Below are 72089 nucleotides of genomic sequence, written 5' to 3'. Positions count from 1 at the left end.
AATAGTTTTTCGAGGAAGATATGTGAGCTTACAAAGAGAAAAATTCCTATTCAATATGCGAAAAAGAGAGCCTAGAAAAAGAAAGATAAAAGAAAGAGAAAAAGTCAAGAATAACTCTTTGACAAAGAGAATCATCTGAGTGAAAAGAACAGAACATTCTGAGAATCTTCATTCGTGCATTCATATCATTCTGAAGGTTCTATACGAAGTATTGTAACTTTCTATTATTCACTATATCTCTTCTCTGTTGAGAGAAGTAGACCTTTGTGAAAGAGGGTGTTTCCCTTCTCTGTTGAGAGAAGTAGACCTCTAGGAAAGAGGGTGTTGTACTATTTATCCGGTAACTCGGATTTTATAGTGAAAGGCTCAAGTGTTTTGCTTGGGGACTGGATGTAGGTCAGTAACTCGACCGAACCAGTATAAATCTTGTGTTTTATGTGTTGTGCCTGATTGCCTTTAATTTTTATATTACCGATATTTTTATATTTCACTATTCACCCCCTTCTATTGGAATTTCACTCTGTGCATTCTAGAAAAATAGAGCATGATTTAAATAATTTAACTTAGTTAAAGCACACATTTGATCCTTGGTTCGATTACCCCTGGTAAAGGTGCCAGGAACGATCAAACCTCGTACCGACAGGCGGATCCCATTCCACAGAATTTTTCCGCGAATTTTCAAAACGGAGGTGAGTGATTTTCAAAACCAATTTTCAAAAATTTGGTCGCGTTTGACTCGCAGAATCGTTTTTCTCTCTCGCAAAGGGAGGGAGGAAAAATTTTGCGATGAAAACACACCTTCTATAAAAAACAAATCATGATCTCGTATAGAACTGGTTGAAAGGAAATCAGAATCAAGCGAATCGCGAGAGTATATAGTCTTTATATGTACAAATTGTTTCAGCCTTTTATCAATGTTTGTGCAAATCATTTTAGTCGTTTATCAATCATTGTATAAATCAAGATAGGAACACAGCTCATAAAAGCAAATCAGTGGCATTTTTACAGTACGCAATGCTAATCGCTTTTATGATTTTCATTTACGAAGGGCAAACATAACAAGGATTTGTTCACATAGACAAAGCTTGTAAAAGCAAATCGCGATAGGATAAATATTGTTATTCTATGAAACTTAAAGAATATTGGTTTTAAATCAATTTGTATTTATCAAGTTACCAAGATTTGTAGTTCACCAATAAACAGATACTGTATTTGAATCGTTATACAAGACAATGTCCTATAGCGATTTACAAAATAACGTCTATGTCAGAGACAACGATTTGCTTTTGCTACAAATAACAGTCCAACTTATTGGCGTGTTTAGTAAAATTGAAATTTTATTTCAACCTAGAGAGATTTACTTAATTTGTATGCACAGTCTTACAAAATTTGTATATACAGTCTACAAAATCTGTTAGAAGTCTCTATACATCACATTACTTCTGGGGGGTCACGTCGTTCGTTGCCTTCTAAATATTCTTGTTGGCTAATTTTTTTTCTCTTCCACAATTAGAAACTCCGTCAATTTTTTGCATAGTTTTATGTGGAATTCAGGTATATCATCCTTCAACAAAAAGGTAATGTGACACCAATATATAAATTGAGTCCCCAATAATAGAGGATAATAAAACATGTTTAAGTGTAGAGCATACAACGTCGAAATCAAGTTCGCGTCCATTGTATATTGCTTCAATATACTTTATTATAAATATGCCATAATCGATGCCATTATTTTGTAAAGCAACATCGTGTGCTAAACGAAACATCCACTCGCCAATGTCGACACCAAAAACATCTTTGATGAATCCCTCCTGTGGTTAATATCGAAACAAATAAATTCTGGGTCACTGTACAAGATACAATACACTTATAAATGAAAACTTATCAAATGCATAATGTCACGTTGTACACCAGTGTGAAAGTCCAATGAGTTGTAGCACCATAGTTGTTTTTTCCGTAAATCCATCACGTATAAGACCCAATGCTCAGAATTTTGCCAAAGTGTAGTATAAACACCCCAAATTTTTACCATCATCTAGTGCTTACATTTCATATGTCACTGCAAATCATTGCATGCATTCGACATATCATTTCATTGCATTGCATTGCATGTCATTGCATCTTATTATCAAGATCCAGAGCTCCTGTTTTCAAAATATTAAATCCAGATTCGAGCTTTTAAAACTTTTCTTTCTAAGTCAATTTCAAAACATGGGTTTTGAATCGACATTCTACCATTTGTCAACCTCCAGAATCTTATATTTTGAAGTGTTTTTCTCATAAAACAATCTGGATTCATTTTAAACTCAATTTTAATCGATTTCAATTCTCAGATGAGACCCATTCAAGTGGTGTCATTTTCGGATTCCTTTATTTATCAAAAATCTCAAAAATTTCAGAGTCCTAGTTGGATCAGGACTTTGTATTTTTATCTTTTTGAATTTTTTTAAAACTTCATTCTGATTTTAAACCAACTGTGGTCATATCCTTGCCCATTCTTGTCATTTTTGTCTAAAATTTCAGAATCTCAATCCAATCAGGATTCTTTTTCCAGAATCCTAGTTGGATCAAGACTCTTTTTCCAGAATCCTAGTCGGATTAGAACTCTATTTTTTACTACCCTTTTTACCTGTTTTTAAGAAAGCTTATCAAAAACCTTTGTTTTGGGCCAAAATTCTAGAGTTCCAGTCGAATTAGGACTCTTTCTCAGAGTTCTAATTGAATCAGGACTCTATCCTGATTTCATCTGTTACTCCTGTTCTTCACTTGTTTTCAAACCCTTCTCATCTGATTTTCAAAAATTTTCATTTTAGCCAAAATTCTAGAGTTCTAACCAGACCAAAACTCTTTTTACAGAGTTTCAGTTGGATTAGAACTCTATCTTTTATCGTTATTATGCTTGTTTTTAACCAAATCTTTCAAAATCTTTCAAAGAGAAGTCACAAACTTAGAGTTTTGGTTGAACCAGGACTCTGTTTGAAGGGTCCCAGTTGGATAAGGACTTTGACCCTGATTTTACTTTTGAGAGAATCATTCCAAAATCTCCTTATTTATCTTTCTAAATTTCAAAATTGTTACACCTTTACCATGGAATTTCAAGATTCTGGGATTTTACCCCAGAGTCCTGATCAAGTCAGGACTCTATCCCAGAGTCCTGATCGAATCAGGACTTTGTTCAGAGTTTATTGTCTCACTTCATTTTCACTAGTTTTCAAAAGTTTTGTTTAAACCTCACTATTTGCTTCTTAGAAAACAAAAAATTTCAGAGTTTTAGTCGAATTAGAACTCCTCTTCAGAGTCCTAATCAGATCAGGACTCTGAACCAGACTTTAATTTTATCTTATTTTTACTTGTTTTTCAAGATTCCCTTATTTATTTTCTCAAAAAATCCAAAAATCTGAGAGTCCTAGTCTGATTAAGACTCTCTCCCAAGAGTCCCAGCTGGATCAGAACTCTGTTTTGATTTCAATACTTGTCATTATTTTCACTGTTTTCGCAAGATCTTTCATCTATTTTCTGGAAAATACCAAAACAAATTTAGAGTTTTAGTCCAATCAGGACTCTGTCTCAGAGTCCTAATCCAGTTAGAATTCTATTCAGAAGTTTGTTTTTACTTTCATTTTTATCTTTTCTACTTGTTTTTCCAAAAATCAGGTCATTTTGCAGAGTTTCAGTTAATTCAGGACTCTATTTCAGAGTTTGGGTTGAGTTAGGACTCTAACCCTGACTGTATTTTCTAACTTCTTTTACCAGTTCTGATAAAATCTTTCAAAACTTTTATCACTTAACTTTCAAAATTCTAAAATCTCAGAGTTCTAATTGGTTCAGGACTCTGATCTAGAGTTTTAGTTCGCTTAGAACTCTATTTTTAAAACCTTTGAATTTCACTAGTTGATTTTAACCCCTTTTCAAAGCCATTTTTAGTCTTTAATTCAAGACTTTTAAAACCCTGATGTGGGGCCCACTCAATTGGCATTATATCTAGAAGAGTTTTGACTTAGTTAGGACTCTGTACCATTTCAAAACTTTCAATCTCAAAATCTACTTTTAAATATCTTTTGAAAAACCTCTCATTTACAAGTTTTAAAATTGTTTTTTAAAAATTCAAGTGGGGCACACTCTGGGTGGCGGCACATTTGATAAGGTCACGGTTAGACTAGGGTTAGTCAGTGTCCTACTTAGTTTAGAGGTTTAGAGGAGTCAAAACCAATTTTGAAAATCCATTTTGTTTAGATTTTTAACTAGTAGTTTTTAAAGCTTTTAAATTCAAGTTTTAAAAACCAAATGTGGGCCCACACTAGGTGGTGTCACATTTAAACTTTCTAAGGTTTAAATAGGTGTTAATTAGGGTTTAGTTAGAGTGCAGTTAGGTTAGAAGTCTCTAGGAAAATCGTTGCCCCTTAGTGGATTTATTAGAAAGAGTTCTAAAAAAAAAGGAAACCTCTTAATTAACCATAATTAAGCGACTTTTTGAAAAATTATAAATAAGGGCTCTTTAGAGGGGTTAAGAGGCTCTCTTCTCCCCCAATTTCGTGGCCTCTATCTCTCCTCTCTACATCCCTCTCATTCTTCCTTGCATCTGCATCCATCCAAGGTATGTTTTTTAATTTTTTTATGCTTTTATTAGTTCTTTTTCATATTTTACCAAGATTTCACCATGGGAGTCTCTTGTTTCATGGATTTAACCATGGAATCCATCCAAGAACCTCAAAATCGACCCTAGAAGATGATCTAACTCAGTTTTAGGGTGATTTTTAGGATTCTAATCCATTAGAATCGATGAGAGATACGTCTTCTATGTTCTTAACCGACGAAAGATGCGATTTACCCGTTAAATGGGCTAAATCCATCCTTTCTATGGTAAAATAAATTTCAGCCATAGATTCCCTGTATTTTTGTATTTTTTTATCATATTAATGTTTATTTCATGTGTTCTACCATTAAATTAAATTTCATTTTGCTGTTTAGGTATTTTTTATTGTTTTTCATTGTTACATTATGTTTGTTTAGGGTTTTCTTAGATTTTCATGTGTTTGATTCTAGATCTGTAGAAATCATATTGTTTCATATTTAAATATATGTTTAAAATTTCTGATTTTTTTATATGTAGTTCATAGATGTGTCAGTGAGTCCCTCTAAAAAAATCAGAAGTTTTGGGATTCGTGAACTCTATCAGAAAAATACAAAGTTGAATCGGAATTTTTGTTAATTAAAATCATTGTTTAAATTCAAGTATAACTTGTAGATGCGTTATTTCTTTCATCCAATATCCGATTTAAAATCCATAAATTGCAGTGGCTTTGTGTTAATGTCAGCTATTTACTGTAAAAATTTCATAATTTTTTTGTCATAGTTTAATCTTTTTTCTTTGTCAGAGAATCAGATCAACTTTTTAAAACTCGTTATGATTTACTAAAACCCTAATTCAACTTGTGTTGATCATAGATCCTTAACCGTAGATCCAATTCATGATCTGTAAAAAGAAAAGTTTATTATTTATATGTCTATTATTCACTGCCTAAATTGCAAATTTTTTTGATGAAGTCTACTATTTTTCCTTGTATTTTCAACCGGAAGTGCCTGTTTTGATCAATTTCATATTCGTTAAATTCAAGTACAGATTGTCGGAATGATATCTCCCTAACCAGAGATGATTTTTCTAATCTGTAAATAGGAGATTCCTTGTTTTTATGTCTATTATAGTTCTGTAAAATTTTATGAATTTCCATTGTGGATTGGCCTCTAATTCAGGTCTGACACCATAACAGGTATGTGCCTGCAGGTAAAAATAGCATATTTTAGGGTTTTAATGCAATTTTCGAATTGGAATAATGTCAAAAATATATTTTTCTGATTCTAATTTAATGTTACAGTTATAATAAGTGCAGGTACCTATTTTTACTGATTTTAAATATCATTTTATGATTGGATGAGTTAAATTACAAAATAGGGTGCCCGCAAGATCCTCAAACACTTCCAAAATCATGGTTTTGTGATATTTTTGGTTTTTTATGTATAAGTTCATGTTTTTAGGGTTTGTTCATGTTTAGAATCATATTAGGATACTTCATGATCGATTTTATGTTTATTTGATTTCATTTCAACCCTGAACCCCAAGTTTTCACCAAAATATTTTCTTAAAACCCTGGTTTCAAGGCCATAGTCTTGCTATCAAGAGCATTTTGGTCATTTGACCTCATTTTTGAAATTTCTAACTTAGATTTTATTATTTTCAATCATATCACATCACCTTATGTTTGATTTATCTTCATTTAAATTCTAAAACCTCATTTTTACAAAATATCTTTCTGAAAACCCTGATTTCAAGGCCATAGTCTTGTTTTAGGGGTATTTTTGATATTTTTACAAAATTCCCAATTTCAAAGTTGTTAATATTTATTATTTCTTCCATTTTATTTCATATTTCATTATGTTTATCTCAGGAAATCATGGAAAAAGTCTTATATCTAGCAAAATCCATTAATTTCTAGATATTGCTAGATAAATCTAAAAAAGCCAACATATCTTCACTAACAAGTTTTCTAGTTTTGCAGGGATATTTCAAGGTTGTGTTTTCCTTTACTTTCATTTATTTAAATTCAATTAGTGATGTAAAATAAAATGTAAACTTTGGAATAAGAATTTCAATTTCTGCTTAGATTAGGATTTGCATTTCATATAGTTTGAACTTTGATATATAATTGTTATGCTTGTCATTCATATGCATATTTTTACAAATTCACCATGGTGTACACGAATGACACGTGCACAAGATCTTAGAAAGTTGACAAACTCGGTGGAATTTGTATTCATGGGCATAGTCAAAATACGAGTGAGACCCAGATTTGTGATTTCCGTATTAGTCATTCAGCCTACACTCTTAGGCTAACTTCAAAATGCACTGCATTTCTCAAAAATACAAAAAAAGATTTTCTCAATTCCTCAAAATCAAGTCTTTCAAATCCATATTCATTTATTTCATTCATTTACAAATTCCAATTCCAACTCAGAGAAATCGATTTTCTCAAAATTTTCCAAGTCTTGCTCAGAAATTGATTTTCTTAAAACTCTGAGCTTTCAAATGATATTTCAAGTATTTTTCAAAGTTTAAAATTCAATTTTCCAAGTTATATATTCAATTTCAAAGTTTGAATTCAGAGAAATCAAGTGTTCCAAAAGTTACTTGAAATTTCTCAGAAATCAATTTTCCTAAAACACTTGGATTCTTCAGAAATCAATTTTCATTTTCCTCAGAAACATTCTCTCACCATGATTCACGATTCTCAAATAGTCATATTTTCCAAGTATTTCAAATATTCAAAGCAAACATCATGTTTTCAATCTGCATTTTCAAAAAATTCATAGCACATGCCTTATTCTTTGTGCATTTAGAAAATAGAACATGATTTAGACAAGTTGAGCAAAGATAAGCACACTTTTGATCCTTGGTTCAATTACCTCTGGTAAAGGCGCCAGGAACGGTTGAACCTCGTACCAACAGGCAAGTCCCATTCTTTGAAATTATCCCATATTTTAAAAACGGAGGCGAGTTATTTTTAAAATTATGTACAAATCGTTTCAACTTTTTATCAATCAGTATGTAAATCGTGATAGAAAGTTCATAAAAGCAATATTATGTAAACGCGATATGATATATCGTTCACATAGACAAAGCTCGAATAGGCAAATCATAATAGGATATTCAAATAGATTTGGTGGGATGGGATGCATTCGATTGAATTGATGGGTTTAGGTGGATGAGTGATTGGATTGGGTTGGTTATGAGACCCATTTAGCTTTCATTAAATCCAAACACAATCTGAACTACTATGTATGTATATATATATATATATATATATATATTAAGTAGGATCCATTTGAAATTTAGATAGATCCAAAACTTAAACCCCAAACCCTAAACCCTAAACCTAACACCTAAACTATAAACCCTAAACCCATAAAACCCAAAAACCTATAACCTAAAATCTAAAACCCCAAACCCTAAACCCTAAACCGCAAACCCCAAACCCTGGATCCTAAATCCTAGAGCCTAAACCCCTAAAACCCTAAACCCTAAATCCTAAACCCTAAAACCTAAACCCTAAACCCCTAAAACCCTAAACCCTTAACCGCAAACCCCAAACCCTGAAACCTAAACCCTAAAGCCTAAACTATAAACCCTAAACCCTAAATGATATGTCTTTGTTTGTCTTTGTGAATGTTATCAATATGTAATATAGCGATTTACTCATATCGATTTGCAACTGTTACTACGACAATGATATACTTGTTTGTATTTGTGAACGATATTGATATGTAATATTATGATTTACTCATATCGATTTGCAACTATTACAAAAATATTATGAACGAAACAGTGAAATTGATTTGCAACTGTTATTTAAATTGGTCTCAAGTTGTAAATCGAATTGTATTTATAAAGTTACCTCGATTTGTATTTACTAAGTCTAAACATCGAGTTGGTTTGTGTACATGTGCATAAAACCCTAGTATATGTAAAACCCTAATATGGATGTATGTAAAACCCTATTCTATATAAAACTCTACCCGACCTGACCCGACCCGTGGTCCATGTATAAAATCCTAATCTATTTAACAACTCTTCCTCTTTTCTACGACAACACAACTTCTTATTCTTCTTCTTTCTCCCTTGTCTTCATCTTTCTTCTTCTTCCTTGTATACCGAAGCAAGTATAGATATTCTGCATAATAGACAGGGAGTGATGTTGATGATCATCTATTTGATCTATTCCTATTGTCATACCCTCCATCATTCACAAATCATCTTTTGCAGTTGAAAAAATATTTGCCTAATCTTTGATATACTTCATGACAAATATGCTATAGTCGTGCGATCTTCATCTTCTCCATTGGTTCACATAGAAAAGGAAACTAATAGCTAAAATTATCACTATATGCTGCAAAAAAAGATTGCAAAGAGATAAGGACCTCTATTGGTAGATAGATTTACCTTCTATCATTCCTAGTGACTAGCGAAGGCCACTCAATAAACTGAAGGTGCTTTCCATACTTTTCTCTAAGGTGATTACCATCCTTTGCAGTTGGAAAAATATCTGCCTAATCTTCGATATACTTCTTGACAAATATGCTAGTCATGCAGGCTATATCTTCTCTGCCTGTTATAATCCATACCTTCGATATACTTCAGTTCTGCCTCGAAGCTTTCTGCACTAGCAAGCTGGATTTCATGCCCACCTGGATTGCAATCGAAGCACATCACTATTTGGACATGGGGTTGATGTTGATGATGATGTTTGTTTTCTTTGATGATGATGGCCATGTATTGTATCTAAGTCAAACCATTGGTCATGATGTATTGTAACTAAATACTCATATATTTTATAAATGAATATGGTTGTAAATCATGTCGATTTGTACTTATGAAGTTACCGTGATAACGATATGTCTTTGATTGTCTTTGTGAATGATGTTGATTTGTATTTATGAAGTTAAGTCGATTTGTATTTATAAAGTTACCTCAATTTATAGTTTACTAAGTCTAAACATTTTGTCGATTTGTTTATTGTTTTTCCTTTTTGCCTTTTATGAATCAATCATTGTATAAATTGCGATACGATATATTGTTCGCGTAGACAACGCTAGTAAAAGCAAATCGCGATAAGACAACAAACCCTAATCCCTAAACCCTAAAACCTAAACCCTAAATCCTAAACACTAAACCCTAATCCCTACAACATAAAACCCTAAAATCTAAATCCTAAACCCTAAATTCTATAAAAAATGGGTGTACAGATCGTGATAAAACACCTTCTATAAAAAACAAATCGAGATCTCTTATAGAACTGGTTGCAAGCCAAACTGTATCAAGCAAATCATGATAGCATGTAGCCTTTATACGTACAAATCGTTTCAGCCTTTTATCAATGTTTATGCAAATCATTTCAGCTTTTTATCAATCAATATGTAAACTGTGATAGGAACATAGCTCGTAAAAGCAAATCATAATTTTCACAGTACATAACGCTAAACACTTGTTAGATTTTACTTACAAAGGTCGATCATTACAACGATTTGTTCAATGGCATTTGTGTGCTACAATTATTAAAATAGATTTATACACTTATAGAATGTCACATTATAGAAAAGAATTATAGAATTACAACAAAAAATTATAGAATCCCAACAAAGAATTATCAGGACATCGATTTGTATTTATAAAGTTACCACGACAACGATATGACTTTGTTTGTGTTTGTGAACGATATCAATATGTTTGTATAACCCTAATATAGATCTGTGTAAAACCTTATTCTATGTAAAACCCGACCCGACCCATTGTCCAGGTCTAAAACCCCAATCTATTTAACGTATCTTCTTCTTTTCTACGACAATGCAACTTCTTCTTCTTCTTCTTCTTCTCCTTTGCCTTCATCTTCTTCTTTTTTTTTTCCTTCTTCTTCTTCTTCTTCTCCTTTGCCTTCATCTTCTTCTTTTTTTTTTCCTTCTTCTTCTTCTTCCTTGTATTTTTCTTTATTTTTTGTTCTTCTATGTTCCTTCTACCTATGCTTGATAGATAGGGTTTGATACTGATACTATAATTGTTTCACGCCGTAAGGAAAGATCTGTATAATCTTTGATGATGATTATGGTGGTTATCTTTTGTGTATACAACGATATATTCATGACACATACGACTGTGGTGTATTTGTCATGAAGTATATCGAAGCTTACGCAAAATATAACGATCATAATCATCCTCAGTCATTGCTGCCATACCGAAGCAAGCACAAATATTTTGCATGATAGACAGGGGGTGATGATGATGACCATTTATTTAATCTATTCCTATTGTCGGACCCTCCATCATTTGCAAATCATCCTTCGCAGTTGAAAAAATATCTGCCTAATCTTCAATATACTTCATGACAAATATGCTACAGTCGTGTGAGCTCCATCTTCTTTGTTTGTTGGAATCCATACCATATGCAACTTTGTCAGCTCTGCCTCGAAGCTTTCTGCACTAGCAAGCTGGATTTCATGCGCACCTAGATTGCATTTGAAGCACATCACTATTTGGACGTGGGGGTGATGCTGATGATGATGTTTGTTTTCTTTGATGATGATGATGGTCATGTTATCTAAGCCAAACCATTGGTCATGATGTATCATTGAGGTTACCTCAATTTATACTTTACTAAGTCTAAACATCGTGTCAATTTGTTTATTGTTTTTCCTTTTCGCCTTTTATGAATCAGTCATTGTGTAAATTGCAATAGGACATATTATTCACATATACAAAGCTCATAAAATTAATTCGCGATAGGACAATTGGTATCAAGCAAATCGTGATAGCACGTATCATTACAGTGAAATCGATTTGCAACTAAGTCATAATTTATAATTTACTAAGTCTAAACATTGTTTCAATTTGTTTATTGTTTTTCTTTTTCACCTTTTATGAATCAGCCATTGTGTAAATCATGATAGGACATATCATTTACATAGACATAGCTCGTAAAAGCAAATCATGATAGAAAAAATATTATTATATTATGAAACTTAAATAATTATGGTTCTAAGTTGATTTATATTCATAAAGTTACCTAGATTTGTACTTCACCAATAAAATATCATGTCGATTTATTTTTTCTTTCTACTTTTCACCTTTTATCAGTCATCATATAAATTGTGATAAGACAAATCATTGTATATATACTATATCTGAATCGTTATACCAGATATTGTCCCAGAGCAATTTATACAATGACGTTTGTATCATTGAAGTTAACTCGATTTGTTCTTTACTAAGTCTAAACATCGTGTCGATTTGTTTATTTTTCTTTTCTGCCATTTATGAATCAGTGATTGTGTAAATCGCGATAGAATGTATTGTTCGCTTAGACAAAGCCCATAAAGGAAAATCGCAATATAATATTCAAATGGATTTGGTTCGATTATTTAATGAGTTTTGGTGGGATGGTTGTACAGATCGTGATGGAACACCTTTTTAAAAAACAAATCGCGTTCTCTTATATAACTGGTTGCAAGGCAATCAGAATCAAGTAAATCACAATAGTACATAGTCTTTATACATACAAATCATTTCAGCCTTTTATCAATGTTTGTATAAATTGCGATATGAAGATAGCTCATAAAAGCAATTCATAATTTACACAATACACAACGCTAAACGCTTCTTTGATTTTTTTTTATGAAGGCTGAACATTACAACAATTTGTTCAGTGGTACTTGTGTGTTACACTTATTAAAAAAAGAATTATACATTTATAGAATATCACGTTATAAAAAAGAATTATAGAATTACAACAAATAAATATCAGGATAAAAAAATCATATAATGTTTATTCAGTGGCACTTGACGACTCAAATGGACTATGACATACAAATCGTCTCTTTCTTTTTCTTGGTGGACTCTCTTTCCTCGGTGGCCTCTTGGTTCCCTCGATCTTATTATAAACACTGGTAATCATCTCTACCAGTGTATCACATTGTCTCCCTAAATTTTTCACTTGCTTCTGTAACTCCTTATTCTCCCTCTCCAACATCTCCAACCTTGTGGCAGAGACTACCTTTTTTTTTGTGAGTTGTGTTCGCTCATCGTGTACTGCAACTGAAGGAATCATTGTTGTAGTTGAAGGGACACGATGGACATGTTTCTATGCTGAAAGATGACATGATGGGAGACAGGAGGGACACATGGGTTTCCAACATTTCTACATTGCTTATTCTCAATCTCCAGATTTTGACGCATAGGTTCCCAATATTTTTTGAAATAGTTGGAGTTATATTATCGTTCTTTATAATCATATGCTATGGCATGAACACCTCCTTTGTTTCATCTATCTAATTGTTCCATGAAGCGTTCATGCCAATTCACGTTCCTGACCCCACCACTTTTCATCTTCCTTCTCACTTCCACAGGCTGCTTTGGAGTAGACTGTCCCAAGCCAGCTTGTAGGAGAACTCAACTATCATGTTGCAACTCGACATACAGTCTCGCAGCCTGAGCAACAACCTATTGGTCCTTGTCCTCTCCATCTCCATACGGTCTCCACACAACCTATACATTGGAGATTATGGTTTAGGTATAGACATAATTATTTATGCTAATGAATGCTAAATATTAAAATAATTTATAATAATGAGTGCTAAATATATTACAACGACTGTTACTAATGAGAGCTTTGTATTAAAATGATTTACACTAATGAATGCTACATATTACAACGATTTACAATAGCGAATGCTAAATGCTAAAATGATAATGCTTTGTACTAACAAAGAAAAAATCCTGCAATGATCATTACTTAAGAATGCTAACGATTACAACAATTTACCTGTTATAACGATTTGTACAAAGGAATACAAAATCTTGTAACGATCATTACTTAAGAATGCTAACAATTACAACTATTTACACTAATAAAAGTTAAATGCTAAAGCGATAACAATTTATACTAAGAAATATAAAATCTTGCAACGATTATTACTTAAGAATGTTAAACATTAAAATGATTTGTACTAACGAAGACAAAATCCTGCAGCGATGATTACTTAAGAATGTTAAACATTTCAACGATTTATACTAATGAATGATAAATATTGAAATGATTGTAAATGGTTTTAAACCATTTACCTCATTTAATTGCAGACCATCTAAAATGAACTTAGCATTATCTTCCTTGACATTTATTCTAGTCCACCGACCGATCTCTGGAAAACCACAAATCACAAGGCCACACTAAGGACGCAAGGTGACAATATGCTCCCACAATGAGGCCTACAAAATTAATATATTAGTAAGACTATAACCTTCAATGATCTTAGTCTACAACTACAAAATATGTAATAAACAATTACCTAGACAAATGGCCAAAACCCTATGATGGTTTTTGTACTCTTACTCACACGGTAAAGTTGACCGTACAAGTGTGAGAGCATAGCAGCACCCCATGCATAGTTGCTGACTTTATCTAAGTCTTCCAAGAATTGCAGCTACAGGTAACTTATCTTCGAACCAAAAAAATTAGAAAATAAAGTAAGTCCAAAAAAATAAAAAAGGAAGCCGCGCAACTCTTGGTTAGCTCTTTTAGATGAACATGTAGTGGACCGGCCTTCCCATTTATTACAAAAAGAATAAATTTTCATCGATATGGAATTGCTTCCACCAGAATTACATTGCCTCCGATCCTCCATCGACATTCCTATAAGAACCATGCACGTATCCCTTGCGGTATAGTTTGAACCTCGTAATAGGACAACACTTTCATGGCACTTAAGACCCGTAATCCATGTCATATCTTCTAGGGTCATGGTGATCTCAAAAGAATCAAACTGAAATGTGTTCATCTTATTATTCTACTTATTTACCAGGTGGGTCATGGTGTTCCAACACATTTCAAATGAATGCTGGTCCAGAAGGCCGCTGAAGTGCATATTTCACAATTGATCCTTCTGATATTCACTCAGTTGTCCATACCATGAGAGAACTACAGGCTACTGACACCGCCCTCTAAGCTTTTTACCTAGTGCTCTACTTCTCTTGTGACCTTTCTGTAACACAAAATAGCATATTATTCGTACACTAGAAGAAAAATGTTAGTTAGTGACAGAAAATTGTGACAGATTTTTTTCATCACAAATTTACGATGGATTAGCTAAAGAAAGCTAGTCGTCGCTAAAATTGAAATTAGTTATGAAATTAGCGATAAAAAAATTTGTCTCAAAATTCATCACTAATTAGCGATGGATTAGTGACGAAAACATTCCATCTCAAAATCTGCCACAACTTAGCGACGAATGAGAGATAGAATTTTTTTGTCTCAAAATTCATCGCTAATTAGCGATGGATTTTGAGACAAAACTTTTATGTCGTGAATCCGTCACTACTTTTTTATTTAAATCGGCCCATCTAGGGTGCGAAATTCTCCCTCGCTCTCGCTCTCTCCTCCTTTTTCCCATAAAAGCCCTAATCGAGCCTTCTCTCCGCTGTGATGCCTCCTCCCCTTCCCCTTGTCTGCAGTCGATTGGAGCTGGGTGTTATCGCCGTAACCACCACCGCCTCTGCCTCTTTCCCTTCTTGTAAACACCCCAAATTCACCTCATACATTCTTAGATATACCCCTTTGTGCAGTGCCAACCCTGATAGGTCAGTATAGGAGTCCAACCCCGAGTCTATTTTAGAAAGCTACCATTTTACCCACTTTCATTAGGAAAATTACCCTTTTACTCCTAGGTCATCCTAGACCCGTATCAATCAAAGTCAACCAAACTCATTGGTAAGCTCGGAACAGTTAGATTGCCAGTCATTTCTAGATCATCTAAGCTCACAGTGAGCATATCATGTTTATTTCTGACCATTCCTGCCAAAATAGGATCATTTCTCACTCAAACCCAAGCCAATTGTCACCGAGTCAGTCATATTTTCCTGAGTCTGGCTTGAACTCACCAGGAGTTCAAGTGCTCCAGTTTCAGTTCAAAACCACTTCCAAGTGTCTAGGAGCCCATTTCAGCTCTTTTAGCTGAAATTGAGTTGAGTCTAGTCAGTTCAGCTAGTGTTCGAGCTTCAATTTTAGTTCATCTCAGTATTACTGATCTTTGTTCCAACTCAAACCCAATAATTTACTTCACTCCAATGACCATTTCTCGCCATTGGCAACTTTTCTTGACAATTCAGTCTGGGAGTTCAGTTGAGTCAGTGTCTTGTCAGTCCAGTTGAATTTTGAAACCCTAAAACCTAGCTCAATCTAGTTTATTTCAGTTCAAACCTTAATTTTTAGTGTCACTCTGGCCCGACAGAGACAAAAATCATTTTTTGAACCATTTTACCCATTTCTGTAAAAATTATCACTTTTTGAACTAGTACAACTGTCAATCGAGGTCTAATATCCGAAATTCTTCGTTCAGGGTTAGCATTTTGCATGGCATTTCATATCATTTCTCATTATTTTTCATCATTTCATAACATTTCATTTCATTTTTGAGATACAGAACTCTAGTTTTGAAATTTTCAATCCATATTAGAGTTTTAAAGTTTTCAAAAATCAATTTGAAGCCCTGAGTTTTCAAAATTAACATTTTTACCCTGTAAACACCCCAAAATTTCAATCTCATTCAGTGTTTACATTTCATATGTCACTGCATATCATTGCTTGCATTCGACATATCATTTCATTGCATTGCATAGCATTACATGCCATTGCATCTCATTATCGAGATCCAGAATTCTCGTTTTCAAAATATTAAATCTAGATTCGAGTTTTAAAACTTTTCTTTCAAAATCAACTTCAAAACCTGGGTTTTAAATCGACATTTTTGCCATTTGCCAACCCCCAAGATCTTATATTTTGAAATATTTTCCTTAGAAAACAACTGAGATTCATTTTAAACTCAATTTCAATTGATTTCAATTCTCAGATGAGGCCCATTTAGGTGGTGTCACTTCTGGATTCCTTTATTTATCAAAAATCTCAAAAAATTTAGAGTCTTAGTCGGATCATGACTCTGTATTTTCATCTTTTTGAATCTTTTTAAAACCTTATTCTGATTTTAAACTAGTCGTGGCCATATCCCTGCCCATTCTCGTCATTTTTGGCCAAAACTTCAGAATCCTAGTCCAATCAAGACTCATTTTCCAAAATCCTAGTTGGATCAGGACTCTTTTTCTAGAGTCCTAGTCGGGTCAAAACTCTACCTTTTACTATCTTTTTTACCTGTTTTTTAGAAAACCTATTAAAATCCTTTGTTTTTGGCCAAAATCCTAGAGTCCAAGTCGAATTAGGACTCTTTCTCAGAGTCCTAATTGAATCAGGACTTTATCCCGATTTCATCTGTTATTCCTGATTCTCACTTGTTTTCAAAACCTTTTCATCTGATTTTCAAAATCTTTCATTTTAGCCAAAACTTTAGAGTTCTAGTCGAATTAGGACTTTTCTTAGAGTCCTAATCGAATCAAGATTCTATCTTTCATCATTATTCTTACCTGTTTTTAATCAATTCTTTCAAAATCTTTCAAAGAGAAGTAAAAAACTCAAAGTTTTAGTTGAACCAGGACTCTGTTTGAAGAGTCCCAGTTGGATCAGGACTCTGATCCTGATTTCAATTTTGAGAGAATCTTTCAAAAATCTTTCCATCTATCAAAACTATTACACTTTCATCAAATAATTTCAAAAGTCTGGGATTTTATCTAAGAGTCTTGATAGAATCAGGACTCTGCCCCAGAGTCCTGATCGAATCAAGACTCTATCCAAAGTTTGTTTTCTCACTCCATTTTTACTGATTTTCAAAATTTCTGTTTAAATTTCATCATTTGCTCATCAGAAAATAAAAAATTCTTAGAGTTCTGATCGAATCAGGACTCTTTCTCAGAGTCCTAATCAGATCAGGACTTTGAACCAAAACTTCAATTTTATCCTGTTTTTCAAAATTCTCTCATTTGTTTTCTCAGAAAATCCAAAAATCTGAGAGTCTCAGTCCAATTAGGACTTTGTCCCCAGAGTCTCAGTTGAATCAGAACTCTGTTTTGATTTCAATATTTGTTATTGTTCTCACTGTTTTTGCAAATTCTTTCATCTGTTTTTTATAAAATACCAAAAAAATCTAAAGTTTTAGTCTGATCTGGACTCTGTCCTAGAGTCCTAATCCAGTCAGAAGTCTGTTCTAAAGTTTGTTTTTACTTCCTTTTTCATTCATTTTCATTTGTTTTTCAAAAATTAGATCATCTTGCAGAGTCCAGTTAATTCAGGACTCTATTTCGGAGCTTCGATTGAGTTAGGACTCTAACCCTGACTGTATTTTCTGACTTATTTTACCAATTTTGATAAAATCTTTAAAAAAAAACTCCCTCATTTGGCTTTTAAAATAAAAAATCTCAGAGTCCTAATTGATTCAGGACTCTGGTCTAGAGTTCTATTTCGCTTAGAACTTTATTTTCAAACCTTTGAATTTCATTTGTTGATTTTAACCCTTTTTCAAAGCTATTTTCAATCTTTATTTCAAAATTTTCAAAACTTCGATGTGGGGCTCACTCAATTGGCACCATATCTGGAGAAGTTTTGACCCAGTCAAAACTCGGTACCATTTCAAAACTTTCAATTCTAAAGTTTGTTGTTGAATCTCTTTTGAAAACCCCCTCAATTTCAAGTTTTAAAATCGTTTTTGAAAATTCAAGTGGGGACCACTCTGTGTGGCGCCACATTTGAGGAAGTCAATGTTAGATTAGGGTTAATCAGTGTCCTAGTTAGTTTAGAAGTTTAGAAGAGTCAAAATCTATTTTGAAAATCCATTTTAACTTTGGTTTTTAAACTATTATTTTTAAAGGTTTTAATTAAAGCTTTAAAAACCAATGTGGGCCCACACTAGGTGGCGTCACATTTGGAGCTTTTGGGGTTTAGCTAGGAGTCTTAGGTTAATTATGGCCTAATTAAGAAAGTCAATAAGCCATACCCAATTAGGAAAAATCCCCCCCCCCCCCCCTTTAGAGTCTAAAATTTTTAAAACTCTTAAATTAAAAAACCTAAAAAAAAATTATAAATAGATGCCCATGGGGAGGTCGACCCCTAAGGCTCCCTATCACCTCTTCCTTTGACTCTCTCTCTCCTCCCAGCTGCTTCCTCCATTGCTGCAACTTCAAGGTACATTTTTTTTAATTTTTATGCTTTATTTAATTTTATTTGATATTTTAACATGAATTCCACCATTAGCGCCTTCCCTTCCATGAAATAAACCATAGAATCACCATAAAAAACCTCAAGATCGGTCCAAGAAGATGATCTAATCCTGTTTTATGGTTTTTCCAGGGATTCTAATCCGTTAGAATCGTTTATTACATTGTTTTTCATGTTCTTAACCAAGAAAACATGAGATTTATCCATTAAATGGATTAAATCCATGATTTCAAAGGTGAAAATAAATTTCAGTCATGGATTCCCTGTGTTTTACTTATTTTTTTAGCATATTAATGTTTATTATATGTGTTTCATCATCAAAACCAATTTTGTTTTACTGTTTAGATAATTTTTATGGTTTTTCATGGTTAAATCATATGCTTTTAGTGTTTCTTAGATTTCTGTATATTTTAATTTCAGATCATTAGAAAGTATGTTAGTTCGTATTGAAATATTCATTATAAATTTCTGATTTTTTTATATATGATGCACGGATATGTTATTAAGTTTCTATAAAAAAATCAGATGTTTTGGGATTCGCAAACCCAGTTAATAAAATACAAAGTCAAATCGGGATTTCTGTTGATTAAAATCATTGTTTAAATTCAAGCATAACTCGAAGTTGCGTTATTTTTTTCATTCGATATTCAATTCGAGATCCGTAAAGTGCAGTAGCTTAGTATTGATATAAGCTATTTACTGTAAAATTTTTATAACTTTTTGCCTCTGTTTGGTATTTTTCCTCTTTCAGAAAGTCAGATCCATCTTTTAAAACTCGTTATGATTTATTAAAACCCTAATCTGACTTGTACTGATCATAGATCTTTAACCGTAGATCCGATTCATAATATGTAAAAAAGAAAGTTCATTATTTTTTTGTCTACTGTTCACTGCTGAAATTTCAGAATTTTTTTATGAAGTTTGTCATTTGTTTCTGTATTTTCAACCGGAAGTACCTGTTTTAATCAATTTTATATTCGTTAAATTTAAATTCAGGTTGTCGGAACGATATCTCCCTAATCGAAGATGATTTTTCGGATCTGTAAAAGGTAGATTCACTGTTTTTCTATCTAGTTTGTCTCTGTAAAATTTTAGAAATTTTCATGGTAAATTGACCCCTAATTCGGGTCTGGCAAATGATAAAATTCTCTCAATGGTTAGAGGTACAGGTTTCTTAAGGTTTCTCACTGTAGAAAGCAATGCAGCATGGAAATTCATATTGAAATGGTAGAATCATTTTCTTTGTAGCCCATGTATTCCATTCCACGCGGATCAGTTCAAAGCTAGTTCATTGACATTCCGGCAATTTTTTTGTTGTTTAGAAAGGCATGCAGGGCTTAGGCAGACCCCTACCGGTTATACAACCATACCATTGGGATTTGAACTTGCAACGTCTCAACACAAGGTGATGTGCACTCACTCGCTGCTCCTACCGGACAAGGAGAGCCCCCATTGGTAGGCAATGCCCATGTTGCTAGAACACAACACATGAATTCTTTTTTCCTTTTTCATTTTTTCCCCTACAACCATTGTCATTGTTTTGTGATGAATATTGGCGTTGTATTAGGGGAAAACTAAAAGAAAACCAAACTTACATACAGTCACATCTACACTGCCATGATAATTTTGCCACCCAACTGATTTTTTTTTAAGACCAACTGAAATATTAGAACAAATGCAAGTGAAAAAATGGACTTGGATGAGTTTTAAAAGAAATAGAAATAAGTAATTAATAATCAAGGTTTGTTTTACATAACAGAAAAAAGGTGCATCAGACGAGAAAAGAAAAAGAAAAGTGAAAACCCAAATTTAGGGCATAACTAAGTGGCTGACACGGGCTAAATATTTCTTCTTAGAAGGCCCCTCTTGTATCACGTACATACCGAACCAATACACTCGATCACTACAACACAACGAATGGAACAGGTAGGCATGGCTCAATTGAATGAAAATTGATGCAAACACAGCACCTCTGTAATGTCAGTGTAACATTTCATCTAACTTCTGCCTGTAGAGAGCCAAATTCTGTCCACAACAGGGGAGAAAAAGAGGAAAGAAACAAACAATTAGTGTATTATTGCCAGCTTTATAGAACAGGAAAAGATGAAGAAAAGACTGGAAAAGTTCATATGATATCTGATACAGCTGCAGGATTCCTAGGTACAAAGGCTGTGTTAATAAATCTAAGGGTCAAACGCAGCTACAGCCGTTCAATCACATAATAGCATATGAGAAATATTTTTAAACAAGGTTGAAGCAAGAGCACCAGCTGGAATAACAAAAATATCAATTTCATCAACTGCTTGCTAACAAACGCTATATCAAAGCAAACCAGTTCAACTCAAAGAACACACCACTACGGCTGATGTTAAACTAATAATACAAGTTACAGCTTTGCATGCAAGAAACTAGCCAAAGTAAAAGCCCAACGAGCCCAATTCATTTCTTCACAAGATATTTTAATCAGTGTTTGTCAGAAGTAGGGCACTGCATGGTTACTTCATTGATACGTAAATTCCAAAAGTAAATGCATGTTTAAATCAGCACCATAACTTTATATGGCAGGCAAAGTTGAAAATTTTCCACTTTTTGTATTGTTTTGTTTGGCATAGGTTATGTAGATATACTAACATAACAAATCAAATCATTCACAAACTTTACACACCACCAAGGCTACAAATTCTTACAGGAGACATGCCTTCTCCAAGTTTTAGATCCTAATATTTCCTTGCTAGATTATGGTTCCTAAACAAATTGATTATACATATATACATATGTGGGTTAAATTTTTCTACAATCACTGTATGTACAAATGACTTAGCAAACTCCACTTGTTTTTTTTTTCTTTTTCTTTTGGTCCAAACAATCTGATGGATGTGATTTACATACTGTCTTTAGTGGAAAACAACTTTTGAATTGCTGGAATCCGACCTGTGTACAGCTTTTCCCAGCGATGCAAAACTTGATGGTTGTAAATGCATTGGTCTTTCCCGACTCAAAAAAACATGATCTAAGGGTTGATTCTCACTAAATCAACCATGCTGAACACATCTATGAGGTTAGATTGACTCGAAACAACCTGCATCATGAGATTTCAACTAGATCGCACCTACAATCAACTATATTATACATACTCACTCCCTCTCTCTCTCTCTCTCTCTCTCTCTCTATATATATATATATATATATATATATATATAGAGAGAGAGAGAGAGAGAGAGAGGGTGTCTTGTACAAAAGAACACAGAACACAATTTTTAGGAATAAAAAACCCCAAACAAGGAAGCAAATGTGATATGCCGTCAGAATTGCCAAAAGTTTCAACCAAGGACTACTAGGGCAAGTGTTTAACCTAGATCATAAATGATATTAGTTTGTTGTACCAAATCTTGTATATATCATATACCTAAGATCATGAATTTCTTTATTGCAGAAACTGGCTTTTTAGGCATTTTCTTTTTTCAATTTTCCTGTAATTATTGCAGTATATTTGTCGCAGAAATGGAGTTATACTAGCCCTATTTGCATCTCAAAAGGCGATATCAGCACCCCTCAAAGCTGCAAATTTAGGGACTGGATTCTCTTTTTGCATGGGATCTTTCAATTAAGCATGTGGAAAAACTTGGAGGCAATAGAAGCATTTTTAGTGTTTACGCCTATTTTGATGAAGTATAATTTCAAAGTTAAGGAATAAAAAAAGATGAATTTTTTAGATTTATGTATTAAGAGATCTCACATTTTGTTCAATTGGGAAAATAAATACAAGTCTAAGCGGAAAATTATAAGTACCACAGGTTTTGTTATTGAAGGTGTGACACACAATTTGCAGCAACACTTGCCCAATAAAAAAGTAAATGTAGCCACTTGCAACTCTAGGAACCTAAGCCATCCTATAAGGAAAAAGCAGCAAATTTGTTGCAAATGATAGAACAAATACTTTCTTCAAAAAGAGGAAGAAATTTGCAGTTTGAAACATGGCTTATGCATGGAGGAAGAGTGCATCAGAAGAGAGGATTAAGAAATTGCAATTGGCAAATATGCAGCTGACAATTCATAAAATTGCCATACCTAGGGAGTAGGAGTAAGGGTGTAGCAACTAAAAGAACTGCTATAAAGCCATCAGAAAAGAAAGTAAATAGGAAGACTAGTGCACTAGCATTGGCAACAATTGCATCCAATGTGCAACCTGATATCCAAACTGTCATTGATCTAAGTAAATAATGATATGCCGGACAGGGTCATGCTGTAAGATGGGACCATTTAGCGGAGCAGACTTTTTCTAATTGTCTCCATGCTATGACCAATGTCATGACATAAACCATCATTACAAGACCATATAATCGGCTTTATAGAAATTATGACATAGATTGTATAACACAAACTCATAGAAAAGAATAATTAAAGCAAAACAATTTGATCCACATTAAATAGCACACTATTTGGATCATACTCGCCAAAGCAAGATGTGATGTGGGCCAGGAATCTGGAAGTCACATATTCAATTTTAAGAGGTTTAAGAGGATTTGTGAAATAAGTTTGAGAAGCGAGAAGGTCTGTGTTTAAAGTGATAGAGTAGGAGAGCTCGAGAAAAATACCATATCCATAAGCTATATTAGGACATCCTTAGATTACTTATTTAACTAATATAAAACAAGCATGCGACACTTAGACAGTAATCACATGCGTAACACTTGAGATAGGAATGGCATTTAAGTTTACTTTGTATGTCAAGGTATTTAAATATGAGAGGAAGAATCCATGTAACAATTAATAAGGCCAAGCAATGTATCTATATAAACAAGTACCAAGTCTGAGCCTGTGCCTAGGCCGGCCACCAAGGCACAATTTTGACTACTAAGTCTTGGACATGCTAAAAACTTAATATACACAAGTACAAAAAACTAGCATGCTTAATAAAGATGGAACAAAGCTCTTAGAACTGATGGAGGATGAAGATGATGCATACCTGAAGTGATGAATAGAGGGAGACTGGGACAGGATGATTTAGAAGATGAAGACCCTCATTGCAAGTTTGATATGATGCATTATTGAACTATTTAACAATTTTAATTGCCTATAATTACATTTATGGTGAAGCGGGTTTGGCAATGGCCACCCCATATTTGAGATATTTTTCCTTATTTTCGGCCAAAACTTGCAATGCAAGTGGATGCAATTGAAACTAGAGTCCGTCCAAGCAAATCCACACAAAGAGAAATCATTTAGAGCATAAAAGATTCAATTATCTATTCTAAAGTGTATCCACTATGATTTGCAGCTATGAGAGAGTTAAAGTAAATATTATTTAACATTTTTATGAGATTGCTATTCTAAGAGTAAAATACCAATTGAATATTATTAAACATGTATTCTTTTCAGGCAACTATAAAGATTCTCCACAAGAAAGACCAAGGAAGAATCTTGGAGAACTTTGACATACTAGATGAATGGGATTAAGAGGAGCATGGCATGTTGAATGAAGATGTGGATTGAATTATTGTGGAAGAAACAACAGTGGATAATGATAAAAAAAAAATCAATATGCTGGTGATGATCTTAGAGAAAAGTGGGAAGAAGATGATTAACCTGGTATCATGCTAGTTCGTCGTGAACTGGTATATCCCATGCCTATGCTTTCTATATTCTACATGATCAACTATGTCACACGGACCCTTCTAACAGGGCACCGCACTTGCACCCAGGCGGGTGCGACACTTGGACACAACTTCCTTTGTGTTAGGTGAAGTCCACCACACTGAAGTTCATTTTTATCCAAAAGTAGATTCAGTTAACCTTAATCAAGTCCATTTTTATCTATATTATATATATTAATACATAAATGCACACAAATACATGTAGTGTTAACTTAAAACTGTTAAAAATTATATATATATATATATATATATATATATATATATATATATATATATATATATATATATATATATATATCCACCCCGCACCCAAGTTTTTTTAAAGTGCCGCATCCGCACCTATGTGACATAGATGACCAATGTCTATCAGTGTAGATACATCAATTTTTCTACCGGTTCTTGAATCCACGAAATTCCATTAGATCCGATTCAGTTCAAAAACTAGGTAATTTAAAGGGTGCAATCCACAGAAGGAGAGCACAGACCTCGATCCACATACCATGCCATAGAACAACTAAAGACACATCTTCTGCGACCAAGTTTCGGACAACTCCGGAAGGGAAGTTCAGAAAGTGTAGTCTGAAAAGTGCAGTCCGAAACTAGTTCAGACAGCACCGTCATTTGGAAAGTGCAGTCCGAAATTAGTTCTAATGGCACCGCCATCTGAAAAGTGTAGTCCAGAATTACGGTCCAGAGTCCAGACAACACACTCCAGTCGCTGCGGGAAATCCAAATCGGGAATGAGAATTTATCTAAAGATGGAAGTTCTTATCTCCAACCCATCTGGAGTTCTGGAAATAGAGACCCTTTGGGATAGCATACAGAAATAGAGACATGCGTCGACACCTGGACACGCCATTTTACCCTCCTTATATACAAGTTTGTATTCATTTTATAATTTATAATTATATTTTCAGTATATAATTATATATTTTAGATATAGCATATATATATTTAGATTATATTCAGTTTATTTTGTATTTATGTGATATTTAATATATATAGCCGTGTCCCCATACCCGCATTTTTTGAAATTTCCGTGCCGTACCCGCACCCATATCCATACCCATGTGACATAGTCTGCAACCTAGACTCTGAAGCTTTGAAGCTCTGGCCCTAGCCTTTTGGCATCTTAGCCCCTGGGAGATCAATTGACGGTGTGGAGGTTATGCCGGACGAAGGACTCGAGGATCAAGCAGACACCCGAACCCGAAAAAAGGTACTTCCACCGCCCTTTGCTGTCATTTTTCCTTTTTATTTCATTGCAAATAGGATTTGAGCAAATACTAACTACGATCTTTGCTTTTATTTACATAAAATCCTATTCTCGCGTGCAGGGAGCACATACTTTGCAAATCCAGATCCGGGTGAAGGATCTACAGAAAGGTCAAATGAGGACTTTTTACCCTATCATTGTGAAAGGGACGGTCCTCTCATCGCGGCAGTGGTCTCATATCTCTTCTAAAAACAGAAAACGCTACAAAAAAAAGATTAGTATTTTATTTTTTTAAAATTTTCCACATACAATCATCAACGGGCATATCATAGGTACCACAAAGCTCCACATATATATTTTTGAATCATTCAAAATTAGAAGGCGCAATAAGCCTATCACATATGTGGTCAGCTATTACCAGCATAAGTAGAGCGAAAAACTGGAGATATTCATTTCACTAAATATAGAATCAAACGAAAAGCGCAATAAACATATCACATATGCAGTCAGCAATTCCCAGCATAAAGTAGAATGAAAAACTGGAGATGTTCACTTCACTCAACATAGAGTTAAACAAAAGGAGGGGGGGGGGAAATGCAAAATAGGAACAAAGTTGAATAAGAAGACAAAAACAACATGAAAGGAGGAATGTAGCTAGAATACCTTTGTATAAGCATAAACACTAGCTTCAGATGGTCCTACCGGACTTCCTCTTCTGATGAATTTTCCCTCTTTAAATATGTATAGCATAGGAATGCCAGTCGAAAGCTCCAAGCTTATCACCTGCAGTAGGAAGTTACTGTTACACTTCAGGTGGAAAACCCTTATAAGTAAAAATTGAGCCTGCACGTGCATAAATTTGCATTTAAAAAGTGCCTTGACCTCTTGAGAAGTTAATTTGTCCAGATACATAATTATTGATCTTAAAGAGTTTCCATGAGCAGCAATCATGACATGCTTTCCAGACTGCAGTTGGGGTTCAATCTGCAAAAAATTCCCGTTCCAGCAGTTAGAAGTCTGAACCTTCAAACAACTCAAGCAGCAGTTTTTAAGAAGTTTCACATAAAAGTGCCAGCATGAACCTAAAGGACTAATTAGTAATCAACAACAAAGATGTGGGGGCTTTCAAGACTTCTAAGATAACTCATGAATAAGGGCTTACATTTCTGTTAGGATCAAATGCAGTGAATTGTTTTGACTAGGAGGAAAAAGCAGATAAATGCTTACATGCTCTTTGAAATATGCAACAGCCCTTTGAGCACACATTTCCAGACTTTCTCCATTAGGGGGAGGGACGTCATAACTACGACGCCATTCATGCACTTGCTCCTTCCCATACCGGTCAGCAGTTTCCTGCTTGTTAAGCCCTTGCAGTTCCCCATACCTGGAAAAAACAAGAAAAGAAGAGCAAAAATTAGCATCAACTCTGACAATTATTGGACAAGGTGAAAGTAGAAAAAGATCAGGTGATCAACAAGAAATTCCAATGAGAGATCCATTACATGCGCTCATTCAGCTGCCAAGCAGCTATCACTGGAATGGATTGTTTTTTGGTTTCTTCACTGAATATCTGACTCCATGCTTTGGCCTGTTCACTCTCATTATGCAAAATAATGGGAACCTGTAAAATTAGGATAATGCCAGATCAGCACTTTAAGCAAGGATGTATAGGTTGGCATCTTATGCTTTTCTTGTTAGTTTTGTGTGTCAAAGTAGGTAGCTTGAAACAAATACAGGGCACAAGATCAAGGGCATGTTTGGAAGCAAGAAAACTCTCATAGGAAAAGAAAACTTTGCCTATGAGAAGTTTTGATATGATACTTTGCCTATGAGAAGTTTTGATATGATAAATTTTCTAAAATGAAAAAATTTTACTTGTTTGGATAGCATGAGAAAAATAAAATGAAAAATTTTAAAAAAATGAGAGAGGAGGAAGGGGATGGTGGTGGTGGTGAAACTTATTTGAGGTAGTTTTTCGGGAGGTGGGTGATACCGTGATAGTGGGTGGTGGTGGTGATCAGTGTTGTGAAAAGTGTTGAGGCGTAGCAAGGCGCTCCACCAAAAACCGAGGCGAGGCGTAAAGCGTAAGCCTCAAAAAAAATTTTGAAAACTTTAAAAAATTATAAAAAATATCTAAAAATACAAATAAATAAAGAAATGCTTTATTGATGAAATAACAACCAATAAGAAATAGAAAATCTCAAATAAGTACTAAAAAATAGGAGATTAACATATAAAAGTAACCAAAAACTGATTACATAACTAGAAAATATATGAGATTAACCTACAAAAGTTAAAATATATGAGATTATTCTAAAAAATATGAGATTAATATATAAAAGTAACTAAAAAACTGATTACATAATTGGAAAATATATGAGATTAACCAACAAAAGTTAAAATATACTAATAAACTAATTACATAACTGAAATAACTGTAAAATATATGAGATTAACCTACAAAAGTTAAAATATATGAGATTATTCTAAAAACTATGAGATTAACATATACAATTAACTAAAGAACTGATTACATAACTGGAAAATATATGAGATTAACCAAAAAAAAGTTGAAATATACTAAGAAATTTATTACATAACTGAAATAACTGAAAAATATATGAGATTAACCTACAAAAATCTTGTTGATTATGTCTTAGAAATAAAATAAAATAAAATAAATTTGTACCTCACACCTCAGGCTTGCGCCTTGAGGCACAGAGGGTCACGCCTCAAGGGTGCCTCAAGGCGAGGCGCATTTTTTATAACACTGGTGGTGATGGTGGTGATGAAAAATCATTGTGGGGGTGATGGAGCTTCTCCGGCAAGGTTTTTTGGGAGGTGGGTGATAGTGGTGGTGGTGATGGATGGTGGAAATTCATCGTGAGGAGGGTGGTTTTCTAGGAGGTGGGTGATGGTGGTGAGATGGATGGTGGTTGTGATGGTGAGATGGTGGGTGGTGGTAGTCCACCCATGGAGGAATGTTTCCTATAAAAAAAGTATATTTTTTTTAAAAAAACATCTCAGAGAAAAAGTCTCCTGTTTGGAAGGGTGGGAAAAACCATACGGTTTTCCCACCTTGTATCACTTTTCCTAGATCTTTCTCACTTTGAAACTTGCCCCAAAAGCATAACAAGTACAAGACTCGTTATAGCAAGAACATGTTGACTACTTGACTTTAAACATGGGTGTTCTTGATGCTTAGGATCCACTCTAATAAGGAAACACGTTAAGAAAATGTGATGTGAAATAATCATATTTCCTTCAGAGCTCTATCTGAACCATTATTTTCTCAACAGAGACAAAAGGCGTTTTAGAAAGTACACAAAAGTTATTATGACATAAGAAAGAGAAATTCTATGGACCCTCTACCAAAATAAAGTGCTTGAATTACTAGCAAGGGATAAAAGAAAAGAAAATTTTAAAAAATAAATAAACAAATAAAAGACCTTCTTGCGGCGATGCTGGCTCATGGCAAGCATGGCGGTCATTTGAGCACGGATTAAGGCAGATGTAAAGATCATGTCAACCGGGATATTGCTTATTCTTTTCCCAGCTTCAATTGCCTCTTCTACTCCTTTCTTGGTCAATGGGACATCAACGCAACCAGTAAAAAGATTCTTCTCATTCCACAATGATTCTCCATGACGAATCAAAATCAATGCAGTTTCATCTGAAAAGATCAAGAGCCCAACAATTTCTCCAGTCAAGATCATGGCATCTCATTTTACCAGCTTTGAGATAATCTAAGCTAAGGGACTAATTTAATTGTCAGATCAAGAGAACCAACCCAGCTTGATATTTTATGAAAGCCAAATGTCACCAACAGAAAAACTACAAAAATGCAACACGTTATATGAAACTTCTCATCAGGAAAAGGCCACCTTGTGATGAATATATTCATTATTAAAGCTCTATCTAGATGAATTTGTGACTAAAGAAGCGGAAAAACATTCTTATGACGTTCAATTAAGATTAAAACTTTGTGAGAAGCGCAATTACGAAAAGAGGGTGCCTAAAGCCATAATATTGTAACTAGATTTGGTTAACCACATTTCTGTAATTCAGTAAAACCGTTCTATGCGTTTCACTATAACATATATTCTAATCACCCACCCACCCACCAAAAAACCCAATTTTGATATTTTACAGCGTTTTTTATCAATCCAAGTCGGAAAACCATAGAAAACGCCAAAACCATAGAAAACAGATCAATTGAAGCAAAACCAAATTCATAGCTAGCATTCAAATAATGGGGCCAATGATCATGATTAAGAGAAGAGTACTTGGTTTCTTCCGCTGATCGTTGGGATTCTTAGAAGGAACGGAAACGGAATCCGCGACCGACGTCTGAGGATTCATAGCACGAATCGCCCCAAATTTCCTTCCCGGACAGACGGAATCGGCTCCTTCCAGCAGCAGCCCTGTTTCGCCGATGAATCCTTTCGAAGCCAAGCGGCCAGAGAAACTCACCGAGGCCGGTTTCGCGGCAGACACACCACCACCATATCGTTGAGAAGAATGGTGGGGCGCACCAAATGCATTTTTGAACGTCGCGACAGCCATCCCCTCTGCAATCCAAAACAGAGAACCGATATCAACGCTCAAAGCCAGAAACCATGCCAACTCTCAGAGATCTTTTCCCCATTCAAAAGATACAAAAACGAAACAATAAACGTATTGATACTGGGGGGGCACAAAAGATTCGTCCAATGCATCATTTCTGCACTGGAAAGCATAAGTATAGGAAGAAAGCCCCCACCAAACAGATTTTTTATTTTCTCTATCGATCATTTTTCGATTCTTTATATAAAGACCGCTCGAAAAAAAAATCAATCAATCAATCAGGATTTAAGACAAGATGAACGAGCGAACCAATTAAGATACGTATACGAACCGAAGGAGGCAGAATCGGAGGCAATGCGATGATGGCCGCGAAGAAAAGAGAAAAGGATGCGTTCGCTTCCCCTTGTGTGTAGGAGAAGCAAACGAAGAGAGCTGGTTAGCTTGCTTCCTTGCTCGATCGTTTATGGATTATTCAAAGAACTATGCCTTGAACGCAAAAGTGGTGCAGTAGTTTTTTCTCGTTTTGGTGTTGCTGTGGCCAACTTTTTCTTCGGGGATATCGACGTAGGAGAGAGAGAGAGAGAGAGAGGACGAGGGGAAGGTGGAGAGCGAAAGGGACACTGGTTCGATTTCTAACAAAAATGCTTGTAGGGGTGTCAGCATGGGCGCTTGTTCTTAAATGCTGGGGGCGTTGGGGGAGGAGGAGGAGGTTGTTGGCACTTGGAAGGTATGGTGGCGTCGCACGTGCGCGGTACAGCAGCACGTCTAAAGGGCGTTGGTCTCTCGCTCTTTCCTTGGATGCTATTTGCTTGAGTTGACCACTGCATGGTGTTTCCACCTTTTTCCAGAAATTACCAACAATCATCCAATGATTTCATGATTTGCAGCGATGAGAAACAGACTTTATTTGGGAGATGGATACTAACATGCCACCAATTTTAAAAGAGCAATTAGATTATTTGTTATTGTTTGTAGCTTTTAAAGTGATTATTAATTAATCATGATTTGTGATTTTAACGATTAATCATGATTTGGTAAGGAGTTTGCTTGTCAAAGTTGACCAATTTTTCTTTGGTAACACAAGCTTAATAGTTTTCATTTCCTTATTCATCAATAAAAAAAGACAAAAGAGAGCACTGGGTGAAATTTTGCTCACAATTTGTTTAAGAGACTAAGCTCCAAGTCATGTTTGACGACCAGTTTGGCTATAAGCTTTATTTGAGAGATGGTGATCAAATGGATATAGATTTGCGGAAAAAAGATTAAGCTATTAAATTTTGAAATTTGTAGTTAGGTGGTAGTTGACAATTGAAAATTTTGAGTGTAAACGCGAACGACAGAATGTGTCACCTTCTTTCTTGTTTCTATGAACTACTTTTCTCTCTGTCATTCTCTCAAACGCCACCAACATAGTAGTTTGAACAAATTTCAATCGGAATCATAAATCTTCCATGGGGTCTGCAATTTGCACTTTGCAATGATAGAAAACCTTGGTTAAGCTAAGCTGGCTTGTTTCTTAGTCTTTGAGCCAGTATAAGTACCTTGATATCTTTTTTATTTTTTTTTAAGAATTAATGATGGTTTATATCCTTAATTACCAAATTTTGTGTTTTGAATCTTCAAATGGTCGTTTTTAGGCTTGGAAATGGCTTCGATGGTTCAATAAACGAGATGCAATTTAAGTTGAAATTACCATGTTCTAGAGTCAAACAGGTGTGTTTAGTGAATGCAGATCAGGCCGTATTGTATATAACTAATCATCGGTCATATTTAAGCCCAGCATATATTTCACATGGGAGGTTGATTATAATGAATCGGTTATATACATATGACATGTTCTATGGTCATGCTTAGGGATGGCAATGGACCTGGGTGGGGGTGGGGGACAAGGTCTCTACCCCCACCCATCTCAAAATCCGAACCTCCACCCCCACCTCCATCCTCGTTTCATGTCCTCCATCCCCGGTCCAAACGGAGGTGAGGGGGGGTGGGGCCCGTTTCCCCTCGGTCTATTGTCATCCCTTAGAAGGATTTGGGATGGGGCGGGGCAGGGATCGGGACGGGGACAGGGCGGGGAGGGGGAAAGTGTAAGTCCATCCCCGACTCCATCTCCACAAGGGGATGGATTTTAACCTTCGTCCCCAGTCCAAACAGGGCGGGGCCCCACTTTCCTCCGATCCACTGCCATCCTTAGTCGTGCTTTGTTGGTAATTTGGCCTCGACTCATGCATTTGTGTATTTTGGTAAGTTGGCCTAACTTTTGCGTCTCTTCGCACACAAAGGCCACACAACAATAAAAAAAAACGTGATCATGCAAAGTGTGAACAGAGTTAATCAGCACAAGCATGACTATTTTGTTCCTTCTAGGGAGTCAATAAGCCATAGTTTTTTTTATGATGAGGAACCCTTGTTGAAGTAAGAAAAAAAACATGGGTGAGACCTAAGACCATTCTGTCTAAAGTGGCTCACTTCTGAAAGCTACGAACACACTCATGTGTCAACGGGGTTTGATCCAGTGCCTTTGTTTCGCGGCCCCGCCTCCGCAGAGACACTAGGCCATAATTGAGACACACAAAGTAGTTCAACACTTACCAGCATCATAACGTTGAATTCCAAGAAGCAAATTGGAAGTCATGTTTCTCAAGTAACTCCTTTGGGCAACGTAATTCAATCCTCCTTGGATTTGACTCCCACACACCAACCACATTGGAGTTGAAATGATGTGTCCAATTTAAAAACGTACGTTCAAGTTTTCTCTCGTGGCAATACTGTCATTGCAAAAGAATATTATTTTCATGTTTTTGAAGATTCTCCCTCTCTTGGTTGTTAGATTTAGCACCCCTCAGTGCAAACAATTCCACTTTTTTTTTTTATAACTCGAATAAATCGCACTCGGCACGAAGACTTGGTCGCGCTGGCTCAGCCTGCCATACCTACTATCGTTGTGCCAGCTAAGTAAAATTTATTTTCTCATGTTTTATGATGAGGATCTCTATCACATCTTTTTGTGTCTCATACTGTTTTGCTATTTTGTTTTTAAAGACAGCTCCTTTCCTTTTGCTTTTCTCTCTTATTCTGCAAGTCAATAAAAGTTTCTAAGTCCACTGGGGCAGCTTGGCAAGTGCCAACTACCACACTGCCGTGAGGTTTGTTGAGATTTGACTGGACTTCATCTACATTCAATCAGCACCATCTTTCAATGCAATTGCCTGTGCCAAGTTTTTTAGATTTTATTGCCAAAGGTGTATTAACTGGAAATTTCCTGTACTGAAAGTTCTAGGAATTTTCACATGAGAAGAGGGTTTCATTGATCTCTAAGATCCGACCAACCACTCTCTATGTTTTGCATACTTATGAAATATCATGCATAATAACTAACATGGTGTTTAATACATATCCCCAAATGGAAATTACTCTAATTTGCTTCATGTCACTACACCATAATAGTGTAATAGCGACGCTCCTATGGCCGTTGTTGTAGTTGGCATATACTAATGGTCGATGGCCAAAGCCCTCTCTAGAACAATTCATGGTGATGGTCAAAGCCGTCGCCATTTGATCCATAAATCGTTTAAAAAAAAATTGGTGATGAATTTGGCCATCACCAATAGTAATGATTGTTGATGATTCACACGTTTTGAAGAGTCTTCCTGGTCCAAGACATGTTTTGGAGAGTCTTGATCCATTAAGAAACATCCATACATTGTGGAGAGTTCAAGCTTGGAAAGAAGTTTTATTCCAACAAGATCTCTGAAAATTTGTTGAACATAGAGAGAGAGAGAGAGAGAGAGAGAGAGAGAGAGAGAGAGAGAGAGTTTACCGTGGATGTAAGCACAAGCCCAACTGAACCACATAAAATGTGTGCCCCTGTTTCTTTCGTTCTCTTTGTTTCTTGGGTTTAACTAGATCTAATTCAATATCAGATCTGGTTTGTTTTCATGGTATCAGAGCCATGATCTATTGATCACATAGAGAGCAATTCAACATGGATATTTTTTGTACTACACAATTTTTATCTTATGACAATAGTTTGCACTTATCTGATTTATGTTTCAGTTGTGTGGTTGGAAAGACACATAAATTGCCGTTTGGTTTGTTTAAGACTATGTGAATGATCGAATTAAAGGAAAAACTTTGATCATAGGCAAAATTGAGCAAGGACTTTATAAAATTGACTTACTCCCAGAGCAAGGAGGCATTAGTTGGAGCAAAGATCATGATGGATTGTTGGCAACAATGTTTTGGTCATCCCTCTTTTCAAATAGTTACACATTTTGAATAAGTATGGTTTACCTTATGATAATAAGACTTTATATAATATATGCATGGCTTATCAGCAGGGAAAAAGCCATAATCTCTAATTTGATCATTCAATTTTTGTTACTTCAGGATTACTAGATGTTATTTATTCTGATGTTTGTGGACCATCTCCTATTGTGACTTATGGTGGATACCATTACCATGTGCACTTCATGAATGCACACACAAAATACACCTCGATATATATGCTTACACACAAGTTTGAAGTTTTAGAGATTTTTAAAAAATTCAGGGTTTTGGTTGAAAATTTGATTGGCAGAAAAATCAAGTTTTTGCATACGGATTGGGGTGATGAATATTGTTTAGTGTCCAAATTTTTGGATTCTTGTAGTATTGGCTACTGCATCTCAAACCTATTGGCCTTATACCATGATATCGGATCTGTCTCAATAGACGCCGGCTCCCCAAATGCAACAGTCTAAGGTAAGAAGGAACCTCATTTGATAAGTTGTCAAGAAAGGATGCGCACTCACGATGGAAAGCATAATCCTAAAGATAAGGAAAATATTTTAGTAAGTGATATTTGTGTTAACAATTGCATTAAGGATTTATCTTGTTCACTGTTATTGTTCCCTTGCGACTTACAGTATACAGTTGCGCTTAGAGTCTGTTTTGCTTTTGTTGAGTCTGATGTAAGCTGCCCGGTTCAGGTGAATCAATACCTCGAAGGGGCAGCCCGTATACTTGAACTGTAATAGCCTGCAGGCAAAATTGTGAATGAAGTAAATGCGTTGAGCTTTCTTTTGTTCACCCTCGTTGTGATTGCTTCTTGTGATTGCAATTTCTCTCCCTCTATTCTCTCTTGCTCTCTGATTACAAGCTTCCGCGACCGGCAAGCGAACTGACGAGTAGGCTTGCGGAGGTAAGGAAGGACCGTCACGCCGCACTGGCCATTGAAGAAAATAAGCCCGTGACAAGTGGTACCAGAGCCCGTTCTCGTGCTGGGGAAGGGACTCCGGAGTCGGTGTCGACAGACACGCCGACAGGCTGCGATTTGTGAGCAAGACATCGTGGCACCATATCAACACTTGCGCAACACCAAAGGCAAGGCAGTTGCCGAAGCTGAGGAGATGGGTTCACCTCGGGGCCAAGAAGAGTTGGCTGCAACTGTTAACAAGTTGGTGGAAGATGTGACTACGCATGATGAAGCGATTTCACGCGCATGTGAATCATTCAATGGATTGAATGATGTGGTGGCGACCCTGCAAAAGCATGTGAACTTACTAATGGGGCAGGTCACTTCATTGACGACTACAGTGACCGATCTTGAGTTGAGAAACCGTACGTTGCAGCGGACGGTGACCCTAAATGGCGGAAATGGTGAGAGACCATCAAGGATTGATATACCTAGACCCACAAAATTCAATGGTTCTCGCGACAACAAGGCCATTGAGAACTTCTTGTTCCAAGTAGAAGACTACTTGGATATCCAGAATGTGACCCTCGAAGATCTGAAGATCAAGGCTGTAGCGGCCTTACTTGATGGTGATGCTATCGCTTGGTGGAGGCGGAAGCGCAATGACATGGAGAGGGGTCAATGTGTGATAGACACCTTTGATGACTTCAAAGTAGAGTTGTGCAACTACTTCATGCCAAGAAATGCGCAGAAACAGGCTTACCGGATGGTTCGTGAGCTCAAACATACTGGTTCGTTGCAAGACTATGTCAGAACGTTCCAGAAGCTTATGATGGAGATACCTAACATGCCAGAAGACGACATGCTCAACTGGTTTATTGTGGGACTTTAGCCATGGGCACAGTCTGAAGTGGAAAGGAGCAACCCCCGTATTTTAGAAGATGCATATGTGGCGGCTGAGCGATTAGTTGACACTCAGCGCAAGCCTTTCACCCCATCAACCAAAGTTGGGAAGAAGCCTGACCATGGAGGCAAGAAGGATGAGCAGCGCAATAACAAAGGTGAGGCGTCGACACGCCATCAATCCGAAAAGAAACAGAACTTCACAAAGCATAACAACAGCAACAAGGGTGCGGTTGTGACATGTTGGTTCTGCGGCGATAGACATATCGCCAAGCAGTGCCCAAAGCACCTTGTAAAGGACGACGAGCAAGCCAATGCTGCACGGAAAGAATGCAGTGACACTAAGACCATGCAACCAAGGATGGGGGCCATGCAATCGATTACCGCAGCTAGAAGTTGCGCAGCTAAGAACATGCAGGTCAGTAAGGAACTTATGTACGTAGAAGTCATTATGAATGAAAAGTCTACTTCAGCAATGGTAGACTCGGAGGCCACACACAACTTTGTCTCGCGAGAAGAGGCAGAGCGGTTGGGCTTGAAAACTGGGCCAAAGCAAAGGACTATCAAAACAGTAAACTCTGAGGCCAAGCTCATCCTTGGTGAAGCAAGAGATGTGGCTACTCAAGTGGGGAGTTGGGTCGGCAAAGCCAACTTCTCTGTGGTGCCCCTGGACAATTTAAAGGTGATTCTGGGTATGGAGTTTCTGCGAAGCCAGAATGTTATGATGTTGCCAAAGTTTAACACGTTGACGATCATGGGGTCAGACTTGTCACACACAGTGCAGTGCATTACGCAGAAAGGCAAGTCTTCAGTGTTATCGGCAATGCAACTGAAGAAGGGTGTCAAGCATGGGGAGCAGATATTCTTAGTTGCAGTGCGTGCAAATGAAGGGAAGGTAGAAGCAGCAGTGCCGCCGACCCTATCCCCACTATTAGAGGAGTTTCGGGGGGTGATGCCCCGGAATTGCCAAAGCATCTTCCGCCAAGACGCGAGGTCGACAACAAGATTGAGTTGACCCTGGGAGCGAAGCCTTCTGCAATGGTTCCATACCGTATGGGGCCAGCTGAGTTGAAGGAGTTGCGCAGGCAGCTAGACGAGATGTTGGACGCAGGCATTGTTTGTCCATCAAAAGCCCCATTTGGTGCCCCGGTCTTTTTCCAAATGAAACATGATGGCTCCAAACGGTTATGTGTGGATTACCGTGCCTTGAACAAGGTCACAGTGAAGAACAAGTACCCATTGTCATTGATAGTGGACTTGTTCGATCAGCTAGGCAGTGCCCGTATCTTTTCCAAGCTAGATATGCGATCGAGTTACTGGCAAGTGAGGATTGCCGAAGGTGATGAGCCGAAAACAACTTGCGCCACCCGCTATGGTGCTTACGAATTTCTAGTAATGCCATTCGGGTTGACAAATGCTCCGGCCACGTTCATGACTTTAATGAACCAGATCTTCTACCCTTACTTAGACAAGTTTGTGGTAGTCTACCTGGATGATATCGTGATCTACAGCAGCAACATGGAGGAACATGTTGAGCACTTGCGAATAATGTTTCAGGTGCTGAAGGAGAATGACCTCTGTGTCAAACGAGAGAAGTGTCTCTTCGGGCAGGAGGAGATTAGCTTCCTTGGCCACGTTGTGGGGCGTGGTGTGCTGCGTATGGATGGGAAGAAGATAAGAGCCATCCAGGAATGGGTTCCGCCAAGCAAAGTGCCAGAATTGCGGTCATTCCTCGGTTCGGCAAACTATTATCGGCATTTTATTAAAGGTTATTACCTCATTGCTGCGCCCCTCATAGATTTGTTAAAGAAGAATCGGGTATGGCTCTGGACAGGAGCGTGCCAAGATGCCTTCGATGGCTTGAAGAAAGCCTTAGTGAGGGAGCCAGTGCTGTGACTGCCTGATCATTCGAGACCCTTTGAAGTCCACACTGATGCCTCAGACTTTGTCATTGGCGGAGTTATTATGCAAGATGGTCATCCGATCGCATATGAGAGTCGCAAGCTGAAGGATGCAGAGAGGCATTACACAGTGCACGAACGTGAGATGACCGTCATTGTGTATTGCCTCAGGACCTGGCGGCACTACCTTTTGGGTGCCGAGTTCGTCGTCAAGACGGACAATGTGGCCATGAGTTATTTTCAGACACAAAAGAAGTTGACGCCTAAACAAGCTCGATGGCAGATGTTTTTGGCTGAGTTCGACTTTGCCTTGGAGTACAAGGTTGGGAAGACCAATGTTGTGGCGGATGCCCTGAGCCGTAGGGCTGAACTGGCAGTTGCGCGCGCGGAGTCTTCTGAAGTGCATTTGGAGGGTGCATTGCTGAGCCGCATCCGCGAGGGTACGCAGCAGGATCCGACCGCACAACACCTTGTTTCTCTAGCGCAGGCAGGGAAGACTCGGCGATTTTGGCTATAGGATGGCCTCCTCGTAACAAAAGGGGGACGCATTTTTGTACCACAGTGGGGAAGTCTTCGCCGAGAGCTACTCAAGGAGTGCCATGATACACTATGGGCCGGCCATCCTGGTCAGGAGCGGACCTTAGCACTCCTTGAGCGCGGCTACTATTGGCCGCAGATGAGAGACGACGTTGAGGGGTATGTGCGGACATGCCTCATCTGCCAGCAAGATAAGGGGACAAACCAGAAGGCTGTCGGTCTCCTTGAGCCTCTACCAATTCCAGAACGTCCTTGGGATAACATCTCCATGGACTTTATTGTTAGTCTGTCGAAGGTAGAGGGCCTTAGTTCTATTTTGGTTGTGGTGGATCGTTTCTCAAAGTATGTCACCTTCATCCCAGCTTCCAAGGAGTGCCCTGCAGAGTTGTTCGTAAAGCATGTGGTGAAGCACTGGGGCATACCAAAGAGCATTGTGAGTGATCGCGATGCTCGCTTCACGAGCAAGTTCTGGCGTGAAGTATTTTGGCTACTTGGCTCTGAGTTGCTGTTTTTAACAAGCTTTCATTCGCAGATAGATGGGCAGACAGAGCGTATCAACGAGATATTGGAGCAGTACCTTAGGCACTTTGTTAGTGCCAATCAGAAAAATTGGGTAAAGCTCCTTGATGTGGCACAGTTTTGTTATAATCTGCAAAAGAGCGAGTCTTCAGGCCACAGTCCGTTCGAGATAACCACGAGGCAGCAGCCACTGACCCCGCACACTCTTGCCACACAAGAAAAGGGAAGGCCATCATTCGCCTATCAGTTTGTTCGCGACTGACACAAGCAAAATGAGTTGGTGAAGGCATTCTTACACAAAGCAGCAAAAAGAATGAAGAAGTGGGCAGACAAACACCGTCGGCCCGCAGGGTTCCAAGTTGGGGACCAAGTGTTGGTGAAGTTATACCCTGGTCGCACAGGCATCTTCCGTGGGCGGCACCGCGGACTACTCAGAAAGTATGAGGGACCCTTCACCATCACAAAGAAGGTGGGCAAGCTGGCATACAAGCTAGAGTTGCCCCCAGACTTCAAGGTGCACCCGGTGTTCCACGTGTGCAACCTCAAGCAGTTCCATCCAGATGATGGAGACCCGGAACGCAGTGTGCCACAACGCGCTCCCATCATGCAGAGGGCCCCAGCAGCACAACGGGCCGAGAAGCACCTCAGTCAGATCCTTCGCCACAAGGTCAACTACTTGGGACAAGCGAAGAAATACTTGGTGCAGTGGGAGGAAACAACAGAACCAACGTGGGAGCCTGCATTTCGAATGAATAGCCTCTACCCGGCTGAAGTTAGGGCTTACCACGAAACAGATGGCGCTGAGGACGGCGCATGATTTGAAGGGGGGAGCATGTTCCCTTGCGACTTACAGTGTACAGTTGCGCTTAGAGTCTGTTTTGCTTTTGTTGAGTCTGATGTAAGCTGCCTGGCTCAGGTGAATCAATACTCTGAAGGGGCAGCCCGTATACTTGAACTGTAATAGCCTGCGGACAAAATTGTGAATGAAGTAAATGCGTTGAGCTTTCTTTTGTTCACCCTCGTTGTGATTGCTTCTTGTGATTGCAATTTCTCTCCCTCTATTCTCTCTTGCTCTCTTGCACTCTGATTACAAGCTTCCGCGACCGGCAAGCGAGCTGACGAGTAGGCTTGCGACGGTAAGGAAGGACCATCGCACCGCGCTGGCCATTGAAGGAAATAGGCCCGTGACAGTTATACCTTATAGTTAATATAAATGAAACCTCCTCTCACGGTAAACAATTGAGAGTGAGAGGAGAAACCTTGTCGTGGATGTAGGTCTGACTAGTCGAACCACACAAATTTGTTATGCGTTCATTCTGTGAATGTGTGTGCGTTATACACTTTCAGTCTTGATCATGTGTTAAACAAAATTTATATATCAAGACGTGTGATATTTGATGAGTCCAAATTTCTTTATGTTGATACTAATGTCCATGTTTCCTTCAAAGAGGTCTTCAGTTGGTTATGACAACAAGAAGTCACAAAAAATCTTAATACAGGGCAAGACTTCCCTAAGACCAAGTCCAATGTTGTCCTCCCAAGTATTCTTCAAGTTGCAAATACCTATCACTACATCTCTTTTGACCAAGTTCCTCCTTCACCAACGCCTAACTCTTCTGCCTTGCTTGTATTAGAATCCACTAGCCAATTCTCGACACTAAAAACATGACATTAGTTGAACCCATCAGTCCTGAATCAAGTCACTCTTTATGGATAACTCTAGTCATCGACATTACACCCCATGAAGAGGTACAACATCCTATTAGAACTCACCATATAATTACCAGATCTCAAGATGAAACCTTGAAATTCATACTTTTTGTCTACCAAATATCCCTTGAGTATTGTCATGATAAGTGAGTTGTCCCAGGAGTCTGAATGAGAAACCTTTGTTGAAGCCAATGGTGATAAAAAATAGAAAATAGTCATGCAGGAGGAGTTTGATGCCTTAGCCAGAAATAAAACCTAGACCTTAGTTCCTCCATCACCTACCTAAAACCTAGTCAGATGCAGATGCAGATGAATTTATAAGATCAAGAGGCATGGAGACAGGTTCATTTTTAGATATAAAGCTAGACTTGTTGCTAAGAGATATGACTATCAGGAAGAAGTTAATTATTTTGAAACTTTCAGCCTTGTGGTCAAACCTACTACTATTAGAATTGTGTTATCCTTGGCAGTGAGTCTTAGTTGGCCTATACACCAGCTAGATGTGATTAATATTTTTCTTCATGGTGCCTACAAGAGAAAGTATATATGGCTCAACTACAAGGTTTGAAAATGGTTAGTATCCCACTTATGTCTATATGCTTAATCGAGCCCTGTATGGATTGAAGCAAGCTCCAAGAACTTGGTTTGAATGATTAAACAATTATCTCATTCAATTAGGATTTGTTGATTGATGTCTTTTATTATTAAAAGATGTAAATATATCACTTGCTTGTACTAGTATATGTGGACGATATCATCGTTACAGGAAACTTTTATCCTAAAGTTCAAAGTTTCATAAATAAGTTTGAAAAGGAGTTTTCTATCAAAGACTTGGGCCTTCTACAATATTTTTTGGGTATAAAAGTTATTCCTTTATCCAACAGACAGGTTCTTTCACAAAAAAAGTAAATACCAAATGTTTTAAAGTGGGCACATATGCTTGAAGTCAAATTGATGAACACACCAACAACAATTAATGTGACTCTTTCTAAATTTAATGGAGAACCCTTTGAGGACGTGACACGTTATCAAAGTATTGTTAGGGCTCTATAATACATTGCAGTCCAGATATATCCTACGCAGTAAATAAAGTTTGCCAATTCATGCACCCGCCAACCCAATATCATTGGAATCATGTTAAAGGAATTCTTTGATATCTTAAGGGAATTGTTATGTTTAGACTCCATATTCACAAAAACATGAGTCTTTTTAGCTTTTAGGGTATGCAGATGCTGACTAGGCAAGATGCCCAAATGATAGACAATCAACTGGTGGCTATCTTATATTTCACAACACTAATTTGCTCTCTTAGAATTCTTCCAAGCAACAAATTGTTACTAAGTCAAGCACTGAAGCAGAATATAAAGCATTGGCAGGAGTTGATTTTGAACTCGTATGGTTGGGATATCTCTTACAAGAATTACATGTTGAACAATAAGATACACTTGTTATATGGTATGATAATCTTAGGGCTACATATCTCGCATCAAATCTAATTTTTATGTTTTCATGAAGCATATTGAGATTGATTTTCACTTTGTTCGTGAGAAGGTCAAAAAGAGAGAGCTTGAAGTTAGATTCATTACTTTAGAAGAACACTTAGCAGATATTCTGACTAAGCCTCTACCCATAAGACATTTTGAAGCTATTAGAACCAAACTTAATCTCACCACTGGAGAGATGAGCTTGCAGGGCGTGTTGATGATCCACACATTTTGGAGAGTCATCCTAGTCCAAAACATGTTTTCAAGAAGCTTGATCCTAATAAGGAAGATTCACCCATTATGGAGAGTCCAAGCTTGAAAAGAAGATATATTCTATCAAGATGTCTCAGAAAAAGAAAGATTGCAATCTTGGGATGGAATAGGGAAACTCCAAGAACCCTATTTCCTAATGTAACTTGTTGGGAGGTTATAAATACAAACTTCCCTCTCTCTAAAAAAATTATTGAACACAGAGAGAGGAAGAGTTTACTGTGGTTGTAGGCATAACCCCAACTGTTTCATGGGTTTAACTAGATTAGATCCAATGTCAGATTTGGTTTGTTTTCAATAATGGCGGCTTAGCTTGGTGATGATTAAAGCCGTCATGAAAAGTGTTTTCAAATGTTTTGAAAAGTGTATTGGTGAGAGCTGAAGCTATGTCTTGTTTGTTAACAAGAGACAACCTCATGTTCATGAGCAATGCCAATGTATGTGATTAGTAGCAAGACCAGAATCATCATTGAAAGTAGCAGAATTGATTCTTTAAAATTGATGAAATTCTTTTTTTAAATAGAAAATTGATGAAATCCTTAAGCTACATGTAGCTTTCCCCCTCCCTTTTTACTAGAAAGACAGGGCAATTTATCATATCAATGTGCATGAACTGGTCTCCTTTTGAATTTAAATATTTGCTATTTGTCTTAATTATGCACATATCAAAAATTTCCCTAGCACATTAAAATACCTTAAAAAAAAGACTACTGACAATTTTGAACTTCACTATACGTGCAATTACTTCAAATCATCATGTTGACAAAAAATGTGCTCATACATTCAAAGGGCCTCTTAGAACCCTTGGGTTCTTTAGTAGGGGTTAAATCTCATACCCATATAGTTCATCTTATCAAAGATAAACATCCATTAAATTGTGTAGCTCAAGTCAATCAACTTCTACATCGTATTAGGAAAATTAGTTCATCCATTTAGTTAGAAGACTTTTTTTGGGGGGGGGGGGGGGGTAATCCAAGAGAAAAGTGTCCCCTCCCCCACCACACATTGGTTGGCATTCGGTTGGTAAAACCCTTGAAGTCTCCCTATCCACTAGGAAGTACACTCTGCTTTGACTTTGCAGCAAGGGATGTCACTTGTGGTTTTCAAACTTGTGATGTCCCATCAACTTGGTGACATTCACAAGTCACCCCTACCAGATATGTGCATCCTTGTGGGCTTACTTAGCTACACGTCTTGGAAATATGAAGCACTACAAATTACCTCTTATTTAAGTCTTGATCACTTATATAAGAGGTAATTCTTAACACTTCATATTTTCATATGCATCCAATATTTAATTATTATTTGAGTGATAAGCTTTTCCTATTCAACCATTAATTGGCAATCCAAGTCTACATGTTCATCTTTCTAAATAAAGTTTCTTGAGAGAGTGCATAGAAGTTTCTTAAACTTAAAAGGAGACCTTTCTTATGTAACCATCCACCACCACAATGTGGACTATGTAAGTTGAGCTTTTAAAAGCTTGAAAAAGAACACAAACGAAAAGAAGAAAGAATATTGTCACTGGAATTTAGTGCTATACATATGGTATACTTAATTTTTTTGGAATTTATTGGTATACATATGGTATACATATTTTTTTTTGGAATTTAGTGGTATACTACCAGGTGAGCAAAGCCCTTGTGAGCATAAGGTAAACATGATTAGTTATTGAGTAAGAAGGGCTTCTTGGAAGCTCACCATTTTTCTTAATACCCAACAACTTAAAGATGTTTTTAAGCCAGAATGAACCAAAAAATGAAAATTTTGAAACAAGCGAAGCCTATAGCCAAACGACAACAAAAACCCATGGTTTTTGTATCAAAAAATCATTTTTATTGTTTTGTTAGCCACCTTGTGATACGATCCCAAATATTGTAGACCCAAATCCATATCCAAATTACCAAGTGTTGAAACTTGTGAGGCCCACCCATGGGGTACCACCTCCTCATTTAAGCAGTATAGACCAAGTGGAGCCCACCTATGGATCACCCTTTTCTATTTTTGAGCTTGAAGATTCAGTGGAACTCACTCAAGTGACACCCCACGTTAAAATAGAGCTCCAGGGAACTCAAGTAGAGGGCTTTGAATGCACCTCCCAGAAATGAGAAAGAAGACTAAGAAAAAGACTATTTATGGAGATCCTAAGTTTGGCCCAAGTCAAATTATGGTGAATCTATTTCTGGAGCCCTATAGAAGTCATGTAAGGGGGTTTATGACTCTTTTAAAAATGGAGATGAAGACCCATATTTATGGCTTGATTCAAGTAGGGTTAACTAGATTTAGTTTTTGCCTACTTTAGGTTTTATCTAGCTTTATATTTAAATTTAATATTGCTTATAAATTTGTGCAAGGCATTAAGTGCCCCTTTGTGGCCTATATATAGGAGCCATGTTCCATGCTTGAAAATCATGAAATAACTTATGAATTGAACTTGTCTTGACTTTCATCTCTCCCTCTCAAAATTGTCACCCTCTATCTCTCTAAAGGATGACTCTCACTCTCTCTCTAGATTCAAGTCACTACTCTCCCGAGTTAGCCCCTCTCTCACATTGGTGTGTTGATCCTTCATGAATTTAACTCACTAGATTGGGTATGTTGGTCCCTTGTGGTCTGACTCACTTCAGTGGACCAAGGTTGCAACCAAGGCCCACCTCGACCCGATGTGCACAACTCAAGTCTCTGGCAGTCTCACCATGTCTAATTCTATCTTATGGAGCCTTGACATTCTCTAGTTGTATAAGCCCTGTAGCAGACATTAACCATGTCTGCCAAGCCACCTGTAAGTTGTCCAACCCTTCCCTTAACCCCCAAACTGAGTTTAGAATCCCTAAACCCAATTCAGTCATAACCTGATTTTTGATGTACCCTAAAAAATAGTCAAACTTCGTAAAATCACCCAGCCCAATTCGTAAGATGTATGACTTTGAAATTTGGTCCCAATAGAATGTCTAGTATCTACCCTCCAAAAATCATGATTTGTTGAGCTCTCTGCAAGGAGATTTTAATTTTACAAGTCAGCCTATTTGTCCCCAAAACCTAGTTGGTCCCTATATTGTCTTGTCTATCCAGCCATGTATCTGAATGAGTTCTCTTTGTCCCTATGTTGGCTGCCCCCTAAAATTTCAATTGTACCTAGTTTAAGGTGTTTAGAATCATTCCTTAAAATCTAAGATTATTCTGTGGTGTCGTTTGGGTGCACTAATTTTTTTATTGAACCCTATCAGAACCCTACACCCAGTTTACCCGAGTTTGACCTATTGACCTAGACTTAGACCTAACCCAGCCTACCCGTTTCCCAAAATTCTTAACCAAGCCTAGGAACACATCAAGTGGTATCCGAGCGAATAATATTTCATTCCTCTAATATTTTTAAAATGAATTTTGCCTTCGTTACCAAAATCACCAATTAGTCTGCCAAAAAGACCAACACCACGCGCAATATTATTGTTAAAAACCTCATGGCCAACCTCAAAAGCATTGCAAGATTGCTGCAACAAGTCCAGGAAGAAGTCCATGCTGTGTAGTAGCAGTTCTTGCCCACTGCCAAAGGTGGTGATGGTCTCAAGAAGCATGTTGATTTCCCGATATGCGAATCGACTTTGTTGCCTCAACCCATTGATGAAACCGACGAGAGTGCTCTTTTCATTGTTCCTAATGTCAACATAGCTCCCAAAAGACTAATCAAGGAAGTTTCAATGAACGAAGATTGAGGAAGCTTCCATCCTTCCTTTTCTCTCTCTTAAAGAACCCTTATCGACATTCTTGAATTTTGAAGTGCGAGGAAGTGATGAACTTTGTAGTCAAACCATGGACTACATACAGCCTCGCAAAGTGATGCAAAATGAGATAGAACCTTTGAGACAAGTTCCTCCAAGTGTCGAGAGATTCCTCGAACCTCTCGCACTATGTGCTAGATCACCGTCCTCATATAACCTACCGAGTGTTGATGGTTTGTACTCCTTTAATGAGCCTTTGTGTGGTGAGGTGAAGTCACAATACGAGTTTTCCTTGCTCATTATGTGATGGACCCGAAACCCATGTTGGACGGTAGTCCTTGTGATGGACGAAACGTAGGAGGTAGGAGCACCAACTCTCTCGTGTGCAAGAGAGAGCTTTCCCCATTGAGCATCACGGGGAAAAAGCTTTGCATGTGAGTCGAGCCATTGACACTGCAGAAAATGGCCAATGGTGTTGATCCCTTGGATGGTTATGGTTTGGGTGCAAGTGCAGTGTTGTCTTCAATGATAACAATCCAGCTTTTTCATGAGAGTCTGCCTTCCTTGGATGATAGTGCACTACACCTTAGAACTGCTATTCTTAGCATTGACATTGTGATTGTGTCTGCCCACTGCACTTCCTTTTGCAAGTCCAAGCATTGGGGCTTCATGGACACACATCCTAATGACCTATCCATGTATGTTATCACAAATTCTGAAATGAACAAAATATGGGGTTATGACAAATGTGATAGTAGCATCATGGCAGCTGCCTTTCATGCTGCTAGGTGTAATACCTCGGGTGGTGTTGTCGACCCTACTATTGTTGCAACAGCCTGTGACTGGACAAATGACAGGAATGGGGGTTTTTGGGCAGCCCAACTCATTCATGAGCGAAGGGGAAAAGTCGTTGCAATTGTTGAGCAAGCAATGTAGTTGTGCGTGAACATAGAGCTTGCTGCAAGGAAATTAAAAAACATGGTGAATATGGATTAGCAAGTTTTGTGTGTTGAGTGATCAGATGTTCTTGAACTCTGGTCGCATGAGTGCCATGTAAAGAAACCTTTGAGAATAGTCTAATTGTTTGAGAAGTTGGTTGATCTTGCAGTTGCAACTGCTGCTCTAGCTCGACTCCCTTCAATTGATGGTGCAGAGGACCCATTGACTATTATTAGTCGTACCCTTCATTTTCTGGGTTGAGTGTGGTGTATCATGCAATGAAAATGTGTGTGTGTGATCGTTGCAAAAAATTTTCTCTTTTCCCTTTCTTCCTTTTTCTTTTGAGGGAAAAGAGAGAAGAGAAACTCTTTGCAAGGTCTCACTTGATCTATTGAAAAAGTTGTTTTAAATTTTACCCACCTTCGTTTTGAAATTTTGCGAGAAATTGGAGAGACGAGATTCGCTTGTCGGTACGAGGTTCAACCGTTTCCGGCGCCTTTACCAAGGGTAATTGAACCAAGGATCGAATTCATGCCTTTGCTTTTCCTAAATTTGACTGAGAGATTATTCTGAAAATCCTGAATGCACATGGAATCAGGCTTGTGTTATGATTTTTGAACTTTGATGAATGTGTATGCTTTTCTTGGAAATGTTTCAGAAATTTGGATTTTTTCCAAGTGATTTTGAAAATGGATTTGAAAAATATCTTTTTAGAAATGTCTTTGAAGTTCAGAAAATGATTTTTGAAATGTTGAAATTTGAAATGGACTCTACTTTAAAAGCATGTAATTGAGGATTTGGAAATTGGATTCAGAGTTTGAGAATTTTGAAATCTGAAATTGACTGCAAATCGAATTTGAATTAAAAATCAAGATTAGGGATTGATTCTAAGTTTTGAAATCATAATTGAATTTGAAATTTGAACTTGAAATTTGAACTCGAAATTAGAATTGATATTGAATTTGAACTTTGAATTTGGAATTTGAAAATTGAAAATTGAAAATTGAAAATTGAAAATTTGAAAATTTGAAAATTGAGTTTATATTTTGAAATTTGAAACTTAACTTTGAAATTAAGAATGAATTTGGAAATTGAAACTTGGAATTTAAGATGGGATTTTGAAATAAATTTCAAACATTTGATTTAGAATTGAATTGAGAATTGGAATAAACTTCAGAATTTTAAAATTGAATTTGAAAATAAAAAATTCAAAATTTTGGAAGTTTGAAGAGAAATAAAGAATTTTGAATTTAGCATTTGAATTTGAAATGAAATTCAAAGTTAAAATATGAAATTTAGAGATGTGAAGTTCAGAAATAAGGATTGAAAATCAGAATTTTGAAATAAGATCTAAGACTGAATGGAATTGAGAAATAAAAGATAAATCTGCATTTGTAAATGAAAGTTTGAAAAATGATTTTGAATAAAATGAAAACTATGTTTTTGAAAATTTATTTCAAAATCAATTAGAATTTTGAAAATGACTGGAAATAATTTAAAAAGATGGCAAATAATGATGCAAAATGATGAATGCATTGAAAGAATTTGTTTAAAATTGGAATTTTAAAAGCAAATTTCATTCTTTAATAGAATTGAAATGAGATTCAATTTTAATATATTCATGACTATGGTCATAAATATATTTTAATTTAATCTTTATTTAAATTCCAAGAAAGAATAAAATAGATTTTTGTGCTTTTATAGAATTTAAAATAAGATTAAATTTCTATATATTCATGACTATGACCACAAATATATCTCGATTTGATCTTTACTTTGAATTCTGATAAAAGAAGAAAAAGCATTTTTTTGAAAATATGATGATTTTCTGAAAGGACCTAAAGTGTAGGTTAAATTTTATTCTATAAAAGATAAAAATCCTAAGTATTGTTCACATTTTGACTATGGCCATAAATGTGAATAATTTACTTAGGGTTAATTACCTCTTATTAGAATGGTACATGTGGCATTCGTGTTATCCCATAGTGTTATTTTTGAAATAAGAATAAAATGAAATGTCACAAGCAATTATGAGAATTTAAAGTGCAACTATATGCTCATACATTCTATTCTAAACAGAAAAGGTAGAAATTTCCATTAATATGAAATTATTACAGTCTTAAATTGAAATATTAAAACTTCCTATTCTAAGAAAGAAAATCAGGATCTTTCAAGCTTCCCTGTAATTACAAGATTAGCACAAGGCAATAGAAATATAAAATACAGAAAGGAATTGAAAATGTCATGTTCAAACCAACATACATATGATTATGCCTATGCTATGATGAAAATGCATATGCATATGTGAAGATGCAATGCCTATGCATGAATGAGATGCATTTGCCTAAATGCCATTCTTATGCTTATGAGGAAATGCATATGCATTTGCCTAAGTGCAATACTTATGCTAATGAGAAAATGCCTATGAAAATGCATATGCAATGCTAATGGAGTAATGCATATGCATTTGCCTAAGGGCAATACATATACTTAATGAAAAAATGCATATGAGGATGCATATGCAATGCTAATAGAGAAAAGCAATGCATATACTTAATGAGAAAGTGCATATGAGGATGCATATGCAATACTTATGCTAATGGAGAAATGCATATGCATTTGCCCAAGGGCAATGCATATGCTTAATGAGAAAATGCACATGCATTTGCCTAAGTACAATGCTTATGCATAATGAGAAAATGCATATGCATCTACCTAAGTATGATACTTATACTAATGAAGGAAGGCATATGCATCTACCTAAGTATGATGCTTATACTAATGAAGGAATGCATATGCATCTACCGAAATGCAGTGCTTATGAAAATGAACAAATGCATATGGAATTGCCTAAGCGCAATGCCTATGCAAATAAAGAAATACATATGCAATTGCCTAAGTGCAATGTCTATGCAAATGAAAAAATGCATATGGAATTGCCTAAGTGCAATACTTATGCAAATGAAGAAATACATATAGAAACATGATATGCATGTGCATATATGAAGTGCATGTATAATCTGAAATGCACCTGCAATATGCGATGCACATGAGATAGGAATACTATGATGCAAGTGATGAATAAATGACACAGCAGGTGGCAAATGTGATGTGTTGTATAGGTAATGTTGTAATGTAGGATATTGAAAGTACATATCTAATAGATACACAGGTGAGCACTGAACAGATCGGGTATGACAGTGAAACTGTTTATTTAGAAGCTAAAAACGTGTCAGCCACAGGTCAGAATCCACAGTTATCGGTTGTTAACATGAATTACCTTCATCAGCCACTGATATGGTAAACAGGAAGCAGTCTCCCTCCAATGAAATCAAAACTGAGCAGGGAATCAATATGGGGACCATATGCTGCAGGGGTTACAAAAGAATTGGAAAGACACTGGTAATCAAAACAAACAGCAACTATTCTGGGGCAGCAAGACCCTGATTGGAATATGCAAATGCATACACAGGTATGATTAATGCAATTTGAAGTCTTAAAAATGAAAGAATAGCGTGATCATTGCAAAAAAAATCTTGTTTTACCTTTTTCTTCATTTTTTCCTTTTTGAGGGGAAAAGGTAGAAGAGAGAAGAGAGAAACTCTTTGCAAGATCTCACTTGACTTTTTGAAAAAGATATTTTGAAATTTACTCGCCTCCATTTTTAAATTTTATGGGAAAATGGAGAGACAGGATTCGCTCGTCAGTACGAGGTTCAACCGTTCCTGGTGCCTTTACTAGGGGTAATTGAACCAAGGATCGAATTCAATGCCTTTGCTTTGCCTAAATTTGTCTAAGGGATTATTCTGAAAATTCTAAATGCACATAGAGTCATGCTTATGCTGAAATGTATGCTTTTTGAAAATACTTCAGAAATTTAGATTTTCCAAGTGATTTTGAAATAGGTTTGAAAATTATCCTTTAGAAAATTTGAATTTGATTTGAAAGGATTGAAATTTGAATCCAAAAGCTTGGGATTGAAATGAATTTGAGATTTGAAAAAGGAAATTATAAATTTGAAATCTTGAAGATTGAGTTTATATTTTGAATTTGAAACTTAACTTTGAAATGGGGAATGAATTTGGAAATTGAAACTTGAAATTGAAGTGAGGATTTGAAATTTAAAATGGGAATTTAGAAATGAATTTGGAAGTTGAAAATTTTGGAATCTAAAAGTAAACTTTGAAATTGGATTTTGAAATTGGAATTCAAGATTTGAGATTGATTTTTGAATTGAAAATCAAGATTTAGAAATCAATTCTAAGTTTTAAAATCATAATTAAACTTGAAATTTAAACTTGAACTTGAAATTGGAATTGATATTGAATTTGAATTTGGAATTTGAAGCTGAACATGAAATTCAAGATGGGATTTTGAAATAAATTTCAAACATTTGATTTAGAATTGATTTGAGAATTGAAATAAACTTCAGATTTGAATTTGAAAATGAGAATTCAAAATTTTGGGAATTCTTGAAGAGAATTTTGAATTTAGCATTTGAATTTGAAATAAAACTCTAAATTAAAATATGAATTTTAGAAATATGAAGTTTAGGAATAAGAATTGAAAATTAGAATTTGAGACAAGATTTAAAACTGGGTGAAATTTTGAAAAAAAAAAGATAAATTTGCATTTATGAATCTGATTCAAAAATTGTTTTTAATTTTGGAAATGAAAACTGTATTTCTGAAAATTCATTTCAAAATCACTTGGAATGATTTGAGATAATTTGGAAATATGGCAAATAACGATACAAAATGATGAATGCATTCGAAGAATTTGTTTAAAATTGGAAATTTAAAAAGCAAATTTTATTCTTTAATAGAATTGAAATGAGATTTAAATTTTAATATACTCATGACTATGGTCACAAATATATTTCAAATTAATCCTCATTTGAATTCTAAAAAAGAATAAAATTAATTTTTTGTACTTTTATAGAATTTAAGGCAAGATTAAATTTCAATATATCCATGAGTATGGCCACAAATATATCTTGATTTAACCTTTTCTTTGAATTCTGATAAAAGAAGAAAAGATATTTGTGAAAAAATATGATGATTTGAGAAATGCATGTACAATACCTAAATGCAATGCCTATGCTAGTGAAGAAATGCATATGCAATGCCTAAATGCAATGCATATGTTGATGAAAAAATGTATATGCAATGCCTAAGTGCAATGCATATATTTATGAAGAAATGCATATGTAATGCCTAAGTGCAATGCATATGATGATGGAAAAATGCATAGGCATCTACCTAAGTATGATGTTTATGCTAATGAAGGAAATGTGTATCCTAAGCTAAAGAGGTATATGTTTATGACAATACAATGCATATGACAAAATTGCAACATATATGATGAAATTCCTGTACTCATGCAACCGTAATACATATGACAAAGGTACAATGCATATGATGAAGTTGATGTGCTTATGCAACTGCAATGTGTATGACAAGAATTCAATGCATATGATGAAGTTATATATACAAATGCAAATATAACTGCAATGCCTATGATAAAGATGCAATGCCTATGATGAAGTTGTTGTACAGGTGGCTAAGTTATGCAAATTTCTAGGTCAATCTGCAGTAGAATGGTACGTTCCATGAGCAACGACATTGGGAATTGCATCAAATCATTTACAGCAAACCGATTTGCTGCAAACCTACTTCTGCCAAAAAGTCATTGTAGTGACTGGATACATATACAGTAAGTGATGTATGCAGGCGATGTGCAGGAAACATAGGTAAATGATGTGACTAAGTGTGTGATGTGCAGTGATGATGCAGGGACTGGATCAATGAATCAGATAGTCAGCAAAGTAAGCAAGTGGATCAATGAATGAGTTAGTGAAAATCATAGCCGACATACAGGTGGTTTAATGTGCCTAAGTATGTAATAATTAAATGATCAATCTAATCCATTACACTGTGCAAGCAATGTGTAGGTGGATGACCATGGTAAGGGTGTCGTGCATTTTTACAACAATATACTGCGAGAAATTTCCAAGTGGTATGTTGTGCAAATGCATAGCAATACCCTATAAAAATCTTCAAGTGGTATGTTGTGCAAATGTACAGCAATACACTATGAAAATCTTCAAGTGGTATGTTGTGCAAATGCACAACAATACATGGTAAGACTCAAGTGTTGTGCTATGAAGGTGTACAACAATAGGCAATAGTGATGAGGATGTGTCTAACTAGCTATAACAAGAAGCATTGTTGGAAATAAAATTATAGGCTTAGCAGAGAATGAGTTTACATTAGCTAAAAAAAATCAACAAAAGATTGCTGGAATAAAATTTGAACAAAATTAGGCCAAGCTTCATTTTTCCTGCAGAATATTTGATCAACATTCAGTGATTACCAAAAAACCACAGAACAAAATCGAGTATTTAAAGTGGTCGAAATGAAAGAATCATTCCACCACTTCCAAATGCATTAAATATCATCAGTACCTGAAGAAAAATTCTTAATATATGCAAAGGACTGGTGCTCAACATTCATTAGTCATGAGATGTGATGTGATGGATGCAACAAGGAAATACATATATGAAATGTAAAATGCAGGAAGCTAACTACTATGAAGGATGGATGAATAAGGTGATACCTAGGTAATATGTAGATAATGAATCGAATATAATATGCATATGCAGAAAAATATCGTGAATTAAGAGGGAATGTACAATGATGTAATGAAAATGCAAAGCCATAACCTAATATGATGTGCACATGCAGTAAAATGCAGTGGGTGATATGCATATGTATTTTTAAATGCATATGTATTTTAAAATGCATATGTATTTTGAAATGCAAGGAAGGGGTGTGCCACCACTTAGTCTGGCTATCTCTTCTGATATTTGAATAGGTTTGCATGGCTCACAGGCGACCTTACAGATTTTGTACATTTTCCAATGCAAGTGTGGGTTAAGTACAACACTACCAAATAGATTTCTCTTATCAACTGAGACATAATTGGACTATTTCTAAGTTATATACTTTTTTTTTAGTTGCTCCTTGCCGATTAGTTTCCAGACTCAATAGTTGGACTTTGAAAACTTAGGCATTTCATACTTCTTCAAACTTTCAGCAAGCATAGCTTCCTTTGATTTTGGCCTTCTTCAATCTCAGTATCAGCTTCCATGTCAGAGTCGTCAGTAGAAGTGTCACCTTCTATTGGCTTAATGATTCTAGATTCAGAATTTCTAAGATTTTGTGACCCACTGCAATGTTTTTGAGCTATGGATTTTGAATATGGGTCATGGCAAGATAGGTCACCTATGGAATGAAATATGGAATTTCATATTTTAAAAAGACACAAATGCAATCAATGAGAGTCCAGATTATGAACTTGAATTTCATTCAGCAAATCCACTTCCCACGTCAGATTTTCAAAACTTATGCAGCACATTGATTCAGCAAACCAATTTCTGACATTGGACCTTCGAAACTCATGCCGCAAATTGATTTCTGTTGTTCAGACACACAACAAATCGACCCCCGCTCGTTGTATAGCATAAATGACCTACTGAACCGTGAACTCAGGAGGAAACCAGATCAGCACAGGATTTGTTTTCACGGCAATGTCAAATCATACAATAGACTTTACTGCAACTCTGAACTGGGTTTCAGAGCAGTTAGGGTCGGAATGAAGGATCGATGAAATGGAAGGATGAGCGAAGATTGATCACTTGTAGATTTGATGCAGCAATTAAGGAGTACAATGCAAAGGAAAAAGAAAAGTCTATGCAATAAAATACGATGGATACAGAGTTCAATAAATATGCAACACAGAGATGTACAGGTGAATATAACACCAAAACAAAAGAAAGGGAAATTGCAGAACAACATAAAGTGAAGTAAAAAGGAGATGATGATCAGAGATGATTTGAACAGATTTTGCGAGAATATGTGGAATCTAAAGATATATAATTCATGTATTTTAACTACAAACACAGGAAATGGGATTTCTATAAATTAAAATCTAAAATTACATATTAGAAATAAGATATAAATAGAGGTAATGAATGGGGTTAGCAGATATGATAAACAAATGCGATAAAAAAATAAGATGCAATGAATGATATGCAGATAATTAGAATGAACAGATGAAAAATGAATGAGCAGGAAGGATGCACTTCCAGAGTAAATGTAGCTCAGGATTTCACAGTGAAATCAATTTGGATTATGATTTCACTGTGGAATCAGGTGCAAAGAATCAAATCCATGAACCAACAATAACAAAGTGTGGCCAGGAAGAGATCATTATATTATTGCAAAAATGCAAATCGATGCTGCTATAGGCAGATCGATATTGCATATGATGCTTCCACAGAAAAGAGATAGGAAAACCAAAAAGAAAATCTAAGAGAAAGAAGAAGGAAGAGGCAAATTCACAAAAAAATAGTAGAGGGGGATGGTTACTTACCGTGGCCACTTGTTGCGGATTCACACTCCTTGACCAGGTAAGAAGGAAAAACAGAGGAAAAGAAGAGGGGAAGGGAGAAAGAGAGAGGAAGGAGGGGAGAGAGAGATAGGAAATGCAAGTGATGGATGATCGAAGGTGAAAAATGGATGATCAATGCCTTTCCCCTGCGTTTGTTATATAGGAGGAGACCGTTGCTTTTTTTCAGAAATGGTCCCTCCATGTTTCAAGAAATTTTAAAATGAAAGTTTTAAAAGAGAATTTTCAAAAAGGAGGTTTTATTACGAGTTTTTTTTGAAAAGAGGGTAAAGCTACTTTTCTAAAAAAAAATCTTTTATGTTTTTGAAAGAAAGACCTAAAATACGAGGGAAATACGAGGATTTTAAAAATGAGATCCAGCTGAGGTTTTTGAAAGATTTTATAAAATATTTGCTTTTAAAATTTAAGGATTTTACAAAAGAGAGTTTTTGAAATAAAAGAATTAATTTTAAATTTAGATTTTAAAAGTGGATCTGGATCTGAGCTTTTGAGTAAAAATTTGGGTTTGGACCTTGAACTGAGAAAATGAAATGAGATTGGATCTGGGCAAAAATACTTGAGCCAATACGGAGAATTTGATTTTTGGGATTTTTAAAAAATAGAAGATCCAGATTCAAAATTGGATTCAGATATCTGATCTGGATCCGAGATTGGGTCAGATATGAGAAATGAAATTGGATTTTGGATCTTCAACAAGGAAATGAATTCGAGAAATAATCAGGAGTTGATCAGAAGTTGACCCAATTACTCAGAAGGTGGGGGCCAGTGGCAAAAAGGGAATTTTTAAAATTTTTAAAATTTGGGGTGTTCACAAATAGTGTGACTGCAATTGAGCTATTATGTACTGACACCCAGCAAATGCTAATAACAACACCACTCAAAATGTATGCAAAAGAGAGAAAAAGAAAAAAAAAACTCTCTGCAATTGATGAGATACAACTCTAATCGATTTCAGCAGAAGTCGATATTGCCGATGACAATCAGCTGATGACAGAGATCTGATTTGATCTCTGTTCAACAGTTGGACAAACTACATCCTTGTTATCCATCTTTATCTGATCCTGGCAACAAGAATGGTTAACATTCACCTTTTTTTTTTCTAATGCGATCTGGAGGTCAGTTTCTATAATAACACTTGACATACATGTGTCAGTTAGTTCTTTCTCTGCTAAACTAAACATAGATACATATTTCAGTTTACCATTGCCCATCCCTAAGCCTCGTTGAACAATCTCTGACTGAAAATTATTTTTATGGCCAACATTGTTGGAGTTGATTCCTGTTGCGAATTTGTTGTTTTGGTCTGGACCATATTCTTTGGTCAAACTGATCTAGCTCTACAACTCGTCCTAAGCCGAATTTGCATCTCTAAATTTCAATGATCCATCGGCAACCTGAAGGTCTTTCTTAGGGAAAACACCCAGCATAGAACACTGATTACTAGTTGAAGGGCACTCAGTGATTCATTCTACCTTCATCTTTTCATTCATCAGCCTGTTGTCAATGTTAAGTTCTGATTCCAGTGCAGTTCCTATGATGCAGTTATTGATTTGTAGGATGTGGTAGGTGCTAAGATGTAGGGATGAACCTATGATGAAATGTTGAATCCACACGAGATGCACAGGATGCATATGAAGCACACGGATGATAATGCAATTCACAGATGTGATGAGGATGCTGCTATGCCCAAGATGTAGAAAGCAAATCAAAATGCTGATGCAGGTAATCAGGGGAAATTGCATACAGAGAATTGATGATGCAAACACAGCAGCAAAACACACGTCAGATGTATGAAGATGCAGAGAGATGAAAACACACAGCAGATGTATGCAAATGTCATAGAGATATAGAGTAAATCAAGATAACTATAGAAAAGTGAAAATTCCATGATGGACAACAGCAACTACATGATGCAGAAACATGAGGATTAATGATGCATGATGCTGGAATGAGGTGCAGTAATGACACTAATTGCATCTGATGCAATGAAATGGATAGTGAGATGTAGCTGATTGTGATGCTTAAAAAAAAATCGAATGCAGATGCGATTCAGATCAGATTGACATTCAAGGTGGATCTAAGCAGAAGAGGTCACAACCTGTGTGATCTAATTTCAGATCATCAGATGCTGGATTTACTGGTGAATCAATTACAGGGAATCAAATAGAGTAGCTGTTATAAGGCGTGATGCTCAATAATGCTTAAACAGATCCACACTACAATGCATTAGCATTTGAAATTTTAGATTGGCACTGCAGCATTTCCAATTTATATCACGAATTAGATTGGTCATTGATGTTCAAAATAGATCAAAAGGATAATCAGGTCACGGCATGGGCGAATCATGATTAATTCAAAGACATGCAACTGATTGTGATGAACATGATATGCTATGCAAAATATGCAAAACTAAGAGATGTGATTACTCTAAAATATGATTATACCATGCTAAACACGATTCGAATCACTACATCTAAAAAAAAAAAAAAAATCCTTTCAGCCATAAAACGACACTAACATGTCTTTATGAAACAGATTGGAAGAAGAAAACAAGGAAGGGAGAATGAGAAAAAAAAATGAAGAAGAGGACTTACCGATCTGATTTGAATCTGATGAAAGTAGATCTCATGGTAATTCAGAAGGAAATTTTTGTTATCAGGCAAATGTGAATCTAACTTTAAGTCAGAATAACGCATTTTCAAGGTAAATCGAATGTGAATTCTTGCAGAAAATCAAAACAGATGGAATTCATGATGAAATCGAACCAGAGGCATCATATGTTGTCGCTGGGTATTGGATTTCATAATGAATTATTCAGGAGTTTTATGATAGATCAGGGCAATTTTATTCCAGAGCAAAATACTTTATGGCAAACCGAGCATGAATCCAGTTTAGTTCAGCACAACAAAATATGTCACGACAAGTATAGATTGAAGAAAGAAACATAACTCGATGTTGCTGAATCAAAGTAAAATGCAGTGAATGACTGATGTGCAAAATACAAATCACGAGATCTCAAGCAGGTTAATGAAATGCAAGAATGCAATAAGATGCAAAGACGAAAAAGAAAATAATGTTGTGTTACAGGTAATAAAAGAAATGCAGAGAACGTGAATGAGTGCTAGAGTGTTCTGATTATCTTGATAATGCAATAGGCAAACAAGATTGGTAATGTTGCAACTTGTAGATTGATGCTGCCATATGCAGATCGATGCTACAGAGTATGCTTTCGGTGAGCAATGAAGATCAAACAAAAAAGACCCTAAGAACAAAAAAGAGGAAAGAAAAAGAGTAGGAGAAGAAGAGGGAGATTACTCACTGTGTATTGATTTAGAGGGGAGAAATGCTTCTTCTTGATGTTGAGGGTGGATCAAACTCCTTCAGAAAAGAAAAGGAAGAGAAGAAGAGAGGAAGGGGAGAAGGAAAGGAAAGAGGGAGAAGGAGAAGTCTCTTGCAAGAGCTCAATGGATGAGAGCCTTGCTCGATGCTTGGTGAATGGAAGATGGTCTCCCTGCATTGGTTTATAACGGGGGAGACCGTTATAAAAAATTCAAAAAGGACCCCTCATAGTTTCAGAAAATTTCAAAAGGAGGTTCTAATTATAAGGTTTTTCAAAAAAAGGGTAAAGCTACTTTCTGAAATTTTTTCTTTTATGTTTTTGAAAGAAAAACCTAAAATACGAGGGACTTAAGAGAAGGGACCCAGATGAGGTTTTTGGAGAATTTAAGAAAATATTAAATTTTGGAATTGTGAGGATTTTACAAAAAGAGAGTTTTTGAAATAATAGAGTTAATTTTTAAAATTGGGTTTTCAAAATAGATCTGGATCCGAGATTTTTGAGTAAATATTGAGCTTGGATCTCGAACAGAGGAAATATGGAGATTGGATCTGGGTAAAATACTTGAGCCAATACAGAGATTTGATTTTTGGATTTTTTGAAAATAGAAGATCCGAGCTCAGAATTGGATTTGTATATCTGATCTGGATCCTAGGTTAGATCAAAGATGGAAAATGAAATTGGGTGTCGGATCTTCAACAAGGAAGTGAATCTGAGAAATAATTAGAAATTGACCTAATTTCCCTTCTGACTGACTCAACAGGTGGGTGCTAGGGGCAAAAAGGGAAATTATAAAATTTTAAAAAATTAGGGGTGTTCACAGTGTGGGTGACCTCTATTGAATCTGTCACTCTTAGTCTTGCTATGTCATTGGTAGTGTTGTAGCTCTTGTCCTAACATTGAAACAATGTTATTTCCTTAATGTTGTTAATATTTGTCTCCTAAAATGAGCCATGCTTCAGCACAAATATGAGGGTGTTGTAACAAGACATCTGCAATGGGAGAAGCAACATAAATTTGTTGGGCAACTTGCCCACATCATCAAAATCATCAATCACTCCTAAGGTGCAGAACAATAACATCAACGAATTACTACAACGAGTCTTATTCTTATGAAACTTAAAAATCAAGAATCAATAGAAAAGTCAAGGTTACTGACATATGATAGAGCCCGGTTTGAGGTATTTGACCCAAGAGAAAATCCCTTTCACATGTGTCTCTTATATAGTGAAGAGTTAGAAATTTTGTGCATGAGTAGTCTTTACTGGGTACCCACTCGAAGTGCAACCATCATGTGAGAAGGTCACCCAAGACGCAAGCCATTGTGGTCATGCACAACAATCATGCCACGATGTTGTGTCAAATGCAGATCGTGGAAGTCAATTGATAGTGAAAAAGACTGAAGAAGGTGGTAAGGAGTGGATGGTTCCCCACGGATTCACTTCATCACTTGGGCAAACATGTATCAGGGCTGGAGTTTATATCTTAATAAAAGCAGAATTTGTATCTTAATAAACGCATCCATTGAAAATGGAAATATGTGGTGGCCCATGGATCAAAGTGTCTCAGATTTATGCCTATAGGACTAGGCAATTCTCAAAGGAGAGGGGATGATGTGTCCCCAAATACTGTAAACCCAAATCCATATCCAAATTTTCAAGTGTTGAAACTTGTGGGGCCCACCCATGGGGCGCCATTTCTTAATTCAAGCAGTATAGACCAAGTGGAGCCCACCTAGAGATCGCTCCTTCCTATTTTTGAGCTTGAAGATTCAGTGAGACCCACTCAAGTGGCGCCCCACTTTAAAATAGGGCGCTAGGGAACTCATGTAGAAGGCTTTGAATGCCTCTCTAAGAGCCCCATGGAAGTTGTGCAAGGGGGTTTATGATTATGCTAAAAATAGAGATAAAGGCCCCTATTTTTGGCTTGATCTTAGTAGGGTTAACTAGATTTAGCTTTTGCCTACTTTAGATTTTATCTAGCTTTAGATTTAGATTTAATATTGCTTATGAATTTGTGTAAGGCATTAAGTGCTTCTTTGTGGCCTATATATAGGGGCCTTGTTTCATGCTTGAAAATCATGAAATGAATTATGAATTGAACTTGTCTTGACTCTCATCTCTCTCTCAAAATCGTCTTCCTCTCTTTCTAAATGACTCTCTAGCTCGAGTCCCTCTCTCCTAACTTGTCGCTCTCTCTCTCAAGGGCTAGTCCCTCTCTTACATTGGTGTATTGATCTTTTGTGGATTTAACTCACTAAATGGGTGTATTGGTTCCTTGAGATTTGACTCACTTCATTAGACCAAAGCTGCAGCCAAGGTCCACCTCAACCCGAGTCTGACAGTCTCACCTTATCTAAGTCGATCCCATGGAGCCCTGATCTTCCCTAGTTGTACCATCCCTATAGCATACCTCAACCATGTCGGACAAGCCTCCTGTAAGTCATCCAACCCTTTCCTTAACCCACAAACCGAGTTTAGAAGCCTCAAAACCCAATTCAGCACCAAACCCAATACAACCTCAACCTAATTTCTGATGTACCCTAAAAAGTAGTCAAACTTCATAAAATCGCCCAACCCAATCTATAAGGTGCATGAGTCTAAAATTTTGATCCAGTATACTTTAGAGTGCCTAGTGTCTACTCTTCAAATTTTATGATTTATTGAGTTCTATGCAAAGATATTTTGATTTTACAAGTCGACATATCTTTCCTCAAAATCCAGTATGTTCTTGTCTAATTTGTTTCGTCACTTGTCCAAATCAGTTGGCCTTGTCTTTGTATTGGCTACTCCTGAAATTTCAACTATACCTAGTTCAAGGTGTTTAAAACCATTCCTTAAAAGTTGAGATTTTTTTCATGGTATCATTTGGGCACACAGATTTTTTTACCAAACCCTATACTCTGTTTAGCAGAGTTTGGCCTATTGACTTAGACCTACACCTAACCAAGCCTATCTGCTGTCCAAAATTCCTAACCCGAGCAACAATGTCATAATACATTTATCACTATAGTCATACATCATATAATCAGTCCTAATTATTACAGATTTTGGTGTATGTGCATCCTCACAAATCTATCAAGATCAACAAAATTGTCCCATTACCATGCCAATTAACAAACCTACGTATGAAATCTAATCCTTAATGATCTTCAAAACATTCCATTATATAATTCAAGAAAGTAAGGTCAAGTGAGATAGTTGGATGATTAGGTGGCACTATCGTAATCGAGGGGCTCAGATTCGAATCCAAAAAAGGATTTATCTCTCAGCTTGACCCATAAACAAAAAATACACAAAAAGGTCATTACTTGTCTTCTGTTTTTAAGGAGTCTCGATCTTTACTTAGTCATTTTCATACAATTGTTATGATTTGAGAAGCCATAGCAAGATGAGCATTTGTTTTTCTTGAATCATCAACATTTGTCCCTCGTTAAAGCTCCTTGCGTAAAACAAGGTAATGATTTTTTTTCTTTAGACAGAGAGCACATTGTTCTCCTTTCTCTTCTTCTTCTTCTTGCCCCTATCTTCACTGGTCCTTTCTTTTTCGTCGGAAGATGTTTGCGATAAGTGGAAAAATTGTTTCTTCTTCTCAACGCGTCCGTCGAAGGTAAGCCGTAGGTAAACATCTTCTCTCCCTTTCTCCATAGTTTAGTTTCATAGCATGCATTGTAGTTAGATTTTCATTATTTTTATGGCATATTGCACGATTTAATTTCAGCATATCATAACATTCATTGTTTCTTGTTTTCAGAAAAGAAAAGGAAAAAAATTAGAAAATAATAATCTTTCTTGGATTGCATGTAAGTAGATAATCGTAGGTTTAGTTTAATCTTTGATTTTGACACACGTTATTTTCTATTTTTTTATTAGTTTAATTTAGAAATTAGTTTAATTAGAAAGAACTTAATAGAATCACTTTTATTGAATAGCGTTTTTCATAGTCTACGTTTTTCTTTATATTCTTTTCTTTTTCAGATTAATTAAAGCTGACATTTTTTGGTTGATATTAACAAATTAGTTAGTTGTTTATCTCTTAATTAGTTGTTTTAACATGTTAATTTAGTTTCATTGATTGATGCTTGTTAGTTTTCTTGATCGTAGAATAAATGGATTGCTTGTGTGATAAAGTAGAGTAGATAGTTAATCATTTTCTTTATTATTTATTTATTTATTTTTTCTTTCAGCAAATTAGAATAGAACTATTTCTTGTATTCAGTAATTAGTTTAGAATTTATATTCCCAACACTTAGATTTTTAATTTAGTTATTGATTATCGTTTTTCCTTAGAAATTACATTAGTTGATTTAAGTAGATTTAAATTTCAGCAATTAGTTAGTTTTACTTTCATGTTAAATCTGATTTTTTTACATCAATTAAATTTAATTAAGTTTAGTTTATGTTAGTAGATTAATTAGAAATTAATTAGTTAATTTAAATTATTTGAATTACATTAGCCAATTTTTATTATTGCATTAAATTATCAATTTTGGTTAATTAGTTAATTTGTTGATTGCTTGCTTAATTAGTTGATTAATTTTTTTTTTTAGAATTTGGGTAGTATAGCATATAAGTTAAATTAATTTAGTTTATTTTATAGTTCACATTTTCTTTTATTAGTTAATTAGTTTAATTTATTTCTTGTTATTTGCATTAGTTAATTCCATAACATGTTTCTTGTTTCTTGTTAGTTAGTTAATTAGTTATGCTAATTTGTCTTTTACTTAGTTGATTCTTGTTAGTTCTTAGTTAGTTATAGAATGAGTTATGTTATTTTGTCTTTCAGTGTAGTGTTATTCTATAGTTTATTTAGTGTTTTTGTGATTTTTTGTAAAACTAACCCTTAATGTTTTTGTAGTTTTTTGTCGTATCTTTGTGTTTCGTTTGTTATTTTTATAAGAAAGCGTTTAGACGTGCGGTGAGCCCTCGAAAGTACCCCCAAAGAGCCCTTTGAGGTCCCTAAAAGGTTCTCTCAAAAGGCCCTTCAAGCCCTCAAAGAACCCCTCAGAAGGACCACAAAGTGATATGCAAATAAGAAAAGCAAAAGAAGGAAAGCAAAATATCAAGGGGACTAAAGACTCGAAGCACTGAAGATTTTTTCTTTTCTTTTTAGCCTAGGCTTTTATTTTATTTAATTCAATTCAATTTGAGTTTGTAATAAGGCACTTTATTTTATTTGTTTAAGCTCTTTATAGAGGGCCGCACACTCTTAGTCATTTATTTAATTAATTCTTTTTTTATTTTTGGCAATAAAGAGTAGTTAACTGTTTGCTTGAATACAAAGTATTTTTCTTGTTTCCTGAGTTTGATCTGGATTTCACCACTAGTGTGGATCAGTTTTTATGATTTGATGCATGGTTTGCACAAACGTTTTTATTAAAAATATATTTTTAAAATGCTTTATTGAAAACGTTGCATCACCTTTCTTATGACATCCAGCACCACAATGTGTACTATGTAAGTTGAGCTTTCAAAAGCTTGAAAAGGAATACAAAGGAAAAGAAGGAAGAATATTGTCATTGGAATTTAGTGGTATACATATGGTATATGTAATTTTTTTGGATAATCCATGCACCCCCCCCCCCCCACCACCACCACCACACACACACACACCACCCCCACCAAAGAAACATCAAGTGCATATTAATTGACCTTTGGTTGGTAAAAACCTTGAGGTCTGCCTAACCCACTGAGAGGTACACCCAGCTTTGACCTTGTGATAAGGGATGTGTAAACACCCCAAATTTTCCTCATTCATTTTCGGATAACCCTTCTCGTGCAGTGCCAACCCTAGTAGGTCAGTGTAGGAGTCAAACCCCGAGTCAGTTTCAGAAAATCACCATTTTACCAACTTTCATTAGGAAAATTATCACTTTATCCCTAGGTCATCCCTGACCCCAGTCAGTCGGAGTCAACCAAGCTCGTTGGTCAGTTCAGAACAGTTAGAATATCAGTTATTTCAAGCTCATTTGAGCTCACAGTGAGAAGGCCATTTTCATTTCTAACCATTTCTTGCCAAAATGGGATCATTTCTTCAGAAATGAGCTCATTTCTCACTTAAATCCGAACCAATTATCTCTGAGTCAGTCATTCCCAGTCAGTCATGTTTCCCAGAGTCTAACTCGAGCTCACCAGGAGTTTCAGCGCTCCAGTTTCAGTTCAAAACCATTTCCAAGTGTCCAGGAGCCCATTTTAGTCCATTTCAGCTCTTTCAGCTGAAATTGAGCTGAGTTCAGTTGATTGAGCTAGTGTTCGAGCTTTGATTTTAGTTCATATCAGTATCACTGATCTTTGTTTTAGCTCAAGCCCAGCTCAGGTTGGTAATTCACTTCACTCCAGTGATCATTCCGTATCATTTCTCTAAAAATGACAGCTTTTCTTGAAAATTTAGTCGAAAAGGTCACTTGAGTCAGTGTCTGATCAGTTCATTTGAGTTCTGAAACTCTAGAATCCAGCTCAATCCAACTCATTTCAGTTTATTTCAGCTCAAACCCCGATTTTCAGTGTCACTCTAACCCAATAGAGTCCAAAAACCATTTCTTCAACCATTTTGCAAATTTTATCAGTTTTAATGCTTTTTAAACTGGTACAGCTGCCAATCGGGGTCTAACATCCAAAATTCTTCATTCAGGGACTGCATTTCGCATAGCATTTCATGTCATTTCTCATCATTTCATATCATTTCTCAGCATTTCATCACATTTCATTTCATTTTCGAAGTCTAGAACTCCAGTTTTATAAATTTCAATCCGGATTAAGTTTTAAAAGCTTTCAGAAATCAATTTTAAACCCCGGGTTTTCAAAATTGACATTTTTACCTCCGGGATTCTAAATTTGGAAATATTTTCTCGAGAACAACAATCTGGATTTATTTCAAACTCAAATTTTCAAAATCTATGCTGGATTTGCTTTGCAACGGGGTATTGAACTTCAAAATCCGAGCTCGTTTCAAAAACTGCCAAAAATAGCTCGTTTCGTCAGGAAATTTTCTGAAAAGACTATTTTACCCCTCTAATCGCCAAAATGAATTTCAAAAGTGGAATTTGGACCTGCTCTGAGATGGTCCATCCATTTGCATTTTCTGTTTTAATTTATAAAAAAAGAAAAAAAAATTACCTTTTTCTTTATTTTCTTCATTTTTTTTAATATTTTTTTTTGTTTTTCCTAAGGTGGGACCCACAAGGGGGGGTCGACCACCCTAGCCCCTCTTTCCTCTCCATTTCCCCTCTTTCCTCCTCTCCTTTCCCTTTTTCCTCCTTCCTTTCTTTCCTTCTTTCCTTCTTTCTTTCTTCTTTTTCTTCTTTCTTTCTTTTCTTCCTTTCTTCTTCCTTTTTCTTTTCTTTCTTTCTTTCCTCCTTTCTTTCCTCTCCCTCCACTCACATACAGCATTTTCCAGCCCCTTTCTTCTTCTTCTTTCCCTCTCCTTTCTTCCCCTTTCTTTCCTTTTCCTTCTTCCCCTCTTCTTTCCTTTTCCTTCCCTTCCTTCTTTCCCCTTTCTTCCTTACTCCCTTTGGATTTCCCCCAAAAGCCAAGGCTGCAACTATTCACGTATAGCCATTCACGTATGGCTCATTACATATTATTGGAAACTTAGGTTTTGATGAGATCAAAACCTAAGTTCAATACAAAAGAAAAAAAAGGAACAGCTGCCATTCTATTCTACACATTCACGTCTCTCTCTCTCTCTCTCTCTCTCTCTCTCTCTCTCTCTCTCTCTCTCTCTCTCTCTCTCTCTCTCTCTCTCTCTCATTACACAGCAACTCACCTCTCATTGCAGCAACCCAGCCACCATTACGTGCTTGCAGCCACCACCCAAGAGGTCTTTCACCAATTGACAACCACCACTTCCAGCCGGCGCCCCTTGAAGCTTCCATCCTTCAACCAATCTTAGCGGCACCTCCAGCAGTCCAGCCTCCTTTGTTTCAGCACCAACACATCTCCAGCTTCCCCTTTCACGCTCGGCAGCCATTGCTACATCCCAACCACCAGTCGCAGCATCAACTTCAACGCCTCCTTTGTTGCAACATCTCAAATACTTCCAGTCGGCACCTCCTTTTGAAGCAAGGTACCACCTCGAGCTGGACCTCCATCTCGTTGGTCGACCAGCACCGTCCACTCCAAGCTTCCCTTGCAGACCCATTGCTGCCTCAACTCCATTCGTAGTAACCGAACCCTCCAAGGTGAGCCCATCGTCCCCTTATTTCATATCTTCTCATTCTTAGTGAAACCCCTATACAATTCATCCTTGTCGTCCATTGGTTTGAAGTTTTATTTTATTTTATTTTTATGGATGCTATGGAATCAAATCAAAAATTGAATTAGCAGATTGTATGAATGCATTATTCATAGTTTATTTATTTATTTTATTTGATAAATATGATAGGATTTTCATCTTACATATTTAGGCGAAATAAACGACGAAATTCATCCATCTATTGGATTGAATTTCTCATTTTGAGAGCCAATATCAAAATAGATCATGCACCCCTTCATGATGGTTTTGATATTATTTTAATGTTTTAGATAATTTCATACCTAAAAATGCATTTAATTCAATTTCATTATGCATTTTACATAGTTTTATTAATAGTTGATTTAGAATCCATAGAATGGCAATTTTGTGCAAAGTCCATGCGTTATTTTATGTGAATTTCTGCACCAATAAATTCTGTAAATTTTAGAGCAATTAGGTTTACATGTCTCTGTTTTATAGCCAAAATTTTGATTCAATTCGGGTTTCAGAACCCATCTAAACCGATCAAACCCTAAATTGGGTTTTCTGTCTCTCTGAACTTCCAGTTTGTGCTTTAGCAGACAAGAACCTTCGAATTCACCTTGTGCGGGATTCGAATCGTCCTCCAAAAATCACAGTGGATTAACAATCAAATCTACTAATGATCTGAAAATTTTGAGATCTGTGCAAGTAAATTTACCCTCTGTCAAAAATCAAATTTTGAAATCTCGATTTTCCTTGTCAGGGTATAGACAGACCCTAATGCACAGAGTCCGCCCAACCCGTATCCCGTCTGCAAAAACTTTCAACACAAAAGTTGTTCCTAACCCATTTTCCTGTCATTTCCCAAAATTTGGGAATTTTTTGGATTATCCCAGTATTTTCCCTGAAAATATCTTCTCTGTTTGACAGATTCCAATATTCAAAAATTCCAGAGATTCGGGTCTCTGATAACAGTGTGCCTGTTTCCAGACCGTAACCCGAATCCCAAAGATGCAAAAAGATCAAATTTCCCTATGTTTGTCAAGGACATTTTTCCATAATTTCAGCCATTTTCCCATCCATCTACTATTTTCCCCACATTTTCTCCCGAAACCTGTCTGTTTCCCCCAAATCCGAGTCGCCGGATTCTGATCTGACTTACCGGAGTTGTACAGCTTCAACCATAGATCAAAACCAAAAAGTGTAAAAAGCAAAAATATTTGCCTTACTTCCTCTGTCACCCCATAAAATTTGGGAAATTTTTATGGAAGTTTGATATCCGAAATCCCCTTTAGAATAAGCATTTTAGTCAAAATTTTGATTTTCTTAGGATTTTAGCTATTTTCCATATTAAGAAAATATAAAAAAAATAGATTTTCGAGCTTCATTCTGTTTTTAGGATTAGTTTAGGTGTCCATGCAAAATTTGGCTTAATTTCAAGTTCATTTGCTTCATATGTTAGTTTATCTTTAAATTCAAAAGCGAAAATCACGCGAAAATCAAGTTAATTTTGATATTTTATGATATTTTCGCCATTTTAGGGGTTTTATCATATAAATAAGCATATAGAATCATATTAGTGTCAATTTCAATATCATTTGCATTTCACATTTTCTATTTTTGCAAAATTTATTTCAGAAAACCCTGGTTTCAAGGCCATAGTCTTGTTATCAGGGGCATTTTGGTCATTTTGACCTCAATTTCGAAATTCTAATTTCTAATTTCATAAATTTTCATGCATATCATAATATTTTATCATATTGTGTTTGATTTATTTCATTTTTTTTTAAATTTCCAAATTTTATAAAAAATCTTTCAGAAAACCCTGATTTCAAGGTCATCAGGGGCATTTTGGTCATTTTGACCCCAATTTCGAATTTCCAAGTTTATTTTCAAAATTTATTCATTATTTATCATGTTTATTTCAAAGGGGGTATGATTCTGGGTTTATATCTGAATAATATCCGATAATTTTCAATATTTTTGGATAAATTCAGAAAAACCTACATTTTTGTGTTAACATTGTTTTCTAGTTTTGCAGGAACATTCAAGAGGAAGACTTAGCCATTTTACTTGTTTTTTTTATTCAATTCAATGTAAAAAGCAATGTAATATTTGTAATAAGAATTTATATTTCTGCTTAGAATAGGACTGCATTGCATATAGTTTAATTTCAGCAAAATTCCAATATCTGATGTATGATTCATGTGCATTTATTTCAAATCCACTATGGTTGACACAAATGGCACGTGCACAAGCTCTTATGGAGTTTATAAAGTTGGTGAAATTTGTATTTTTGGCCATAGTCAGAATACGAATGAAACCTAGATTTATGATCTTCATATTAGCCACATTCAACCTACACTCTTAGGCTAACTTCAAAAATGCACTGCATTTCTCAAAACTCAAAAGGATTTCTCAATTCTTTAATGAAATATCTTTCAAATTCATTTATTCATTCAAATTTCATTATTTTCAAATTCATTCTCCAATTTCAATTTTAGAGAAATCAATTTTCTAAAAAATTCCCAAGTCTTTCTGAGGGTTGGATTTTCTCAGAATTCTAAATTTTCAAATGAGATTTCAAAGTATTTCACAAGTTCAAATGAAGATTTTCCAATGTTTTAAAATTCTCAAATTTCAATATCTCAAGTTTTCATAAATCGATTTTCTCAAAATCTAATTTTCCTGAGAATCCATTTTCCATTTCAAAAATCATTTTCCAATGAACTTCCTGATTTTCTCAAGATTCTCAAATCCATTTCCTCAGAAAAGCAATTCCAAATCTCAAAAATCGATTTTCCCAAGATTCAAGTTTTCCTAAGAATTCATTTTCCCAATTCAATTTCTGATTTCCAATGAAATTCAATGATTTTCCCAGGAATTCCATTTTCAAGCACGTTTCCAACCATTTTTCCAAGCATAATTCAATTTTCCCAAGCAAACATCATATTTCTCAAGCTTGCATTATTTTCAAAAATTTCATAGTACAAGCCTGATTCTTTGTGCATTCTAGGAAAATAGAGCATAATTTAGATAATTTAACTTAGTCAAAGCGCACATTTGATCCTTGGTTTGATTACCCCTGGTAAAGGCCCCAGAAACGGTTGAACCTCGTACCGATAGGCGGATCCCATTCCACGGAATTTTCCTGCAAATTTTTAAAATGGAGGCGAGTAAATTTTCAAAACCAATTTTCAAAACTTTGGTTGAGTTTGACTCGCAAGATCGTTTTTCTCTGGCAGAGAGAGGGGGGGAAATTTTGCGATGATAACAGGATGCAACTTGTGAGTTTCAAATTTGTGACGTCTCATCAACTTGGTGACATTCACAAGTTGTGCCTACCAAGTGAGCAGAGCCCTTGTGGGAATAAGGTAAACATAATTAGTTCTTGAGTAAGAAGGGCTTCTTGGAAGCTCCCCATTTTTAAATATAATTAGTTCTTGAGTAAGAAGGGCTTCTTGGAAGCTCACCATTTTTCTTAATACCTGAGATCAACAAATTAAAGATGTTTTTTAGCCAAAATGAACCAAAAAAGAAAATTTTAAAATAAATGAAGCCTATAGCCCAACGACAACAAAAACTTATGGTTTTTGCATCAAAAAATTAATTTTCATTGTTTTGTTAGCCACCTTGTGATACGCTCCCAAATATTACAGACCCAAATCCATATCCAAATTCCCAAGTGCTGAAACTTGTGGGGCCCACCCACGAGGTGCCACCTCTTTATTTAAGCAGTATAGATCAAGTGGAGCCCACCTATGGATCACCCCTTTCTATTTATGAGCTTGAAGATTCAGTGGGACTCACTCAAGTGACACCCCACCTTAAAATAGGGCTCCGGGGAACTCGAGCAGAGGGCTTTGAATGCCTCTCTAAGAAATGAGAAAGGAAGTCAAAGAAAAAGACTATTTATGGAGATCCTAAGTTTGGCCTAAGTCAAATTGTGGTGAATCTATTTTCGAAGCTTCATAGAAGTCAAGTAAGGGGGTTTATGATTGTTTTGAAAATGGAGATGAAGACCCCTATTTATGGCTTGGTTCAAGTAGAGTTAACTAGATTTAGTTTTTGCCTACTTTAGTTTTTTATCTAGCTTTATATTTAAATTTAATATTGCTTATAACATTAAGTGACCCTTTGCGGCCTATATATAGGGGCCTTGTTCCATGCTTGAAAATCATGAAATAAATTATGAATTGAACTTGTCTTGACTCTCATCTCTCCCTCTCAAAATTGTCACCCTCTATCTCTCTAAAGGATGACTCTCACTCTCTCTCTAGCTTCGAGTCACTACTCTCTAGAGTTAGCCCCTCTCTCACATTGGTGTGTTAATCCATCATGAATCTAACTCACTAGATTGGGTGTGTTGGTCCCTTGTGGTCTGACTCACTTCAGTGGACCAAGGCTGCAACCAAGGTCCACCTTGACCCGACGTGCACAACTTGAGTCTCTGGCAGTCTCACCATGTTTAATTTGATCTCGTGGAGCCCTAATATTCTCTAGTTGTATCAGTCCTATAGCAGACATTAACCATGTCTGTTAAGCCTCCTATAAGTTGTCTGACCCTTCCCTTAACCCCCAAACCGAGTTTAGAAGCCCCTGAACCCAATTCAGCCATAACCTGATTTGTGATGTACCCTGAAAAATAGTTAGACTTCATAAAATCACCTACTCCAATTTGTAAGATGTTTGAGTTTGAAATTTGGTCCTAGTAGAGTGTCTAGTATCTACCCTCCAAAAATCATGATTTGTTGAGCTCTCAGTAAGGAGATTTTAATTTTAC

General features: G+C 36.0%; 1 protein-coding gene across 1 annotated transcript; it reads right to left on the bottom strand.

The window, feature by feature from the left end:
• Window positions 1–20371: 20371 nt before the first annotated feature.
• Window positions 20372–30684, bottom strand: LOC149812078 (2,3-bisphosphoglycerate-dependent phosphoglycerate mutase 1-like). The gene is made up of 8 exons (XM_089993311.1): window positions 30457–30684; window positions 29846–30130; window positions 29009–29232; window positions 27062–27180; window positions 26787–26943; window positions 26442–26543; window positions 26223–26342; window positions 20372–20714 (listed from the first exon to the last, which is right to left on the bottom strand). The coding sequence occupies exons 2-8, from the start codon at window positions 30123–30125 to the stop codon at window positions 20670–20672; spliced, it is 1047 nt and encodes a 348-aa protein (XP_089849437.1). The 5' UTR covers window positions 30126–30130; window positions 30457–30684; the 3' UTR covers window positions 20372–20669.
• Between the last annotated feature and the right edge of the window lie 41405 nt (window positions 30685–72089).

This window comes from Nuphar pumila, chromosome 17 (assembly GCF_984573655.1).
Source record: "Nuphar pumila chromosome 17, dmNupPumi1.hap1.1, whole genome shotgun sequence".
NCBI lineage: Eukaryota > Viridiplantae > Streptophyta > Magnoliopsida > Nymphaeales > Nymphaeaceae > Nuphar > Nuphar pumila.
The sequence above is the reverse complement of the archived record's forward strand: the minus strand, read 5'-3'. Positions and strand labels throughout refer to the sequence as shown.

Coding starts and splice junctions, on each gene's coding strand:
- LOC149812078 (XM_089993311.1), bottom strand. CDS start 30,125: ATGGCTGTCGCGACGTTCAAAAATGCATTTGGTGCGCCCCACCATTCT. Junction 27,181..29,008: donor GCCAGCATCGCCGCAAGAAG/GTCTTTTATTTG, acceptor CTAATTTTACAG/GTTCCCATTATTTTGCATAA. Junction 26,944..27,061: donor TGGCAGCTGAATGAGCGCAT/GTAATGGATCTC, acceptor TGTTTTTTCCAG/GTATGGGGAACTGCAAGGGC.